This window comes from Pseudorasbora parva, chromosome 9 (genome assembly GCF_024679245.1).
Source record: "Pseudorasbora parva isolate DD20220531a chromosome 9, ASM2467924v1, whole genome shotgun sequence".
NCBI lineage: Eukaryota > Metazoa > Chordata > Actinopteri > Cypriniformes > Gobionidae > Pseudorasbora > Pseudorasbora parva.
Genome location: NC_090180.1, coordinates 41958726 through 42020814, shown reverse-complemented (window position 1 = coordinate 42020814; position 62089 = coordinate 41958726). Strand labels below are relative to the sequence as shown.

At 37.4% G+C, this 62089-nt stretch overlaps 1 protein-coding gene across 3 annotated transcripts; it reads left to right on the top strand.

Moving 5' to 3' along the window:
* Positions 1-4207: 4207 nt before the first annotated feature.
* pax3a (paired box 3a) lies at positions 4208-40147 on the top strand. 3 transcript variants are annotated; one of them, XM_067452665.1, is made up of 10 exons: positions 4208-4845; positions 4966-6009; positions 6848-7083; positions 7707-7836; positions 8115-8258; positions 23408-23607; positions 24261-24426; positions 25372-25592; positions 32950-33213; positions 38626-40147. In XM_067452665.1, exons 2-10 carry the CDS (start codon positions 5925-5927, stop codon positions 38641-38643), a joined length of 1464 nt encoding a protein of 487 aa, XP_067308766.1. In that variant the 5' UTR covers positions 4208-4845; positions 4966-5924; the 3' UTR covers positions 38644-40147. The 3 variants fall into 3 exon arrangements, with proteins under 3 accessions (XP_067308766.1, XP_067308767.1, XP_067308765.1); XM_067452666.1 differs by having other exon boundaries at positions 4208-6009; positions 7710-7836; XM_067452664.1 differs by having other exon boundaries at positions 4208-6009.
* Positions 40148-62089: the final 21942 nt, after the last annotated feature.

The window sequence follows — 62089 nt, the reverse complement described above, 5'->3', positions numbered from 1 at the left end:
GTCCAGGGTCACATATTAGAATGATTTCTGAAGGATCATGTGACACTGAAGACTGGGGTAATGATGCTGATAATTCAGCTTTGCATCATAGGAATAAATTACATTTTAAAAGAAAGTTAAAATGGAAAACATTCTTTTAAATGTTTTTGATAAAACAAAGTCATTCTTGGTAAGCATAATGCCACTTGCATAAGTTCTTGCTTACTGCCAAAACATTTATACTTTGCCACTCTTAAAAATAAAGCTTCCGAAAGCAGGCTTTAACAGCGATGCGGTAGAAGGACCATTTTGGGTTCCCCAGAGTACCTGCAGTAAATAGTTCTTAAAAGAACTTTTGTTTTCTTAGTGTAAAGATCAATGTGATAATATAAATAACCTTTTTCCACTATAAAGAACCATGGATGTTAAAGGTTAATCATTGGACCCTCAATGTCAATAAGTAACCTTTTATTTTTGAGAGTGCTGTGTTTCTTGGTAGTTTCAAGCGCCCTCCGGTGGACACCAGTATATTGCATGCAACGAGTCTTTCAGAGCGCTTGAATCTTCATATCTCTCAGGCTTACCACCTGTTGAGATGAGCGCTACTGGTTGCCGTGATCACCTGAGAGCGATAATGCCGAAGCACTGGCCCCGGGGCCAAGGTTCACCGCGGGGGCAATAAACTCCCTGTCCCCCGACCATCATGTAAAGACATTACTGTGCCCCGCGGCCCTCACAACAAACGCTTCATTTCCAAAGGCTCTCTGGCTCTTACTGGGTCACTTTATTTACCCTGTGTCATGCAAAAACCTTAATTTCCTTTGATTCCTAGTGCTACTATATTGCCTTGAGTTACTTACATTCATTACCACCATTTAATTAGTGCCATCAAACACTTCACGGTTTACAGTGGCTGACATTAGTCGAGACTGTTAAACTCATTAGCAAACTCTGATAAGGGGTAAAGGTGAGATAGCTGGCATTTACAACTGTGAGAAATCGACAGGCCTACAAACAGCCAGCAACCTATGTTAATGAATGAACATATTTGAAAACAATGTATCATAAGAATTTAGAGGCAAAGGCCTCAGTGATCATTCGACTTCTCTAATAATAATACTAATAGGCTAAATGAGTGGATCAAACAGGCATCTCATCTCAAACTTGTTGGCAATTTTTGTTAGTGTTGTGAGCTGAACCCTGCCAGAGCAAACGCTTTTAACATGAGAAGGAAACTGCTAACAACCATCATTTTATAGTTATTATAATGAGCAGGGGAGTAAATAAAGTCATCACAACAGCAAGAGTCCATTGTGAAGAGAAGTATTATTGAGTAGTTTGTCACTTTACTGTAAGATCGATGTTTCCCACAGCAGATCGAGCGGTAAATATTTACTTAAGCATTCGTTAGTGGGATGCTTGAGTAAAAGTTACACACACAGACTGTTTGTTATTTCATATTCACATTTATTTGTATAGCGTTTTTCAAAGCAGCTTTACAGAAAATGCCTGCGTCTATTACAGTATAGTCTCAGATTTGACTGTCCAAGTTTCAGGAAGGTAAACAAATCACGCAGTTAGCTTACAAATTATTAATTTAACCGATGCATACATTTAAGGCAGAAACAATTAGCTCATTGAAGCAGGCTAATGAATACACAACAACATGACCGAAAATGTCGCATAGGTGCATGTTGATTCAGGGTTAGCTTCATCTGAAGTCCTCGCAGGATATATATATATATATATATATATATATATATATATATATATATATATATATATATATATATATATATATATATATATATATATATATATATATATATATAAATGAAATTATATGTGCTACACAAAAATAAATAAATAGTAGATTTGTTCTGAAGCCTGCTAAGCCTATAGCTTTTGAAGACGCAGAACGTGTAGTTGACACGATTAATAAACATGAATTTAGGTCAAAATGTAGTTATGAAAAATATGAATGTAAAGTCTATATTTTAGGTGGAATATAGGTGCACTATTTTGTATTAGTATCAGTTTTTAGATTATTATTATTATTATTATTTTGCATTGCATTTACAAATCAATGACAAATGATTTGTTTATGAGTTCATGCAAACTGCACGAATATTAATAGGCTATAAGAACTTAATTTTTTTTAGGTTAGCATGCCGTTACTCTTTTCTTTCATCCATTTAATCTATTCTATATTATAGGTCCAATGTTGTTGTTTTTTAAAAACAAAGTGCAATAAACTTACTGTACTTTGAAACATTAATTTGCACCACTTTGATTTTAAATTAAAAACGTCAATAATTAAAATTCGATTTTACTTGGATGATTTTTTCATAATGCAGAAGTTATAATTTACACATTATATATATGAGTTTACTTTGAAAAGCAACCCCTATTCAGATTAGAGCGAAGGAGCACTATTACATCTAAAGTCTGAAAACAAGAAAGAGTTATAAATTATGAAAGTTATAAATTATGAACAGAAATGACCTACTGCTGAGAGTATACATCAAACCATATCTTCAGTCACTTCGCTTCTGTTTCAGTCTATCACTTGGTTTTGCAGTCTCTCCTCAGAGCTGAAACATTGTTCTTGAGTTTAATCATAATGGCATTTTTTTTCCCAGAGTTCCATGAAACACATCCAGGGGTTATTTGGTTTTAGAGTCTAAACTAAACCAGGGGCGCTTACATTTCTCCAGTGTGGCGTTTGCCTCTTTATTTATGATGTCTTTTCTTCCACCCATGTAGAAAATTTCTGACTTGGATTTTTCACTCCAAAATTGATTTGACACGGATATCCAGTATCCCTTTAAAGATAATCAAACTGAGTCTCTCCTCATTCCGCATATATCCCCACTCACTTTATGACCATATCGAGTTACTGCGAGCCTGTTGTGTGCAATAGAAATTCTTCAATCTGAAAACATTATTATAGTGTTTATTGCACTGTGAGCAGGGAAAATGGCTCATGCTCGCTCTAAACATTTGTTCGTAGCAGGCTTTTCTGAGATGTGCAATGCAAAGAATTAATTAAAATAAAGTTTGTTGTGGGACTTTAATTAAGACACCCCCCCCCCCACACACACACACACTCACAGAGTCTAAAATGCTAGAAACCACAGGCCTAAATACAAAGAAGCAATTAGTAAACAGTCAGTTGAGCCAAACGTGGCCTATCAATACGCACACGAAAACTTTAAGGAAATTTCATAAAAGTTTTACTTTTATGACCGAAAACAGCCATTAACATATTTGCACACGCTGATAGCCTCGCAACCTATACGCAAAGCATGCAAAATATTAATGAAATTACTTTGTCAGGATACCAAAAATGTGCTTTATTAAATGAACTGCTTTATGCCATGAATATGATTTAATTTACATTAGGCTACACAGTCGAGTTATTTTAGGAGTATTTTCTATATTTTTTTATTTTCTATTATATTTTCTATATTGTCTTCAGATAGCACATTTACATTTTCACTTGTATATTATTGCATGTATTTAATAGCCTATATTACAAAAATGCTGCGACTTTTTCGTTAGATGTTTTCCCTGCACGAGACCACAGGCTCAACGAACACAACGTCAGTTTTCATTTATAACATTTGAGTGAGTTAAATTATTTCAAATTACAATTAGATTAAAAAATAATAATTGGAGAAATGTTATTACTGCGTGAACGAATTGTCTCCAATGTATGTTGTCGAAGTTTAGTGTTATTTTATTATTATTATTATTATTATTATTATTATTATTATTATTATTATTATTATTATAAGGCTATTATCATAAAAACAGCGACGCGTGTCATTTTTAGCTTTTTTGTTTCGGCAAATAGCTACTGTCTAATAAATCAACGACAAAAAAGAAGACAAGAAAACCTTTTTACTTCTCCTCCAGTAAAAAAAAACCCCTTTACTTAATAATAGTCTATTTAATAATAATAGGTCTATTAATATGCAGTGTAATAATTTTTATAAGTGTTTAATTGATTTTATTTTATTTGATGGGGTTTTCAAATGGATTTGATAGATAGATAGATAGATAGATAGATAGATAGATAGATAGATAGATAGATAGATAGATAGATAGATAGATAGATAGATAGATAGATAGATAGATAGATAGATAGCCATTTCCGATATCAATTGCATTAATTTCACTTCACTTTTGATGTTTTATCCCTCAGGCCAATCCGGCAGAAGTGGTCAGATGTCAATTAAAGTCAGGATGGGCGTCTGTGGCGCTCCTCTTGTTCTGAGGGCAGCCTGGCCTGTGGCGCGCCGCGCGGGCTCCGCGCTCCACGCCGCTGCGCTAATCCGTTTATGGAGCACCTGGGACCATGGACGGCAATAACATGCGCTTATCCGTCGCCGCCGCGAAACATGCTCATCTGAGCAAAGCAATGCGATAATGCCCACATCCCAAAGGAACAGAGGGGCACTTTACCCCCTGATTGAACTGTCGACGTCTCTGAGTTGATAACTCTGAGATGACAGCCAGCGTATTTATCACATTAGTCTGATGGAAATCGGACAAGACCGGAGATTCATAGGACATTCTGCTGTCAGATTCATGTTTTGTTGTTGTTTTGTTTATGTTCCCCTTCTATTTTTATCAACTGAACTTTAGCATTTTTTTCATGATGCTATATTTAACTCTGAGTGGGTTCTTCTGTTTGAACAGTTGAAAGTGTGATAGTTTTTTTTTCTGTTCGATTGACCAGGGGTCTCTCTGAATGAACGGGGGCCGTTTGACTGACGTGAGGTTCTCAATGAGCGCCTGCAAAGAAAAGGAACTTCAGTAACTGCGGGGAACAGAGGAGGAGCACGTGAGATGGAGGGAGTTGAGTGCGCGTGAGAGAGAAATGCGGAGTAATGCAAGAGAATGAGTGGGATGGATGGCTATATTGAATGTCTCTGCGTTATAAATAACGCTTCTTCACAATTGTATTCGTCTCCACAGACAGCTTTTACGGCACTCTCGGCGTCATACCCTGCTGAGACCCCCGCAAGCCGCTCCTTTCATTCTGGAGAGACTCTACTGTCCACAAGCATACAATAAATACCTCTGTGCTGTGCAGCTTTTGGGTTTTTACTTAAAATGTGGTGTTTGAAGAGTTTTTATCTATCCAATACCAACGGATAAACATGGTTGTTGCAGAAGAACGGATAATGGAGCAACTCTGCAGAGTTTCCCATCTTTGTTCTTGAAAGCTTCCCAACTCGCCCAGCACATTTTGGATGTCTCCCTTATCTGACACTTCCATTTCATGTCTTGGAGGCTTTATTAACGATCATTGTGATAATAAAAACATCTAAACTGTCTAAGTTTGTTTGGAAGACTTCCCGGAACGCTCGAGTGGCTCCAAACCACATAATTAAAGAAGCTGAAATGTTATTGAAATTAAATGATTTTAAGAAAACTGAACTATTATCTTCTCAGCATCACAGTTTATGTCTGAGGGTGTTATCAGTGACACATCCCCTTGAACTCCCGAGGTCATGGCACAAAAGTTTCGAGATTTGGACCAATCAGAAGGCTTTCCCAGGTCTTTGGACCCTCCCTCCTTGACCAATCACAGTCCTCGATGGGCAGAAGGAGCCAACAACTCAACAACTGATAAAATGTTTCGCCACTGATCATCACCGTTTCAATCCACAACAACAAGTGTGTCCACAACAACGGAACCGAAGCTCTGAGAGTTTTATCTTCCAATCCGCTTTGAGAAAACCTGGATATCCATGATTAACTACGGAGGATTGGCAGCGACGCTTTGACTTTTGAAGTTGACTTTTCGTTTTCAACTGAAGACTTGCTAGTTCAACAACCCACTGACACTTGCCGATCTGTGCTTCTCCTTTGGATAACTTCACTTCTTCTATCAAGTGCTCGTGCACCCGTTTCTTTCGTGCAGAGGAGATATGACCGCATTAGCGGGGGGCATTTCCAGGATGATGCGCCCCACGCCACCCCAAAACTACCCGAGAGGAGGCTATTCCTTGGAGGGTAAGGTGTTACTACACATCCCGAGCTTAGATGCATTCACAGAGTCGGTTCTTCATAAGGACGATTTGATCTGATGCCGTATTTTGATTGGAGAAAGAAAAGTGACATTATAGGCCTGAATATTTGAAATTACATTGTAAAAATTGCAACTCACTAACATTCAAAACTTGGGTTTAAATTATTTGTGGCGTTCAAGCTGAAAGAAAACAAAGAACAAGCAACATAACGGTGAAATGTTGTACAGTGAAATACATTTAGTGTATTTTGTGTAGGCCTATACTAGTGAAATTAAATGTATTTATATTCTATAAAAACTTGTTACACTGTAATTATACATTTAAGGTCTGGGTAATATTGAGTGACTACATGTACTTACAGTAGGGTTAAGATTAGGGTTTGGTTTAGGGTTAGGTGTATTTAATTATGCATACCGTTATTACTACAGTAACTACATGCAACGTATGTAACTGACACTATAAATAGTAAATAAAGGTTGTTTTAATAAATTAACTATATAAAACTTTACAGCTTCTTTATATTTTAAATATACCTGCTTATATATAGCCTATATAGGCCTATAAACAAGTAATGATTGTCACTGTCTTTTTCCCCCCAAACGGCCAAGTAGCCTAGCTAGTTAGCTAGTAGTAGCCTATTTATAAATAATTATTATAATTTGTTATTATAGGCGATTGTAGTTTCATTGTTGTTATATATGTAGGCTAAATATTTGTATCATAGGAAAGAACATACCGTTGTTGTGCTGATTATATTTTCATTTTTTGACCCAAGGAAATCGTATACAGTGTCAGTCACTGACTTTTCCTTTATACTGCAGTCTCCACGCCTTTAGGTCAGGGCCGCGTGAACCAGCTCGGTGGAGTCTTCATAAACGGACGCCCTCTGCCCAATCACATCCGCCACAAGATAGTAGAGATGGCCCATCACGGGATACGACCGTGCGTCATCTCCCGACAACTGCGCGTCTCGCACGGATGCGTGTCTAAAATTTTATGCAGGTACCAGGAGACCGGATCCATTCGGCCCGGTGCTATTGGTGGCAGTAAACCCAAGGTAGGACATCATGTATAGGGCTGAATTGACTTTATTAGACAGTTCACATCAGTTTCACATTTAACTGCGCATGGACTTTTGGAAATGAAGAGTTTTGAAATAACAAATGTTTGGTGTTTTTTCGTTGATGTGCCAATTGACAATAAAGGCTAATGTATTTAATGGTTCTCACATAAGGTTCAGAAGATAAATAAATGGCAAAAAACATTTTGTATGGCTCTAATTAGCCAACAGTGTTCTTTAGATCAGTTAATTTGTGTTCGAGTCTTTTGAAGCACCAATGCATAAATTATTTTTTAAAGAATTAGAGAGCAAGACGTTCCAAGAACGCAACATTTTAAGAGCAATTTACTGTTGTTTTACCAAATATATCCCCCCCCCCCCCTCGTTTAATGAATGCCGGGTGATGAAATAAACATCACATTCTGTTACAAACTTCTCAAAACTAAACTGATTATTTTTTCCGTACATTGGATATATTATTGCTATATATTTTATTGTTTTAAACTATATATATATATATATATATATATATATATATATATATATATATATATATATATATATATATATATATATATATATTAATTAAATAAATGGTCGTGTTACATTTGCAATAAAAGCAGAGCACAACTCCCGACGTGGAAAAGAAAATCGAAGAATACAAGAGAGAGAATCCAGGGATGTTCAGCTGGGAGATTCGGGATAAACTTCTGAAAGATGGAATCTGCGACCGAAATAACGTGCCCTCAGGTACTGAACTTTATTTGTCAATCTCTGCAGTTTACTGCGTTTTTAAGGTGTTGCAATTGCCACACCTGTTGCTTGAATTAGAAAAAAAAAAAAAAAAAAACGACATAGATGGCATTGTGACTTTAAAACATTAAGGCTAGGCCTACTATAAAACTGTTATATTAAATGCCTTGTGTTAAGCATTTACATTTTATGCCAGCGCTTTTTCAAGCGTTTAAACATTCAACAAGTGCAGTTCTGTGGTGTAATTCCATGGCGCTTCTCCTGTTCCTCCGCAGTGAGTTCCATCAGCCGCATGCTGCGCTGTAAATTTGGTGGAAACGGGGATGAAGATGAGGATGACGATGAAGTGGAAAAAAGGGAGATCGAGGAAAACGAAAGACGAGCCAAACACAGCATCGACGGAATACTCGGCGACAGATGTAAGTTCTGACGAATTTTGTCTTTTTTTCTTTGCGGATTTGAGATGAGCACAGTGGTTTACTTTTATAGAAAACATGTATTGTGTTCCTCTTCAGCCTAATAATAAATAATAACTGTAATAATAATAAAAACAATCATGCTGGTAATGGGCTATTGTTGAGACAATAGGCTATTTTTTGTTGTTGAATAAAGCTCAGGTCTATTTGGAACTTAGTGCGTGAATGTCATAACCACATTTAGACTGTTTTTTATTTTTTATTATTTATTTATGTATTATTTTCCCTCCGATTGAATATAGCTTTTAATGATTCTCTTTTAATCTTTTGGAACCAAAACTATTCAATGGGAAAATGGCCATTGCCTTCAGAATATTTTTAGCGGGTTTTTTGTTGTTGTTGTTGTCTTTCCTTGAACTCATTGAAACTGAATTGAGGAGCATCGGAGATTAACCTTCTAAAACGAGACGTTCCTGGAGTGAAACTGGCCGAATCAGTAAATCAAACATTTGTCCAAGAATAGCGTTCACTAAAAGACGCTCCTGCGGTGCACAATCGGACACTTGAGGATGAACTTGGGAAACAAAAGCGAAAGAGTCCATGAGACTCACGCTTCAGTTTCCCCAGGACAAAGCTCGGCCTAGCAGTAGCTTGGTCCTGACAAAAGACTCCAAGCTTTTCAAAATTTGGAAAGAAAGGAAGAAAAAACGGTCTAACAAAAGGCGCAGAGAGGACATTATGGACGGGCAATGAGAGATGAATTATTCACGAATGACCGTAGTCACGACTCAGAAGAGTTTTATAGACTTCGAGGCCTGAAATGTGTCCATTTTTAGCTAGATCATGTCTTGGAATTTTCCCTTTCACCCCAAAAACGACACTTGGAGGTAGGCCTATTGCTTTATTTTAGGATGTTTTCATGTTTAAGCATTTCAAATGAACACTTGTTGATCATCATGTGAATTTTTAGATCGAGGGCATTACAATGTTTCATGTTTAAATAAGCTTGGGTGTAGCCTTTGGATTTAGCCTTGTTCGATACTGTTTCAATTAAAAACGCACAATAGGCCTAGGTTATTTATATATTTTTTTAACACCTTGTATATAAAACAGGTGGGCTAATGAGAGTTTGAACTGACCCCCATAATTATGAACCTCCCAACGGGTGACAAAACAATGCCTAAGTTGATGACTGAAATTGATTACTTTTGCCATGCTTTTTTAACAATCTTTTCAGTAACCATAAAAGCAAGATTACGAGTTCAAATGAGGAATACATATAGGCCTATATTTTCGCCGTTCTTGCGCTTTCCTAGAACCGGATAGGCTATCGACAAATCAGAAGTATCCATAGGTAAATCTGAAGGTATACCTACCATAAAATGTTTTTGTGCTTAAAAAGGTGCTTGTTTAAAATGCTTTACTGACGGTTAACACGTCTGACACGACAACGCCACGAAACTCGCTGAAATATTATCAGAAAGTAGGCTACACTAATTCGTTAGATGGCTAGATCAAAACAGCATTTTTTTCATGGAACTTTAATTAGTGACTTGAAGACATCACAGATATATTTAAAACTTTGGTGGTTACAATCTTATGTTTAAAATGCTTTGCTGACGGTTGACACGGCTAACATTGCTAACGACACGATAACGCCGCGGAAAACGCTGAAAAGTTCGCAGTAATTCGTTAGATATCCCTAATTAGTGATTAAAACATTTTTTGTTTGTTTGCTGGAAATGTAATTAGTGACACTCAAATGTCAAAACAACGTGTCAAAATATCATGAAAATCTTTAACATTCACACAGGCGAAAGCCTCGAGGCAAAACCCATTTCCCCAGTTGAAGAAGAAATTGTATGTATTAACTTGGAAATTGATACAGGCAGCGCGTTTTTTTAACCCCCACAGGCCTGAAATTCTTGCGCAGTGGAGTTTGTTCTAGATGTCAAGTGGGGAGAGAGAAACTCCGAGCTCTGCGCGCTAGCCGGATCACCCCGCGTCATGGGCCGCGCTACAATTGGCGCACATTATACTCAGTCATTGCAATGAAAACCTTTTCTAGTAGATTAAATCGAGCCCTTTATTCCTCCCCACTTTCATCTCAGGACAAAAACCCGCCCCCTTCCTCTCCGCCCGGGGCGCGCATTCATTCCTCCCTGGCCTTTTCCTTCTCTCTTTTCCAGCACCGCCATCACGAATACAGATCAGTTGGTAATTAGTTTAACAAACGACAGTCGATATGTTGTTGTTGTTGTTTGGAGATGGATGATTGATATGAACTTTTGAAACGCACAACATTGCCAATGCACTGCAAAAACCTTGCTGTTAAGAAAAAACAGAGTGAAGTAAGCTCAAAGTTGGTTTAGGCATTAATTCAGCGCCATTGTTTCTTATGCATTGCATTCAGTTGGTAAAGGCTAAATACGCCTTATTGGCTTTTTTAACTTTTAAAAGTGTATAATAAACAACATGCACTGTTCATTTTTCCTGCTTTGTTTTAATGACTTATTCCAGGTAAACAAACTTCTGAAAAAAAAAAAAAAAATCATGTTATCAAATGTAGTGTTATCAGGCATATGGAGTGTTTATGAATCACAATGCTGCTGATTTGTTAAGGGTTTGTTTGCATGCTTCTAACAGGAATTTCAACATTATTGCGTTATGGTGTCACAGTATGTTTTGCTATTTGCAGAATTTATATTTTACTACACTTAACCCAAGCACACTGAAATTATTGCGATTTGCCGGCCAGAAATGTATTGTGATAATTCAAAATATCTTGTTACAACTTAATTATTATTTTTTAACAATGTAGCATAATTATTTTGCACAACTTTTTCTGGCTAAAGCATTAGAAGCTTGTATTTGCATGCATTTAAATCTGGACTTGCAACAAAGTTAGTTGGATGTCTATATTTGCATTGAAAAAAGAAAGAAAGAAAGAACAAAACAGTGAATGAAAGAAAGGAAGCGCAAGGGTAAAGGAGAAAGGAAAACAGCCTTTTCAAAGCCCCGTTAATGTTTTTGTTTTCCTGGAAGGATCAATCACCTCTGGCTTTTATTCACATGTAGATGTGTCTACATCATAAAACTCAATGAGTCCTGATCTCCATTGACACACTGTAAACTTCTCCTCTCTTCATTCACTCTCATCCGTTTGTTTGCAGTGGGCTGATTCTGCGCTGGCTGTATTTCACTCTCTCCTCCCTGCTTGTGGGAGTTGTTGTTTTTTCCTATTCGGTACTCAGTTAAAATCTCAAAAGGGTGTTTTCAGAATCAAGAGGGTGTTCTCTAGCCAAATATTGATTAAGTACGTGTTTGCTGAGTCTATAGTTGTCGGGTAAGAGGGGTGTGTTGGCTCTGGGCCCCTGCTCCTTCAAAACCTATTGTTGGGCCCCTTAAAGGCTTGAGATCAAAGCAAAGGCCCCTTCAGATTTATTTGTCTGGGAAAAGGCAGAGTAGAGAACCATTGCTTACTAATACGGGATTGAACATACACTTCAAGTGATGTTCTTTGAATGTTGTTTGATAAGGAGGCTCAGAGCAAACATTTCGATTTTTTTCCCCCCTGTAATAATTAGATTTGTTTTTAATTATTATATTAAAAAAAAGTTACACTTTTTAAATGTTGAAATAAGTGCTCACCATGGCTGCATTTATCTGACCAAAAAAAAAAAAAAAAAAAAAAATCAGTAAAAGTAGAAATATTATTACAATTTAAAATAACTGTTATCTATTTAGTTTTAATGTAAAATGTAATTTATTCCTGTGATGCAAAGCTGAATTTTCAGCATCATTACTCCAGTCTTCAGTGTCACATGATCCTTCAGAAATCTTTTATTTTTTTAATATAAAATCATATTTTTCATCAGTTGGATTTCCTCATCTAAAATGATTGGATCAGTCTTGGCTCCTCTCTTGTTTAGGTTGAAAATATTATAAGGACTTCAGGTCATGAAACGAAAGCTAAAACTTTCCAAATATTTTTTTTTTTTTAAACGTCAAAGGATGGGTCTATTGCCTGGTGTCGTAAGTGAATCGATAAAACTTCTCCCACAATGCCGTGTTTGCCTGAGCACATCCCCTCCTTTTCCCTATACCATTAACTTTGGGAAAACTGACAATCCTCGAGCCTCATTTAGCTAATTAAAAGTAACTAAAGTCATCAAAGAGCCACGGCCCCTCTCTCACAGATTCCCATTCACGGCAGGCGAAAAAGAAAACTCAGAAATACAAACAGTCAAAGGGATCAAGTTTTTTTGAAAGGGAGTCCCGTGGAGGCCAATTGAATGAGCTTAGTGCTTTCAGACGTGCCATGGTGAACGCAGTCAACATGTAATAATTAGTTTCATTGAGCTGCATTCCAACAATCTGCTGCTTTTCTCCTGGGCTCATTGTCTCCCAGCAGGCCAATAGCCAGGAGGACAGAGAGAATCAAGCAATGACAACACATGAAAGATTCAGCTGCCTTTGTCTGAGAAAGCAAGGAGGACTTTGTTTGTGTAAATAAAATAGGGCTTTTGCCTGCTTTGCTGACTGGATACTTGCTCAATAGAAAAGGGGGGAGAGCGAGGAGAGAGAGTGGCAAAAACAGACAGCTGTGTCACACAATAATAAACAGATATTTTTGGGACTATTTTTTTTTTTCACAACTCTTAGCTGTAAAGCCAGATGTATTAAATTGGACCACAGATGGGTACCCATAGCCATATCTGGCTAGTGGGGGTCTAATTTTATACATTCTTCTGAGATCTGCCCCTTCGATCAATAAACAAGGGTTCTTCTTCTCTCTCTGCTGGAATGTTCCTCAGTCATGATTCCGGGGCCCTGCGGGAATGGAGATGAGCAATCATCTGCCTTTTATTCAGCAGTTCCTCGAAACCTAACAAGCTTCGCCCTTCTCTCTCTGAGTTACCCGAACATCAAACGACGTTTTAGGCGGCAATAAAAATAAGCGCCTTTTGACTAAGAGCCGTCGTCGTGACATTTGCACGTTTTCGTGGCGTTCTCAGAAACGACCTAGACCGTGCATCATTTCCACATGATGTCATTCCATTTGATTTCAAAGTGGCACGCAAAGGAAGAAAACACGCATGCACACGGTCGCACCAAGCTTATCTCCAAGTGAATGCGGCCTGTATGCTTCATTAGGTCCGCTTTATACGCTGGCACCAGCATTGTGATCCTCAAATATTAATTCAAAGAACAATTAATGAATGCGAAGCATCTTTGAAGTGGGGGTGCGGGGTCAAACCCGGACCAGCCCCTAGCGACTGATGGACTCCTCTTCCACTCCTCTCTTCTCAAAGACGGTTTGAAGTGTCCAAAAGAAAAAGCGAGCAATAGAAGGTCAATGAGAATAGGGGCTCCTCGCCGAATGGAGCTCTCTGTTTTCTTGCAAGTGTTTGAGTGAGTGAAGCTCTGGCAAAGGAGCGATGAAAAGGAGGGGAAAGGAGAGGTCGAGGGTTTCAGGGGCCTTGCCATAAAGACTCACAATGAGGCAGTTAATTGAGAAGAGCTAGTCGCCGTTGTCAATCACTTAACTTGAGGAAATTCACTTCTTAACTGCCAAATGATGCTGGTAAGAGAGGGAGACAGAGAGGGAGATAAAAACACACAGAGAGAGTTGGAATCTGTAAGAAACGACGGCAGAATCGTGTCGAGATGACTTAAAGCTTGAATGAGCTGAGTTCTCTCGTTGTTCTGGAAGCCTTATGACTTCCAGCTTCTACAGTGGACCATTGTTAGCTCACTTTCTCTACTTCATGTAACTTAGACGAGCAGAAATCATCATTTCCAACTCAAACGTGCAATTTCTGATTCGTTTCAGACAGAATTAATTTGGATTTGGAGAATTTACAGGAGTCAATTTGGGCTTCAAATGTGTTCCAACTGTTGACTTTGTCTGTTTACATCATTTTAAAAAGTGAGTTTATTGAGTAAATTTGCAGGGAAACACTGTCATTTTACAATACCGTGTCTGAAATATGCTTTACTAAGTGTTTCTTACATGCTTAGGTTTTGAACTTCATGTTTCATAATTCATAATTTATGTTGCATCATAGCCTTTGAAATTTAAAAAATGAAGGTTCTTCAATGTTTCTTCAAAGTGCCTTAGATTTAACAAATACCCGTATTCATTTCAAGAATTCGGTTAAGTTCACTCAGTGGGATTTTGTTGATTACAAAAACTTGATGTTGCTTCATATTTTAAATATGTTCCTTTTGGCATTAGGCTTTAAAACTAGTTTTGGTTCTAATTATAACATGGTGCATATTAACTGTTGTTTTAAGAAACACAAGACGTTTTACCTACTTAGTGTGGTTACTGAGTTCCTGCTGAATCCAAATGTTTGAGTGTATTTGAATTAGGGCCACAGGGCATTGCATACATAGGACTGTCAGCCTCTTATTTGTACCCCAGAGCGGGTGAGATGTGGCTGGGCAGGGTCAAGGGGGAGTCCTGGGTCAGTGGCTGTGCAAACTCCCTCTCTGTTGGAAGTGCGGGTTAAAATAATGTGTTTGTTCAGTGTGACAGGTAACAGACTCTCTATGATGGCCAATAAACGCTTTGAAACTAAAGAACACAAAGGAGAATGAATTTGCATTAAATAGCTGCATATACTGTGTTTCGGATGTGCTATTTAGCATCTTTTCCCACAGAAAATTAGAATATATAATTCAGAAACAGTGTAACAAATCCATTTCTTAATCAGTGTTTATATATATACATTTTTTTGAGTAGCAAATATCGAAATATCCCTAAAACAAGAAAATGAAGCATTCATAATAAATTTAGCCTTTTTTAATATTATAAAAAATATTTTTATAAAATATGTAAATATTTTTTCAAATATTATTAAATTAAGCATACAAATAAAATATTATTTTAAGCATAACCAATTCGATTAATTCATTCTACAGTTTATTTAAAATAAATAAATAAATAATGCGGTGTAATGCATTTTATAGTGTGAATGTCAAAGATAATGTGTTTTGAATGGTCTATATTTTGCCCAACGTGTGGATTGTATCTGCAGTTATTATGGGATATTTAGTGTCATTTTGTCAGCTCAGCATTTGACCTATACCTGTCCCAGTAATGGCTTACTCAATATGTGCATGTTTGGTACAAAAGCATGCATAAATATAACGTGATGTCAATGTAATGAGCGTGCATATATTTAGGAGCATGTGGTGTGTGTTCCTGCGGTGCAAGCTCTGCGTGGGTGCTGCGTTTTGGCTTTGTCCCGTTGTTGGGGGCGATTCCGTGCTGCAACAGGCACCTCTGTCCTGTTCTGACATCATAATGAGCAAAGCATGCTGGGAAACCATAATGCCTCAGCATACCTCCTTTATGTTCCTCGTGTCCATCCTCAAAAATGGATCTTAACGTATTTATTTTTAATACACAGATCAATGGTTTAAAACAATCACTGGCTAACCATTATTCGATTTGTTTGTCATTTCTCGGTGTTCAAAAGTTTGGGGTCAGTACTTTTATTCAGCAAGCATTCATTGATTGAACAAAAGGACATTTATAAATATTTTTTAGTGCTGGGCAATCGATTAATCACGATTAATCGCATCCAAAATAAAAGTTCGTGTTTACATAATATGTGTGTGTAATGTATATAATTATTATGTATATATAAATGCACACTCTCTTAAGAAATATTTTGATGTAAATACTGTATAAAGCTCTGGAAAAAATTAAGGGACCACTTAACATTGAAAAAATCTATGTTAAGTGGTCTCTTAATTTTTTCCAGAGCTGTCATATATTTATATAATTTATCTTATATATAAATATAACAAATTTTTCACTTAAAAAAAAAAAAAGTGATAGTAAATTACATTGATAGTTTGAGCAGTAAATCAGCATAGTATTATGATTTCTGAAGGATCATGTGACACTGAAGACTGGAGTAATGATGCTGAAAATTCAGCTTTGCATCACAGGAATAAATTACATTTTAAAATATAATCAAATGGAAAATGGTTATTTTAATTAGTAATAATATTTAAGTTTTTTAATCAAGTAAATGGAGCCATAGTGAGCATAAGAGACTTATTTCAGTATTAAAATAAAATCTTACTAACCCCATTATATAATGATATCATATACTGTATATGATATAAGCAACTCCAGGCCATTTTAATGTAGGTTTCATAACTTCTGGATGATTTGCTCCCATAATAGGCACCAGGCAAGCTCCGCCCGATACCATAGTATTTTTAGGACCATGATAACCATAAGCACAGTTAACAGTTAGTCACATTTCAAGGATGATACTGTCCAAAAGTGTCCAGTCATGTTTCAGTCCACCTGCAAGGTTAAAAATGATCTTTTCCTCTTTGTAAATCTCTTTCTCCTTCTACCGCTCTGCCTCCCTCGCTCGGTTTCTCTCGGGGCAGCTGCTGGGGTCGTGGCTCTTTAGCGAGTTGAGTGACTCCCTGCTCCTCCCTCTTAACAAAATGCCAACCCCAGATGGAGTCGTGATCGTTCCGTTAACCATTCTTCTCCCTACATCTGCTGGGATTCTATATACTCCTTAATTCACTCACCAGTGGCTGGCTGGGGCGCGGGCTGAAAGGGCCAGCACTCCTCCACGCTGCAAATAAATGCTTCATTTGTCTCTTCTCTCTTTTGTTTTGTTTGGGGAACACATGTCACGAGCTCAATTACCCAACCATTTAACAGCCCCTGAGGAGGAGAAGACTCTCCCCTACCAGGAGCTATAAACTGCCCAGATGGTCGTCTGTGGACTCTGGTGCTCTCGCTCCGACATCCCCGTGTTTACTTTCACTTTATCTCTCTTTGTTTTTGCGGCTTTGTTTGCGTGTCAAAGTGTGTGTTGTATTAGAGTTACCGACCTGACTTTCCTGTGGAAAAATCACAAAGGAGATCTTTTTCAAATCTTAATTTCTTCAGCAAGTGGAGTCTGTTCCTTCTGAGGGAAAACACTGCAGTAATCTGACATGTTGCAGATAAGACCCAATAAATGTCTCAAACTCTGCTTAGATTTGATAGAAGGCTAAAAGAACTCAAAGGTTTCTCATCAAATTCTTCCAAGACTATTGTTCCATGAGTTATTGTTCTAATTTATAGAACCATGTGGAGAAGCACCTGAGACAAGGTTGATCGTTTAAAAGTATAGTACACCCAAAAACACTTTGAACATTTTGTCATCATTTACTCACCCTCAAGTTGTTACAAACCTGTGTGAGTTTCGTTATTCAGTTGAACACAAAAGATGATGATTTAAAGAATGTTGGTAGCCAGTTAACGGTAGCCATGACTACCATAGTATTTTTTTTCTACTATGGAAGTCAATGGCTACCATCAATGGATTGTTTAGCAACATTCTTTAAAAAATCATATTTTCTATTCAACAGAAGAAAGAAACTCACACAGGTTTGAAATCACTTGAGCGTGAGTAAGTGATGATAAAATTGATAGTTTAAACCTGTATGACTTTCTTTCTTCTGGGGAACATAAAAGAAGATATTTGGAGATTTTTTTTCTTTTTCTGTCAATGGGTTCCAATGGTGTTTGGTTCCCAAGATTCTTCCAAATATCTTCTTTTGTGTTCCACGAGTTTGATGACCTGAGGTTGAGGGTGACGGAACTTTAATTTTTGGGTGGTGTGTCCCTTTAAATTAATCATTGCTTAAAACTCAGGTCTGTTGAGCTATGAAATTAGCAAGCTTTGAGCAACGGTTTTCCTCTGGGTTTTCAAATCCATCATTTTAAAGTCAACAAAACTCTCTTCGAGTTTTGCACAAAGCTGCATTTGCTTTGCGTCATTTTGGCTTCTGTTTTGCAGCCTTCTCTTGTTTCTCTGTGATTATGCCTGGAATTCACCACATCCACTTTAACGTCCACCCAAATGCTACGGAGTTCATTCAGTAGGGCACTCGTTTCTCTCTCTCTCTCTCTCTCTCTCTCTCTTCTCTCTCTCTCTCTCTCTCTCTCTCTCTCTTCTCTCTCTCTCTCTCTCTCTCTCTCTCTCTCTCTCTCTCTCTCTCTCTCTCTCTCTCTCTCTCTCTCTCTCTCTCTCTCTCCTCTCTCTCTCTCTCTCTCTCCCTCGAGTGCACTGATAAATGCTGTGTGTAGCTGGCAGGCTGCAGGTTTGTGGGGTTTGTCCTGTGTGTGAGAGGAATATAAATCTGATGTGTGAGCGAGAGGCACCATGCGCTGGTATCATGAATTAACGCTCACTAAATAACAATAGACCTACTGATGACTCTTCCTGTGGTTAGAAGCTACAAAACTACCACACGTCCTCTATGGGGTATTTAAGCAATGATTATCCATAACTACTGTGAAGTTAAGCAGGTCATACTATGCTTTTTCTGATTTAAGACATTAAAGTTTGTCTAGAGGTGTAAAAATCTGACAATGAAAGTTCAATTATTTATTTTTTGTTTTTTTGAATGCGATTAGTAACACAAATCATTTATTTTAATGAATAGAATAAAACCCAATGTAATATGTGTCAATTACCAATATAAAAAATATATAATTTCAGAGATATTTTATAGTAAAATTCCTCCATATCCAGATCATGTCAACTTCTAGGTGTAGATTGTCCTTCCAGTTTCACTTTATTTTTGGATCACACCAGTAGAATTCATGACAGATATTTCAGATTTTATAACACATTACATGATTTAGTTTGTCAAAGCAAATGTTTACTCCCCTTGTTCTTATATTTCCTGTTTCATAATTTAATTTGGCTGGATAATCTCTTTACTTTTTGCATAATGCCAGTGGAGTGGTCCACAAGTTACCTGTCTCCTCTTTCTCCTTTTCTTGGTGCGTCAGATCACTCATTGTAGCTAGACTTTCAGTCGTCTGCTTTAATGGAAATTTCGCAGTTAAAAGATAAAACCTCTGTCAAAAGTCAAAGAGATGCAGAGTAGATGAGCACGAGGGCGAGAAGATAGATGGGCTGAGCTGTCGGTGGTGTATTGGGACAGGTATGCTGTGGGAAGTGGACACAGTATGAGTTTCCTGTCCTGCTGAAATTCTGATAGACAGTGACTGAATCTTTTGGGGAGTCTGTCAGTGTCGCCATTTAGTTTTCAGGCCATAAGAACCCTGAATTCTTTAGAATTCAAAACTTTTCAGTGTCATTTTGAGTGGTTTAACAAGTGTTTTCACCCAATTCCAGTCTAAGGGTACGTTTACAGGACAGCAATATTGTCAGCGAGAAATGCTTTTCCTTTGCATTTTTTTCGTGTACTGGCGACAACGTTGTCTAAAGGATCCCCGTTCACATGATCTGTGAAAAACGACCACAAACACTGTATTATTCATGCCTGGCCAGTAGTTGGCGATGTCACTTTGTAAAGAAATACTACGTGTCTGAACACGTTTCTAATCTTTTACAATAACGCACTTTAAAACTTGTATGACTTTCTTTCTTCTGAGGAAAATAAAAGAAGATATTTGGAGATTTTTTTTTCTTCTTTTTTTTCAGTCCATGCAATGGAAGTCAATGGGTTCCAATGGTGTTTGGTTCCCAAGATTCTTCAAAATATCTTCTTTGTGTTCCACGAGTTTGATGACGAGTTTGGGTGGTGTGTCCCTTTAAATTCAACATTGCTGAGGACTCAAGTCTGTTGAGCTATGAAATTAGCAAGCTTTGAGCAACGGTTTTCCTCTGGGTTTTCAAATCCATAATTTTAAAGTCAACAAAACTCTCTTCGATTTTGCCCAAAGCTAATGAAAAGTGTCCTGTTTTTGGTTGAAAATGGCATGTAAACGGCCCCTAAAATGATTTTTTGACTTGCTGCTCCCCTATGGGAAACTTTAGATTACTCTGGGAAAATCCTATATGCATTTTTTGTGTGTGTGTGTGTGTGTGTGTGTGTGTGTGTAAAATGTTGATATTTTAAGATTGCTAAAATCCAGTTTCTTTTCTGTTATGGGAGCCATTTGTGTTTGTATCGATCTGATTCTCAGAATGAATCTAGTTTATGATGTTAAATTAATCTCTAATCAGATCTATGGCAGTTTGCCTTGTCAGTGAAGCTAAAAATCCATGTAAAATTATGGAATGATAAATGATTTGGGAGAAGTGTCTGTTTAGCGTATGTCAATGCTGTAAATGGGCATGATGGACGAGACCGGGGCTGACTATCATCTTAAACTAGAATCACTATTCCCACACACCCCTCTCTAGTCACTAAACTAGTCCCCCAGGTGCCATTGAGCGATCGGCCCCCTCTTCTTCTTCTTCTGCCCCCCCCAACTCCATATCGCTCTTTCCCCGTCAGCCCCCACCTCCACCTCTGTAACCCCCTGGCCGTGGAGGAGGAAGGGTTCGGGGGCGGCCCCCCGCTGTTCCCCTGCGGAGCCCCCATTGCCCTGCGTCCAGCCCTCATTGTGCCCACCTCCCCCCCGCCCCCTGCCAGGCAGGTGACAGGGGCCTCAATGCTGCCCGGACCGAGCTCATGGAACCTACAGATGGAGCGTGGAAATCAGACTCCAAAGAGCTCAGTCACCATTCTCACTAAACAGGCCAACAAAAGACTGCCAAATAACTCCCCAAAAGAGATGGAGTGAGTGTGTGTGAGAGAGAGGGCGCGCAAGAGAGAAAGAGCCAAATGAAACAGTGTAATTTACAGATTACAGTCTGTAGCGTTTGGCTATTTTGCAGCAGTGATGATAGAAACTCAAGGGAATTATGTGAAGACAGACTTACTCAATATTTTATTTTCTATTTATTTTATTTTACTTATTTACTTTTAGTTTTTTTCATTGTTTTGCAGCATTTGATTTTTGCAGCAGTAAAATTAGAAACTCAAGGGAATTATGGATAGACTGACTTATTTACTTATTTCATTTTATTTATTTACTTTGTAATTTTTTTTAACTCAATGGAATTAAGGGAAGTCTGAGTTTATTTTATGATTTTTTGTTTTGTTTTTAGTACTTGACTTTTTTGTAGCAGTAATGAAAGAAACTCAATGGATGACACTTTTGATAAAACATTTTATGAAATTTTTTATTTTATTTACTTTTTATTTTTTAATTATTATTATTATTTTTTTTAATTTACATTTAAATTTTTGCATCAGCAATATTAGAAAATCAAGGGAATTTAGATAAATCTGATTTGACTTTATTTAATTTTCTTTTATTATTTTCTTTATTATTTAATTTTTAGCAGTTTTCTTTTTTGCAGCTGTAATGATAGGAAGTAAATTATGGGAAGACAAAGAAAAATAAACAGAAATCTTTGGTGTCTTGCTTTTATCCATAGGGCTATCATAAAATGATTCTCTCCTGCTCTCTTTTTCTCTAATGCCCCCTGCAAACTTGATTTAATGGTTTGATTTCTGGATGTTAGTTTTGGGAGAATAACATGTTTTTATGTGCTTTTCCACTTTGTGAGTCAGTTCTCTGAGGGCTTTCTGTATGAAGGATATGATGGATACCATGTCCTCAAAAATTGTCTCCATTCCATGTGCTGTCTACTCAAAATAATCCAGACTTTTGAGGTAAATGGCATGAACAAAAAGAGACTTTCCTTTAGTGTTAGAAAATGGAAAAGTGGTAAAGGACAGCCATCCCTGTCTCTCTTTCCATTCCAATTCCTGTGAGATGCCGGAGAGATGCAGGAGCATTTCCTGTGTGGCTCCAGGGTGGAGACCGAAGGCTTGGCTTTGCGTGACTCTTCACTTTTAATTAAACCTTGAATTCTCTTTTTCTTCTTCACTCTTTCTCTTGTTTGCTTTCTTTCTCTGCAGGAGAAATACACCTGCATGTCTTTGGGAAGTCCAGATGAGTTTTCACATAGAGTACTAAAGGAAAATTCATGCGATTGGCACTTTACGCATTCTACTTTTTGCATATTGCGTACTTTTTTGGTTATTCTACTTAGTTAACTTGAACTGAAACTTATTGTAAAGTAAGTTTAATGGTCGTTTTAATTGCAGGGTCTGCGGGTGCGGTTTCGCTTGGCGAAGCCTGGGCGTCTTTTTACGTTTTTTGTTTTCAAACATATGGGGGTGAAAATCGAAGAGAGAACAAACAAGAGAAAGGAGATGGCTAGTGTCAGACGAAGCAGATGTGGCGTTTGGCGAGTTCTGGACGGGGGCTTTCGAGGCGTATTACTGGACAATAGCTGGCTGTCACGCTAGTTTGAGGAGCCTAATCATTTGATAGGGCCCCCCTCCTCTGGGTACAGATTCCCTGAGCTTTAGTCCACTCACACTAGCATTCTCTTCTGCTGAATTAGCTACGAAAGAACCTCTCACCCGGTCCAACTTCACCCGAAATAATACCTGCATATGAGCGAGTGATGTGTGACGTGTGCATTGGCTGAAAGTAAATGTTAGAGATACTGGCCTTCAATTTTAAGCAGGTGGAAACAAAATAACATGACGATATTGCAGTCAGTTTATCTTGCTGAAAATGTTTTTAATGATTCATTTTGAGATATTCTTTTGCAGGTGATTTATAGAATTTCCATGCTGTGAATCTTAATGTATCTTTTACATTTTTACATTAAATGTGTCATTTTGCATATTCAGTGTGCAGAATGTTTCATTTACATTTTTTAGTTATTCTTTGTAAATAAAAACTACAGCCTAATTTCTAGAGTTTTGCTGTTCAAAAACTATTTCTAGTGGGCTTATTTTTTATTTAAATTATGTATACATTTACTTACTTTTACTTTATTTTACTTTATTTTATTTTATTTTATTTTATTTTATTTTATTTTATTTTATTAATTATATTTTATTTTATTTTATTTTATTTTATTTTATTTTATTTTATTTTATTTTATTTTATTTTATTTTATTTTATTTTATTTTATTTTATTTATTTATTTTTTATTTATTTATTTTTTTTCAAGCCTGTGAGTTTCTTTTGTCTGTGGATCATGAAACTCATTAAGGACTGGGGCTGTGAAAAGTGCCATAAATGTGTCGTAAAGAAACTTTTGCACTATTTCCCAACTCTTGTGAAGCCATGCAATAGCTTTGTGTAAGGAACAGATCCAAATTCAAGTCACAGACATTTCATTTTAAAGTTTGTGCACTGTTGAAATAAATGAAAATCTCTTGCAGACTGCTGGTTTTAGTCTTAATTCAATAATCATCTCATTTTAATGTTTTCTTTGTAGCAAGCCACTCGGATGAGGGCTCAGATGTAGACTCAGAACCGGGTTTGCCACTGAAGAGGAAACAGCGGCGCAGTCGGACCACGTTTACAGCCGAGCAGCTGGAGGAGCTGGAGAGAGCTTTCGAACGCACCCATTACCCTGACATATACACCAGAGAAGAGCTCGCTCAGAGAGCTAAACTCACAGAGGCACGAGTACAGGTACATTCATGCACTTCTAATATCCAACTCTTTCACTTCATGTAGAAGTTTTGTTAATGATGTGACCATATCAACTTTGGCTCCTTTTTTTGCCTGTGAAAACTCCACACACACTTTATCATAAGTTGCATTGTTGCTAAAAAAAACTTTAATGTGGTTTACACTGGGAGACTAAATTTACCAGCATTAAGCCCTGCACCCCTGCCCCGAAGTCACATGACACACTCGCATAAACACAGGCTTCTTTGTGCCACTTCTGACCTCTTGTTTTTACCCTAGTATTCTGTGGCAAAAAGCCCCAAAACAGAATCTTTTAATAAAATCTATTATTAAGTCCTTCTAACCCAATTAAACTAGAACCCGTGACATGATGTCATTGCTTTTTAATGAGCACAGATGTTTCGATCATAATCAGACCAAACAAGCTTCGAGCTACTGAACACACAAAGAGTGCCTGTGTAAACTCAGATACATCAAACACACAAACACATTCTTATAGGAATAACATGGTCAAATATCACATTCCTGAATAAACGGGGGTGTTTATTCAGGAAGTCCATGCTTAAATGTGTCATGGTTTAAATTTGGCACCAGTTTGTGTGTAAAAACTGTCTTTCGAGTGTATCATTGTTTAATGTAAGCATGTCCTGCAGGTTTGGTTCAGTAATCGAAGAGCTCGCTGGAGGAAGCAGGCAGGAGCCAATCAGCTGATGGCGTTTAATCACCTGATACCTGGTGGTTTCCCACCCTCTGCGATGTCTAGTCTTCAGCCCTATCAGCTGGCGGACAGCCCTTACCCTCCCTCATCTATCTCACAAGGTGAGAACTCTAAGGCATAGTAATACACTACCGGTCAAAAGTTTGGGGCCAGTTATTTAAAAAAACAAACAAAATAATAATAAATAAATATTCACACATTTGTTCAGAAAGGATTTACAAAAGGGACGGTTAAGACATTTATAGTGTTACAGACTTCAAATAAATGATGAAAAAAGAATCCTGAAAAAAAGCATCCTATTTAGCAGTTTTCAAAAATATAATTAAAATAAGAAGAAATGTTTCTTGAGCACCAAATCAGTTTAAGAAGGACACTGAAGACTGGAATAATGATGCTGAAAATAAAGTTTTGCCACCACAGGGATACATTACATTTTAAATATATTCAAAAAGAATAAAATAATTTTAAATGGTAACAATATTTAAAAAAATATTACTGTTTTACAGTTTTTTTTATCAAATAAATGCAGCCTTGGTGAACAGAAGAGACTTACAGGAATCTTACAGACCCCAATTTTTTGAATGGTAGTGTACTTTTTTCTTTCAAACAGTCATGCAAATTGTCAAATAGAAACAATTTTTGGTTCACATCGTTTTTGGAAGCTCAAATATATGAATTTGGATGAGATTTGTATATAAGCATAGCACTTCAATGTTTATCAAGGAAGCTGTGTCTGATTTTTCCCCTAGTTGCTGGAAGAGGAAAAAAAAATGTATTCGAACGTAAATAAAATTGCCAACTAGCACCTTCAAAAACTGAAATGACTTTGAAAATGTTTTTATGTACAACAATTATCTTCCAAAAAGGCCTAGTTTTTATGAATAGCAACTAATAAAACGGTATATAACTTAAACAAAAAGATTTAATTTCATTTATATCTCTTTCTCTTTCTCTTTCTCTTTCTCTTTCTCTTTCTCTTTCTCTTTCTCTTTCTCTTTCCCTTTCCCTTTCCCTTTCCCTTTCCCTTTCCCTTTTTCTCCCATCAGTGTCAGATCAGCCCAGCACTGTGCACAGGCCTCAGCCTCTTCCCCCCACCTCAGTGCATCAGACTGGGCTTGGCAGCGGACCGGGGGCCCAGGAGGGGAGTTCGGCCTACTGCCTCTCCTCTGGACGTCATGGCTTCTCTGGTTACTCGGATGGCTATGTGGCCGCGCCAGGCCATGCAAACCCAGTGAACCCCAGCATCAGCAACAGCCTCCCATCACAGGTCAGTATCGTTTCATGTTAAATCTAGAGTTTTGAACATTTAGTACATGGCTGTATATACTGACCAGTTTCCAGAGGTTTCTACCAAACAGTCTGTGTTATAGTTGGGACATTGTTATCCAATTCACATGCAAAGAGGTTAGAAAATCATACAGGATCATACAAGGAAATCTTAAAGGTAGAGTCACAAAATACGCCTGTTGTATTAAATGAGAATTCAATAGTCATTATCAGGGTTAGTGCAGATACTGTTTGGGGTCAGCTTTTTAGTCTCACCAAGGCTGCATTTATTGAATAAAAAATACAGTAAAAAGAGTAATAATGTGAAGTATTATTACAATTTAAAGTAACTGTTTTTTATTATAATATGCTTTAAAATGTGATCTAGTCCTGTGATGCAAAGCTGAATTTCCAGCTTCATTACTCAAGCCTTTAGTGTCACAGGATCCTTCAGATATCATTCTAATATGCTCCTTTGCTGTATAAGAAGCATTAATTATTATCAATGTTGAAAACAGCTGTGCTGCTTAATATTTCTTGGAAACCGTGATACATTTTTCCAGGATTCTCTGATGAATAGAAAGCAGAAAAATGGCTATACGGTCACTTTACTTTGATTGATTTAATGCATCCTTGCTGAATAAAAGTATCTTTTTGAAAAATCTTACTGACCCCAAACTTTTGAATAGTCTGTATTAGCTCAGATCGTCGTTTATTGCGGTGTTGTTTTCTGAAGGTCTCTTCTTACACCAACCAGCGGAGTGGCAATGTGAGTGAATGTGAAAATGAAGGTGTGAGGAGGGGTAGGACATGACCGAAAGGATGATGATGATGATGGAAACGAGAAGTGAAAGACAATTATTTGTGATTACACACTCATCAGCTGTTATCTGTAGGCTCGCCTGCTGCGCACGACGTGCTAACAACCAGAAAATGAGCTCCTAACTGCCTCAAAGCATCCGGTCGTTAGACAGGAGCGGCTTTCTGGGTACTGTCCTCAAACTCAAACCCCTCTGAGTGCTGCGTGATACAGATAAATGGAATGAAAGAGATGGACATAGAGAGAGAAAGAAATGGACGCAGAAGAAAAATTAAAGTGATTGAGATCGAGAGCAGCCCTGGGGCTTTGAAATAGAAGATGTTGTTGAGAATGAAGTTCTCAAAACACACACACACATACACACACACACACATAAAGGAGACAAAAGCCTGAAAATGCCAGGAAGATTTATGGAAAACAAGCAACACTGCAGTTTAAACACAGCCACTGATCAGATGTGATATGGTACAATAACGTTTTTGTTAAAGGGATAGTCCATCTAAAAATAAAAATTCTGTCATTTTATGCTCACCCTCATGTCGTTTCCGACTTGAATGACATTCTTTCTTCCAGAGAACATTTTAAGGAACAGCTAAAGCTTTTGTCATAAAACTGTTTTCATGGTTGTCTCCATACGTAAAAAATTAAAACACAAAAAATCACCATGAAATTATCATACAGTCCATACAACTTAAATTTGGATCTGTTCCTTGTACAAACGCATAAATGCACGGCTCCAGAAGATCACTTTATGCTACTTTTTTCCAATTTCCAAAAGCCTACCTTTGTGTTTCTTGGAAAAAATACCAGCATACTATTTTGGAACGACATGAGCATAAAAATAATGACATTTTGTAAGAATAGTTTGGTAACGCTTTGCAATAAGGTTTTTTTTTCTCATGAACTAAAAATGAAAAATACTTCTAGATCTTATAGTAATGTTACTTCATTTCAATATTTAATAGACCTGAGCTAACATGATATATAATAATGAACAGTTGTATTTTTATATAATGAATAAATACTGTAACAAATGTATTGCTCATTGTTGGTAAATATGAAAAAAAATGCTGTTGGTTTAATGTAAAAAAGTTACATGGTTGCCTAAAAGTTTTGAGTTAATACAACCAAGGACTTTTGTTTAATAATTATAAACTCAAAATATGTTATCTAAACCGCATTAATTATCTAAGTTGTGATAACAAATTATCATTTTCGTTTTTGTTTTAATTCCTTAAAGGGATAGTTGACCCAAAAATGTACTCACCCTCAATCCATTCTAGGTGTGTATGACATTTATCTTTCAGACATATACATTCAGAGTTATATGAAAAATGTCCTGGCTCTTCCAAACTTTATAATGCAGTGAATGGCTGTTTCTGTTTTGAAGTCTATAAAAGTCCATATCCATCATAAAAGTGCTCCACACAGCTCCAGGGGGTTAATAAAGGCCTTCTGAAGCAAGGGGTTATTGTAAGAAAAATATCCACATTTAAAACTTTACAAAAAAAAAAAGATGGCTTGAGGGTGAGTAAATCATGGACAATTTTCATTTTTTTGTGTGAACAGTCCCTTTAACATCAAGAAATAGGATTTTAAAGGATCTTTATTTTTCTACACTCTAAAAAATGCTGGGCTGTTTTAAGCCAGCGATTGGGTTGATTTAATCCTGCAGTTGGGTTAAATATTTGCTTAATACAGCCCAATCGCTGGGTTAAAACAACCCAACTGCTGGGTTAGTCCATATTTGACCCAACATTGAGTTGTTTTTTACTCAGAATTTTTTAGAGTGTAAATATGTTTCATTTCATGATTTTAAAAATCATAAATCTTATGATATAAAGACTCCTCTCAGTGGATTTGGACTATCTCCTCGTGTACAGTAATTGAACTGCACAAAGTTATTTAACATGACGTATTAATTGAAGTGTGTCTAATTGCAGTGCCCCCAGCAGCAGGGTTTGTAATCAGAACCAATTCCTAGTCATTAAGGCAGCATTCCTCCGTCAGGAATGACTTAGAGGTCAGGTAACTCTCACACTCACACTCGGTCTGTTATTGCCATTATAACGTGTGTGTGTGTGTGTGTGTGTGTGTGTGTGTGTGTGTGTGTAGCCTGGCAGAGGGTCGGCCAGGGCCGTTGTGTTGTTGTTGAAGGGCAGGGATTCTCGTCGTCATGACGATGTTGGAACTCTCAGCGTCTGGGATTGTAATTATGAGATCCTCCAGACTCTTAATTGATTGGAATGGGAGAATTTACCCTCCGTAATGCGCTGTGTAATTTATGCAAATGAGCCACTTTGTTGGCTAATTGTTTGAATTATGTATTTATCTGTGGTTTAATGTATGCTGCAATAAGCTTGGGATTCGGGCGTGTTGAGGAGGGTTGTCCCTGCAGATTGGTTTGTAATTTGTTATCAAATGAAACCGTGATTATTAAGAATTATATATTCATTTATCTATTAAATACAAAAATATGATACTACAGCGAAATATTGGGATGAGATACTTTGAGAAATACCATGGTACTGAAAGATGGTATTATTATGGTTTTTGGTGTTGTTGTATAATATTACATAAACTGATATACAACATATAAATATATGCACATGTCTGTCGCATGGTTGATCCAATTCAACCTTTTCAACCTTTTTTATTCCATAATTTCTCATCCATTTAGGCACTTTACTTAACGCCTTTATGTATAATGCATTATATAACGCATTATAATGCATTATATCTTTTCCTAACTAATTATATCCAAAGTTATAATGCATTATTATATTTGCAGATTCACCTGAAATGAGGTGTCTTGTGTTTGAATGCTTTATACTTTCTAAAAATGTGTTTGATGAATTTATGAACAATGAATGAGTATTATAATGTGGATGCAATTATAAAGGTGCATTAGAAGACATAATTGATGCATTCAAATAATTTAATAATGCATTATAAAGAAAGGCTTTGTTACCAAAAACATTTTTGTTGCCTGTTCTCTCACTAAAGGACTCGGTAAAGTCCTAAAAAGGCACTTTTTAATATGTTTTCTGTCCAGTGTTTTGGAGAGTTTAAATCCAAAGAATTGTCCAGGTTAAATATAAAGATTTGCATCAGTTTGTAAAAACATCAAATTCCATCAAAATGAGATTTGATATGGATTTAGAAATGTGTGTTTGCTGTTTGATTGTGAGCTGTGGCGATTGTGGGATGCTCTATCCCCCAGGTTCCTCCGGACAGCTGCGTACATGCATCACGCTGGCTGGGAAAATGTTTTATGAGGAAGCTTTTTGTCAACAACTCCTGTCTGCGGTCTCGACATGGAAGGAAGATTTTCGCTTTCACCTCACATGTAGCCGGGGCCCGGGCCCCCCATGGGGAGGTGAACGAGAGAGTTTAACCTCCATGTGCTTTTCATTTGTTAAGCATCACACATCACCGTGTGACTCACACATGCTCTGCTGTACATGATATACGCTGTCAGCTCGTGTGATCCTTGAGTTATCTGCAAGGTGGGGAAAGCACCTGAAAATCTGCGAGCGCTTAGAGCTTTCTGTCCGTTTCTCTCCTGAACAGCTGTAGAAGATGAACCCTAAGAGGAATTTCATGACCCTTCACACAGCTTGTAAAAGTGTTAACTGCACAAACACACATGGTCTGCTAGCTAAGGACCATAGACGCCTATTGTTTTGAACTGATATACTGGGTTCAAAACAAATTAAGACAGCATTACAACATAAAATTATTTTGATTGTCCATCATTATTTTAATCAAATAAATAAATAAAAACAGCGAACATTTCCTTCACTTACCAAGGAAGTGAATGGGGCCAATGTTTGAAGGATTTAAAAGCAAAAAAGTAAAGCTTAGAATTTTATAAAAGCACTCTTCTGATTAAATATTTTGTATTCTGTATTTTTGTATGTATATTTGTAGTCATTTCAGGCATTGCGTTGTCATTGAAAATTTGGAAAACTCCATATAAATTCACAGAAAAATTAAGCATTTTTGTAATGCTAAAATCATGTTAATATGCTATTTTAGTTTCACTGATATACTTTTATTGTTTTTATAAATATTTTAATTCTTAGAATTCTTTTAATTTTTAATTTTAGATAAAGTTTTTTTATATATATATATTTTGTCCTTTTATATATATATATATATATATATATATATATATATATATATATATATATATATATATATATATATATATATATATATATAGTTTTTACTATAATTTTTAGTATACTTTCAACTAACTGAAAAGGATAAATATTACCTTTTTTTTGTAAACTGTAATAACCTTGGTAAGTGCATCACTTTTGGTTTTAAATAAATAAAAACCTGATTTATGTTTTTGTTTTGTTTTTTCTCAATTGAGGACATTTCCAGATGTCACCAAAATAAGGTTTTTGTAAGATTTAGCTCACGTCTCAGGACAAATTTGTCCCTAAAGTATATCTAAGCAAACCCACCCACATATTTAATGTGCAATATTTTCTCTTCAACTCTTCCTCTTCCCACAGCATGTGGCACACACATTGACTGTGCGTCACATTAAATCACATTCAATTTTAACATTTAATTTCAATAGAAAAATGTTTTAAGTTTTCTTACTCTTCTTGTTTTTTCATCTGGTTATTAACTTTTTCAGGAACATGTTAACCGGCCAAAAAGAAATACAACCCCTCTTGTATGACTCCTCCTCCTCTTTGGTTGCACCGGGTAACTGTTTAAAAGGAACCATGTGTCCAGCAGGATAGGGAATAATTTGACTCTCATGGACTCTGGACGGTTGTTCAGTCGGTGCGCAGGAGTTTTTTTTTCTGGGCCGGGCTGGTTTTGATTAATGATTAGCAGAAGGAGGGAACTGATATGTACTTGGCCCATCAAGGAGCGTACGAGAGCTCACAGACACTGATGGCACACTCACGTCCCACTTCCATCTGTCTGTCACTGGTGTGAATTAGATACGGGCGGCCACAGACGCTGTGTGAGAGCTGGAGAGATCTTCTCTCGCTGTCACCGAATCATTTCAGATGCGAGTTACACTCTTGTGTTTGATAAAGAGGAGCGTTTTTTCATAACGGATTGAATTAAAAACTTTACCCTTGTCATTGTGTTTAGTTCGGTATGCTGAATTCATTCAACATCACAGAACTCAAATGAAAAGCAAATTTTCGTTGTTTTATTTGGTGAAGATGCAGAATTCTCATAGATCTGGGAACTTAAGTCATTCCAGGCGTATTAAAAATGGAACAAATTGTCATACATTTTCTGATGAGGTTTTGAAAACTGAAGGACTGTGCCGTGAGTGGTTGCCAGGTTGTTGCTAGGTGCCTCTATGTAAATCTATGGGATTTTTCACCCATTTTATCATATGCCACGTCTGCCATCTGATCACTTGGAAAATTAATAGCATACCTGCAGGATTTGAGTACAAATGTGGGACAAATTATGTGCTATTAAAGGGATAGTTCATCCAAAAACAAAAATTCCGTCATAGTTTACTCAAGCTCATGTTGTTCCAAACCTGTCATCCGTTTAATATTTTGGTAAACAAACAGTTGACGATAGCCATTGACTGCCATATTATCCATACTATGGAAGTCAATGGAGCCTATCAACTGTTTGGTTACCAACATTCTTCAATATATCTTCTTTTATGTTTAACAGAAGAAAAAAACACTCAACACAGGTTTGGAACGACATGAGGGTGAGTAGATGATGGAAACATTTTCGTTTTTGGGTGAACTATTCCTTTAAGTTTACTTAGTATGGTTAGAAAATACTAAAATACAGAACTTAAACCGAAAGTATGAGGAATAGTGATAGTGATGCTTCTACTATTAACAAAAAAGTACTAAACATTTATTTAAAAAAAGCTGGTTTGACTTCATAAAACAGATTTGTAAGCATAGATGGTTAAATGTGATTTTCTGAACTCACTTGCTAGTCTCGCGTAGTCAGATCTTCAAGACTGACGGCAGAAGGTCTCGACTCTAGAGCAGCGTTCATTGGCCCAGAGGCCATCTGACGGAGACGCAAAGCAACCAATCACAGGTTGTTTTGTCCCGCAGAGACATGAAAAAATAACGTTGATGTTCCTACAGTAATAGAACGGTGTGCAAAGCTCTTGGATGTATTTCCTGCCAACTTTACATACTTCACATACTTTTGAAAATCCAGCATTTAGTTGATCCTGATGCGCATTCATTGTCAGATGTAAACACGTCGGCGTTCTTCTTCCTTGAGGGGGTTTGGTGTCACTGCATCTTTGTTTCCAGGCAGACCCGACATATATGTCTCCCGGACATCCTGTAGAATTCAACCAATCATATGACGACTTTGAAAATCCTGAATAAGTGTGCCATATGCATCAGACCTTCAGCTAGTGGTCCGTGGCCGTGACGTCTGAGGCTGAGACTGTGTATCAGCTAACCAGCATAATCTGAACTGGTCCAGGCTAGTTCTTTCAGCAACTTGCTTGTTAAAAAATGAACTCAACATAATGTTCTCTTTTTCTCTCTCTCAGGTGATGGGGCTGTTGAATCCGGGTGGAGTTCCCCACCAGCCGCAGAGTGATTTTGCCCTCTCTCCGTTGACGGGCGGTTTGGAGCCCAGCGCTGGCATGGCTGCCAGCTGTCACTCCTCTCAGAGACTGGAGGCTCTGCCAGGCCTGGCCAGCATGCCAACTCTGCCCAGCTCCCAGTCCTACTGCCCCTCCAGCTACAGTTCACCCGGGTACAGCGTGGACCATGTGGCATCTTACCAGTACAGCCAGTATGGGCAGAGTAAGGTGAATACCAGCACTCTTTGTAGTGTAGCGAGACAGTATTTGTCGCATCACTTAATTGCATTTAATCGCATCCAAAAAAAAAAAAGTTTATGTGTATAATTATTATGTATATATAAATACATAAACATGTAATATATATGTGTAATATATAATACATATAACTTTAATATATGTGTGTGTATTCAAATATATATAATAATTATACACAATGCACACACATATGTAAAGAGCTTTTATTTTGGATGCGATTAATCGTTTTGACAAAACTCTTTTAAAAACATTAAATGTTCCATTTTGGATTCTCTTTGTAGTACATGAGAACATTTATTTAAAGGATTAGGAAACATCAAAAAATGTCTTCTAACATTGTGAAAAGTTTTAGCAAATACTCATAATATCATACACATGTACGGGATAGTTCACCCAAAAATAAGACCATGAATTACTCACCCTCAAGTCATCTTAGGTGTATCTTAGTGTTATATTAAAAAAAGTCCTGGCTCTTTAAAGCTTTATAATGGCAGTGAATGTTTATGTAGTTTTTGAAGTCAATAAAGGTGCATCCATCCATCATATAACTGCTACACACGGCTTCGGGGGGTTTCGCAAGCCAAGTGGTGAGTTTGTGTAAGAAAAATATCCATATTTAAAATTTTATAGACTAAAATAACTTGTTTCTGGTGGTATGCGAGTCTTTTCTTTCCTATTGTGAGTGACGTATATTAGAGTGAAACCACTTCTCGGACAAGAAAAAATGTAGGGCGGGATTTGATTTTTGTCCATCTGGGAATTGATTGGATTTTGGATGGTTTTGGTTTGCTATTGGTCGGTCTCATGTGAGTGACAGGTTGCCCCGCCCTCACTCCATTAAACACATCAGAGAAGAAAAGAGATATCGCTGCAAGGAAGAAAAAATATTTTGATTAAAGATTATAAGGTCACAAAAAAAATGTACACAGTTAAATAATTTATAATAAAAACTGCTATATTCCTAACATTGACACAATATTTACAGAATGTGAATCAAAGAAACAAAATACCATTTGCCAAACTGTTCTGAATGGCATTTAACATTTTGGAAAGTTTTTGTTTCTTGATTAGCTTGTTTTTTTTTTTTTTGACAGGAAGACATTTTGATTAAATTATAAGATCCCATTTTTGTATTATATGTATGGACTAATCATTCACAATCGGAAAACGGGGTGAATTTTCATTTCATGCCAACTTTAATTAATCTCTTTTCAGTTCATTCTACAGAATGTGTATTTTCAAACATTTTTCAACTTCTAGTCACATTGATCCTTTTTTAATTTAATTGAATTATATATTTTTGATTTGTACACTTTTTGACACTTTAATTAATGCAAGCCACATGATTTTGATGAATCGTATCGCCACGTCGACTTTTTGGAGTAAACGTGCTAAGCTACAGCTCTTCCAGAGAACATTGATTCTACAGAGAAACATGATCATCCGAACGTCAACTGAGATTATTTTCAGTGGAGTATTCGTCTTTTAATCTGAGACGTAATCATCAGTTTACATTAGTTAGCTGTAATCCGCCGGGCTGCCGCACAGGTTAGCGCTGTCATGGTTTATGATGCTTAACCCGCAACCTTTCACGACCCTGTGAGATGAGCTATATCTCATCAGCTCCAGGCATCCGTCAGCCAGCCATGTAATGAGCTCTGGGTAACAAAGATATCGTTCATGATCCACTCAAACGCAGTGAAATGAGAGGAGCAGCCATCTCAAAACTTGTTTGACAGAGTCGGAGGGGGGGGCCTTACACACCAGGACTGCATGTCGAGTGCCCAATCCAGGACTGCATCTTGATATCATTAATTTGCTGGGGTCCGCACCCCGTAAGCACAGAGCTGGGGGTCCGTGGAGGAGTTAGCGGGGGTCTCGTTGAGGAGTAGAATGGCCCGTGGCAGGCAGATATATTAGAACCATGTGTTTCAGACGGGTCAGATCTGTAGTTGCTGTTGATCATTGACTCTGATCCATACGGAGCTGAATATAGGACAGCTCTCTTTTCATCCCAACCCCCTCAATCTTTCTTTTTCGCTCTGTCTGTCTGTATTCTTAGCCAAATTGGCACGCACTGGCTCTCTCAATCATGAGTTTTGCTGGATCTTTTACTGTTGCGTATTTCAATTTATTTTTCTTTCTGTTGGCAAAAGCTATGTTGATAGAATCATATATTGATGTCAGTGGCTCTCAGTCATTTTCCTGGAGCCCACTAGGAGGCATCAGTAAACTTCCAAGACCTTAATGTAAAATAATATATGTATAGTGATTAATATGATATAATTTCAGACCTTTGCTGTGGGATTTTGTTATACAATTAATAATATTATATTAAATAAAAAAATAAAAAAGGCTAAAAGCTATACAAATATATAATATCGCAACTTTTAAACAAAACAGTGAATTTTGAATAAGAAAAAATTTGAATAAGTCCCCTAAACAATTAGCAAAGGATTATAAGAAATATTATGTGATATCTTTATTTGATTTTCAGATATACTTATGTAATTTTTTTACGTTAAAGTTTATATTTATGATAAATTTGTCCACAGCAACAAATTAATGTAAAATAGTGTAGAAGCATGTTGTATATATGATGTGGGAAATTGACATTAATTTATATGAAATTATGTGAATTTAAATGTATGCAAATATTTATGTTTTTACATATTTTACACAAGTTTTTTCCCCCATATTTAATTTGATTTAATCTGTATTATTATGCTATAATTGATATATTATAATTGTTTTTAACAATATTTTGAATTTTATTTTATATTTTCCATTTTCTTTTTAGTTAAGGTCTTAGTAATTTTGTCCTGTTTTTTGTGTGTCATTTTTAGTATTGTTATTTTTTTACATTTATTTTATGTCTTTAAAGTTTTTTATTAAGTTTTATTTAGTTTGTAGTTTGTTATTTTAGTATTTCAAATAAAAATAAATAAAAATGAGAAATAAAATAACTTAAATAGCTGAAATAAAATACGTTTTAGATATATGAACATACTCTGTGTATACTGTATACAGTGAGGAAAATAAGTATTTGAACACCCTGATATTTTGCAAGTCCTCCCACTTAGAAATCATGGAGGGGTCTGAAATTGTCATTGTAGGTGCATGTCCACTGTGAGAGACATAATCTAAAAATAAAATAAAATCCAGAAATCCCAATTTATGATTTTTTTAACTATTTATTTGTATGTATAATACAGTTGCAAATAAGTATTTGAACACCTGAGAAAATCAATGTTAATATTTGGTACAGTAGCCTTTGTTTGCAACTACAGAGGTCAAACGTTTCCTGTAGTTTTTCACCAGGTTTGCACACACTGCAGGAGGGATTTTGGCCCACTCCTCCACACAGATCTTCTCTAGATCAGTCAGGTTTCTGGCCTGTCGCTGAGAAACACAGAGTTTGAGCTCCCTCCAAAAGTTCTCTATTGGGTTTAGGTCTGGAGACTGGCTTGGCCACACCAGAACCTTGATATGATTCTTACAGAGCCACTCCTTGGTTATCCTGGCTGTGCTTCGGGTCATTGTCATGTTGCAAGACCCAGCCTCGACCCATCTTCAATGCTCTAACTGAGGGAAGGAGGTTGTTCCCCAAAATCTCGCAATACATGGCCCCGGTCATCCTCTCCTTAATACAGTGCAGTCGTCCTGTCCCATGTGCAGAAAATACCTCCAAAGCATGATGCTACCACTCCCATGCTTCACAGGAGGGATGGTGTTCTTGGGATGGTACTTATCATTCTTCTTCCTCCAAACACGTTTAGTGGAATTATGACCAAAAAGTTCTATTTTGGTCTCATCTGACCACATGACTTTCTCCCATGACTCCCCTCTGGATCATCCAAATGGTCATTGGCAAACTTAAGACGGGCCTGGACATGTGCTGGTTTAAGCAGGGGAACCTTCCTTGCCATGCATGATTTCAAACCATAAGGCCTTAGTGTATTACCAACAGTAACCTTGGAAATGGTGGTCCCAGCTCTTTTCAGGTCATTGGCCAGCTCCTCTCGTGTAGTTCTGGGGTGATTTCTCACCTTTCTTAGGATCATTGAGACCACACGAGGTGAGATCTTGCATGGAGCCCCAGTCAGAGGGAGATTGAGTCATGTTTAGCTTCTTCCATTTTTGAATGATTGCTCCAACAATTGACCTTTTTTTCACCAAGCTGCTTGGCAATTTCCCCGTAGCCCTTTCCAGCCTTGTGGAGGTATACAATTTTGTCTCTAGTGTCTTTGGACAGCTCTTTGGTCTTGGCCATGTTAGTAGTTGGATTCTTACTGATTGTATGGGGTGGACAGGTGTCTTTATGGAGCTAGGGACCTCAAACAGGTGCATCTAATTTAGGGTGTACTCACACTAGGCACGGTTGCCATGAACTGGGCCCGAGTACGATTGTCCCCCCTCCCCCCTCCCCTGCTGGCCTGCACTCACATAGGGTTTCAGCATTCGTGCCGGAGCACGCTTACGTCATTATGGTGCGACGGTTTCGGGTTTCAGCATTTTTGCCGGAGCACGCTTACGTCATTATGGTGCGACGGTTTCGGGATAAACAGAAAGAGCGGCGCTCTGAACACAATAGAGTCCATCCCTCTGTTTTCTTTGTGGATAATTTTGTGTCGTTTGGTCCACGGTGGTCCACAGCCCTCTCACAGCCTGTTGTTAAACAGATGTGTCACCTTAGTGGCGCGAAAATGTTCACGTAATCATGCTGCTCGTATTATGAGGTTTGCAAGGTACCAGCTGAAGTGCAGCAAGGACTTTGCAGCTTTGATTACGGACTCCAGCACGGTTAGCGCTCACACTGCATGTGAACCGCGCCCGAGTCCAAATGAACCGTGCTCTGGCCCACCTCTTCCAAGCGGGCCAGGGCCGGCTAATCGAGCCGCGCCCGGGCACGGTTCAGAGTACTCACACTAGTCAAACGAACCGCGCTTTGGTAGTCAAACGCGCTCGGGCACGGTTCAAACTGGCTAGTGTGAGTACACCCTTAGGATAATAAATGGAGTGGAGGTGGACATTTTAAAGGCAGACTAACAGGTCTTTGAGGGTCAGAATTCTAGCTGATAGACATGTGGTCAAATACTTATTTTCAGCTGTATCATACAAATAAGTAGTTAAAAAATCATAAATTGTGATTTCTGAATTTTTTTTGTTGATTATGTCTCTTACAGTGGACATGCATCTACGATGACAATTTCAGACCCCTCCATGATTTCTAAGTGGGAGAACTTAGCAGGGTGTTCAAATAATTATTTTCCTCACTGTACATACATACATACATACATACATACATACAATGTTTATTTAATGTTTTTCTTTATGTTTTTAGTTAACAATACTAAGCCTGAGCTTGTTTTTTGTCTTCAGGTGCCTTTCATTATCTGAAACCCAGCATTGACTGAATGATGACAGACAGGAAGGAGATGAAGAGATCTATGGATGGTCTGACCGTAAACTCTTGCACTTGAGCTCTCCTTCACCTCTTGAATGTTTGACCAAAATGACCATCCATCCTCAAACTCCTGCTCCTCACTGGGTCTCTGAGCGTCGTGAAGAAGCCAGGGGCGACGCCGTCCTCCTCAACGCACGCGATTGAGTTGTTTTTATGAGGGGGGTATTGTGGGTAGGGTAGGGTTGGGTTGGGTTTAAGACCAGGATCGAGGTGGGTGCTGGATGGCTTAGTTTGACAATTTAGACCTGGAGGAAACAGCCTCTCCGTATATCCACACAGGCTACTGCATCACATGTTCTGACGACACTTACTGCCTCCTTCCCCAAGAGCGACGAGTCATGGGACGCACGGAGGACAAAGGGAAAGGACAGATAATAACTAACTCAAAGACTGAGACTGTGCTGATAAACAGCATGGAATGGCAGGGAAGAGTGTGGCGCCATACTCTAATATCAGCTGTCCACTGACGGACGCACTTTAGTGACACGACTCTTTGGTTGAGACACATTATTTTGTTGATATATTTAGGGAATAAGGGCTCGGAAAAGTGTGCCAACCTTCCTTGTTTCTCCATAATCCATACACAAGAATATGTTCACATTCAGAACAAGTCTACGCTCTTCAACGAGAGAAAGAAGGACTGCACTCAAGTGTCTGAGAGATAGACGGACTAAACGGAGAAGTGCGACCACTTTATTACGAAACACAAAACACACGAGTGTAGGAGACCGAAGAGATGTTCAGAATGGAATACTATCGTATCGCTTATTGCATACTGTATACTACAGTACAGAAACAGAACATATGCAATGATAAATATTTGAAATTGTAGTATGCAACCTCTTGCATATTAAATGAATGAAGAAGCTAATTGGTCACAATGGAATAGGAAGGTCGAGTTGAATCCGTTGCATTGTGGGATTGCCTATTTCCCGGTGCAGTGGCAAATGTAGCAGATCATCTAGTTAGTTTTACATGCAGAAAATGTGCATATTGCACATAATGTGTTATGTAGTATTATGGTAGTACGCTATTCTGAACATTCAGGAGACACACACACACATGCCACAGAACGAACCCAGCGAAAGTGCAATACACACTCAATACCTCAGAAACACTCATCTGTTCTCACTCGCTTCAGATCATCTGTTCTTAAATTGTGCTCTGATTGTTTTTCATGCAGGAAAAGATTCCAGATGATGCAGCGTTTCATAACGTTTCATAATATTTCCACGCCGCAGAAGCGAGTTCTTTGTTCTGTAACCGTGTTCATCTGCCTTCACGTCTTAAAAATCGGAACAATTCTTTTTTTTACCTTGTTTGTTTTTTATACTTTTATGTGTTTTGGTTCTCGACTGCATATAATTGTTGATGGAGAATGTGTAAAATGCAGCACTATTTACTATTTATAAGAAAAAATAAATAAATTGCATTCAAGCTTATTGTTTTGGAGTTATTGATTTTTTTTTTTTTTTACCTTTAAAAAATGATTTTTATTGTTTGTCTTTATCTTTCTCATCTTTTTTGCTCTCTCTTTTTCCTCTTTCATTTTTATAGTCCTTCTAGATTTTTGGGAATAAACAGCAAATTGCATTCTTTTCTGGATCCCGTGTAACATTCTGAAATGATTCTGCACCTGTGTAAAACGATAAGCCATTTATGAAATACTGTTTTAGGAAAATTAGCATGACGCTTCGCAATAACTCATATTTATTCAGCCTTCAGCTTCATAGAGCAGTTTATTCATTCATAAATATATTGAGTTTCATAAACGCAGCAGGAGCTCTTCACGTCACGGCTCTTTCACTTTCACTTTCTTTTGCTCTTTCACTCTTTCTTTTGCTCTTTCACTCTTTCTTTTGCTTTTTAACTCTTTCGCTTTGACTTTCTTTTGCTCTTTCACTCTTTCTTTTGCTCTTTCACTCTTTCTTTTGCTCTTTCACTCTTTCTTTTGCTTTTTCACTCTTTCGCTTTCACTTTCTTTTGCTCTTTCACTCTTTCTTTTGCTTTTTCACTCTTTCGCTTTCACTTTCTTTTGCTCTTTTGATTTCAGTTTTTTCTTTTGCTCTTTCATTCTCTTTTGCCCTGTCACTCTTTCTTTTGTTCTTTTTCATTGTTTTTTCATTTGCTCTTACTCTTTCTTTTGCTCTTTCACTCTTTTGCATTCACTCTCTTTCTCTTTTGATTGTTCTTTCAAAATTGTTGCCCTTTCACTCCTGTTTTTCTCTTTCTTTTTGCTCTATTCAAAATGGTTAAACTTAAGTTTTACACAAAAATTATTAAGCATTTTGGAACATTTATGTAATCTACAGTTTATCTATCTATCTAACTGTCTGTCTGTCTGTCTGTCTGTCTGTCTGTCTGTCTGTCTGTCTGTCTGTCTGTCTGTCTGTCTGTCTGTCTGTCTATACACACACACACACACACACACACACACACACACACACACACACACACACACACACACACACACACACACACACACACATGTTGGTCTATGTGGTTTACAGGGACTCTCCATAGGTGTAATGGTTTTTATACTGTACAAACCGTATTTTCTATCCCCTTACACTGCCCCTGTCCCTAAACCTACCCATCACAGGAAACATTCTGCATTTTTACTTTCTCAAAAAAACATCATTTAGTATGTTTTAAGGCCATTTGATTTATGAGGACATTTGATATGTCCTCATAAACCACATTTATAGTGTAATACCAGTGTAATACCCATGTAATTATACAAATTTGTGTCCTCATAAGCCACATAAACAGGCTCACACACACAAACTGATATTCTGAAATACTATCAAAACAATTAGATTCAGCTGAACATCTAGGTGTTAGTCTTTCAATTACTTTACTATCCAAAAGAGGAAACTTATTAGGCTCAAAACTTGGGTCGCTTTCACAACATCAGTCAGTGTGGGATAAACTGAAGATTATTTTGACATCGCTTTGGCACAAATGCATTCAATGACGACATCTTTCATATTACATGAATACATTTCTCCCCTCAGACACAAACACACCCTAAACTCTGCATACACTCTAAAAAATGCTAGGTTGTTTTAACCCAACATTTGGGTTTGTCTGTACTTGACCCAAATTATGGTTAAAACAACCCCGCATTTTTTAGAGTGTACTTACAGACCAGTTCACACACGTTTGTGATACAAACTCTTTTAAAGTTCAAATTGAATAAGACAGACATTTGCTATATTTCTACATCAATACCATATTGAAGTATATTCTGAATATAAAAAATAAAATAGTATCAAAACAATTAGATGCAGCTGAACACCTACACAGAATGATAGTCTATTTATTTTATTACCGTGTATGCGAAAGAGAAAAACTTTGGAATAACTTTGCACTGTAATGTACAGATGGATAATAAAGACAGCAAAGAGTATCATTCTTGTTTTGTAAAGACATTTTAGTGTTTTATGAGTGACAACTTTTGCTGGTGTTCTGAAAGAATGACTTGATCTGAGACATGAAGTGTTTTTTACCAAAAAACAAACAAAAAATCGAGCCATTTTAACCCAATTTGAATGTGAAATGGAGAACTGTGTGAAGAGTTTTGAAAAAGTGACGTAAGTATAGAGAAATGTATCCTAGCAATTGTAACAACTGTAAAGTATTGTACAATTTAACAATGCCCACGTGTTTCCCAACATGTCTTTCCCGGTATGTCGGCCTTAAGTGTGAAACCAGACCAGAAATGTGTTCCCATCCACATAAATTGAAAAAACCTACACATGGTTTTCTTTCCTTAAAAGGTCACTGAAAAGCTGATCGTTTTTTTTAAATCACAAAATTATTTAATAAATGTATCTAATGAAATGTTGCCCTTTTATTTGTATTTTAATGCCATATTTTTTTGTCAAAGCAGTTAAAATCTTTCCAAGTTACCCCCCGGCGTCTGTTTAAGGATCCCCTGGGATTGGGAATCGCTGGTTTAAACCATCCTTTGGACATTAAAATTAATGTAGCACACCTTTATGTCTTTTTACATTTGCTTTTCACATCCACCAAATCTGTATGGCTATGGAAGTGTCCCTCTCTTTTGCTCGCTTTTTCAGCATGGAGCCTGGTGTCAGACACAATAACATATACTGGAGACAACTTAACCTTTGACCCCTCGCACTCTTTGAAATCAGTAGACAATCACAGCATAGCTGACAGGGCAAGAGTTTCTCCCCACTCCCCCACGTCATTCTGAGACAGACGGCTGAAAGAGGAGAGAAACACTGGAGAGAAAAAAAACAACAGGGAGAAAAACATGAAAGACACGAGACTGTTTCTCGCAGTAACAAATGACGTGGAATTTGGTTAGTTGAACCTTTCGGCTCATACACAAACATGCAGAATGTGAGAGCAAATCATTCAGGAGTTCTGAACAGAACTCATCGTCACTGAACTGAACCAAAATGGCTTGCATGTCTGTTCTGATTGGTCACGGACAGCTTGGAAAAAGATAATGCTAAATTCAAAGTGATAAAATGCAACTAACGGTATAATCTTGTATAGATACAGTGGCAAGAGTCAGTAACTAAAGGGAGAAGAAAACGCATCCAGTCAAAGTCTAATGTGTTATTATGGCCTCATGTCACTTGGAAGATACCAGTGTAGATGAGTGGTCACTCTTCTGAGCATCAGCATGTTCTCGTGCTCAAAAACCATGAACTACACAAAGTTAAAGAAAGAAACAACAGACTAGTGTTTTTGAAATGATTGTTCATGGTAATATTACCCTTTTAAAATCTTATATGTGAAAAAAAATTATATTAATCTTTTAAAAAAGGTCTCTGTGTGTGTGTGTGTGTGGCTCATAGTGAGATATGGAGCTCATAGTCGAGCAGAAATTATCACCTAGAGGCCAAAACTGAGCAAAAATATGCAATTTGGTTAAGTGAATGGCTCGTAATGTAAATCAATGAGATCTTTATTACTCTATTTCAGTCATAGTAAAATTATATTTAAATGCTTATTTTTATAAGCTGATGAAGTTCTGTGGTTACCATGATGGTTGAGAGATGTACAAGTAAATGTTCCTCAAATGCCTGATGTATCATATTTGATATTCACATTTTAAATGGTTAGCTCAGCCAAAAATGAAAATTCTGTCATTAATTACTCACCCCCTTATGTCATTCCAAACACGTAGGCCTTTTGTTCATCTTTGGAACACACATGAAGATATTTTTGATGAATCTGAGAGCTTTCTGTCCCTCTACTGACAGTCTGCGCAACTACCACTTCAAGCCACAGAAAGGTGAAGACTTCATTAAACCAGTCCATGTGACTCCAGGGTTTAACCTACATTTTATAAAGTGATGTTAGTTTGTTTACTTAAAAACATAAATAAAAAACATTTACAAAATGTTATGCTGCCATGTGCTATCCGAATGATCATAAATACAGGTTTCCTAGTTAAACACCCTATCAAATCATATTTCCCACTGGGAAGTTCTGGGATAATTTTCTCGCTCACAAACTTTAAACATGGCGTGTTTAAAGAATGATTGCTGTGACCGCTATTATTTATTAGTTTTCCCCCCACAACAGCGTCATTGCCTTGTCTGGTCATTACAGTAGTGTATATTTACATATATGAATAATCATTTGAAGAATATTGTATTATCAACAGCAAACAGATAGCCTGTATTTGACAAAGATTACAGAATGGGCAAGCTGACTATGTTAATATGGTTGTCAACACAAAAAAAAAACGGTGCTATATAGTACTAAATGTGGTTCTTTGGCTTGTAATCATAGGGGAACCACTTTACGTGCTGTATAGCACCAAATCTTGATGATTCAGTGGTTCTTCAGCAGTTCTTTACTAGTTCTTTTGGATGACTGAGGTGCTATATAGCCCCGTTATCATATCAGAACCTGTTAAGCCCCTGTATGGTTCTTCAGTGGTTTTTCAGCGGTTCTTTGGTGTGGTAAATTTGCTATATATAGCACGACTGCCTTACAAAGAACCTTTCAAGTCCCTTTAAAGGTTCTTTACACGCCAAAGAACTACTGTTGGTGCCGTTTAGCACCATTATTGAGGAAGAAATAAAATGTGATATGGCACTCTTATGGGTTCTACTAAAAGTGGTTCTTGGCTTGTAATAGGGAAACTACTTTTGGTGCCAAATAGCACCATATCTTTAAAGGTGCTCCACAGCACCTTTGTCAAATGGTGCTATTTGGCACCAGGAAAGCCAGGAAAAGCCACCAAAGCCACCTCGTTGAACAGTGTAGGGTCAAAGGGTGGCAGACCTGACTATTCCGGGTAAGGTCGGGTGTAGGGGTTTCCCGGTGCAGTCTGTCAGGTAGGGAAAGGAAGGTAGCTGTTCATAGGTTGGGTGAGGCAGCAGAAAGAGCATCTTGCTGGCTCTGGAGTAGGAGGGAGGAGTTGAGCTGGGGGCCAGGAGGAGGTGGGCAGTGACTGGCCACCACTGCCGACCCGCCAACTGGAGGGTGTTGTGGTTCAGGGTCGAAACATCCCGTGAAAGTTGGACGCCACCTGACGACATCTTCTCCTGGCTGAAAGCTACAGTCATGTACTACAGTCAGTGACTGAGTTAGATAGCATCAGTTTAGATGTATCCAATAGTGAAGCCCAAAAAAGGGCATCCATCCATTATAAAAGTAAACCACACGGCACCGGGGTATTACTTTATTACGTTAATAAAGGCCTTCTAAAGCGAATAGATTGGTTTGTGTAAGAAAAATATCCACATTTAAAACTTTATAAAGTAAAATATCTAGCTTCCGTCGGATCGCTTTCCATCTTTAACTTACAAAGAAAGTGTAACGCCTCTCGCAGTTCAAAATGCTTACGCTACATCCTACATCATCGTCACACCAGTTATGCTTTTTTCCCACGTAAATTTGGTCTGCTGAAAGCTAGATATTTTACTTTTTAATTCAAATATGGATATTTTTCTTACAAAAATGCATCTCTTCGCTTCAGAAGGCCTTTATTAATCCCCCGTATAGCTGTGTGGATTACTTTTATGATGGATTGATGCACTTTTTTGGGCTTCAAATTTAGGGCTGCCATAATGAAGCTTGGATTAGCCAGGACATGGTTTAATATTACTCTGATTGTTCGTCTGAAAGAAGAATGTCTTATCCACCTATAGGTTGGCTATGGGTGAGTAAATCATTGGGTAATGCGGTTATTTTTATTTTTGGGTGAACTATCAATTTAATATGTTAGCTTTGATAAGATTTTCCCAATAAATAAGGAATAATAAACCTGAAATGGCCTTTCCTGAAGTGTAAGACATCTCCAACAGCGTCAAAATGTTTTTCAGTGGCTCTGGAGCAGACTGACGCGTCAACACAACATTGTGTTCTTTTGACACGAGTGTGTACGTTGTTACATGAACGTGCGTTGCGGATTTTTATTTTATAAATAAAGTGTTAAATTGTGTTTGTTTTCTTCATAAAAATAAGGTTAAAACGCTGGAGTCACATGGATTACTTTAATGATGTCTTTACTACCTTTCTGGGCCTTAAAAGCAAACCAAGCAAATCAAAAGGTGCTAATCAAGCAAAAGTTGCTTCAGTCCAATAAGTGTTCATCTTGAAACATTCCTAACAATCTAAAAATGATTGTAATGTTTACTTTATTAAAACAATTGTAAAGATTTCACAGCAAAAGACATGCACCACAACCCGAAGCTGGACATTTTTAGAACTTTACAAGGCCTTTTACTTGCTAAAAATATTTCACTCAGACGACAGAAGGCATGCTTTAACTTTTTCCCCCCGCAAAGTTAAACATAGCTTTGGTGATTATAATAGGATTGATTAAGAACTGCATTGCATCATGCTGCTCAGTGTGTAGGCCTACAATACTTTCAGCAGTATTTGTCAGATAATAAATAAATAGTGACATGCTTAAGTAATTTCTTTTTAATCTTCACTGCTGTTGCCAGCTTTAGAAGAGCATAGATCCTGTGCTGTATGTTCAGTAGTAGTGACGCAGGGCCTTTATCACAACATGAATGATAAAGAGTGTTTATCATGGCAGAGAGAGAACTATTGGATGCCAGACAGCATTCCTTTCCAAAAGTGTCTCGCTATCGTCTCTCTCATCTCCTCTCTCTCTCCTCTCTCTCTCTCCTCTCTCTCTCTCCCCTCTTCTCTCTCTCTCTCTCTCTCCTCTCTCCTCTCTCTCTCACTCTCTCTCTCTCTCTCTCTCTATCCTCTCTCTCTCTCTCTCTCTCTCTCTCTCTCTCTCTCTCTTCTCTCTCTCTCTCTCTCTCTCTCTCTCTCTCTCTCTCTCTCTCTCTCTCTCTCTCTCTCTCTCTCTCTCTCTCTCTCTCTTCTCTTCTCTCTCTCTCTCTCTCTCTCTCTCTCTCTCTCTCCTCTCTCTCTCTCTCTCTTTGGTCAGGCTACGCTGTTGTTGGTGCAACGGACTGAAACCCTCAAGATAATCAGAACATGTCCAGTGGATGAACGTCAGCAGAATCCTACTGAAGTCTCTCTGACATGAAGTTTAAGGAGCAAAACAAGTTGCATTAGATGTTCGAGTGACCTCCAGCATGTCAGGACCGAAGCGTTGAGCATTAAATGTTAGGTTGAGTGACAAAAGGAATCTTTTTATAATGTCTTACTGAAGAAAAGAACTTCAATCCACACATTGACATTCTGGAGTAAACGCCTCCATCAGAGCACAACTTCTGAACGACACGGATAATCTATCCCATACTGCTCCAGCAGCTCTATATCTCCTCTTTACATCAGTATCAGCAAGTCTTTCTGAAAATATCAGCGATGTTCGTGGACAAAAAGTGTACGCTCTGAACTCTCCTGTTTACCACAGCTCAAGGTGAAAGAATTGTCTTTTTGACCTTGTGGAGAACTACAAACAGATGATCTCTTGAAAACAGTTGACGCATATGTTTCCTCTTGAGAGATTGAAACCTTGAATCTGATCTCATTATTAGTATCAAAATGCCTCTAGGTGGCGCTAGAACGAACCACACGTTGCTCCTCGCTTTGCTGGACAGGTGCCGACAGGCCATTCTGAAGGAAATTGAGATGAATCATCAGGCTTCCCAAGATAACGCGACCGCAACAGCCCCGACGTCCACTCCTCTCGCCGCAGCAAGCAGACGTTCTTACGACAACGCCTACTTCTACATCCTGTTTGTGATGTTCTTCTACTCTTTCCTGGCTCTGGCTCTGTTTAAAGGTTTTGTTCAATATGATAAAGGCAAGAAGGATTCCGCCGAAGAGTTTATGACCCCCACTGACTCGTCAAAGCAGAAATACAGCGCAGGCCCAGTTAATGACAAAATCGATTTTGAGGAGGAGAACAGTATCTGAGTCTATTCAACAGAGAGTTCTCATGCATCTGCGGAGAAAGAACGCTACTGTTCAAAAGTTTGGGGCCAGTAAGATTTTGCTTACCACAGAAATGTAGCCTCATTCACCATTAAATTGATCGAAAGTGACAGTAAAGTCTTTTAAATTGTTACAAAAAGTTATATTTCAAATAAATGCTTTTTGAACATTCTATTCATAAAGGGATCCTGAAAATTATTTGAACATTTTCAGCATTGATAATAATGTTTCTTGAGGAGCAAACAGAAGGAAATGTAACTGTGATGCTGAAAATTCAGCTTTGCATCACAGGAATGCATTACATGACAACATAGATCAAAATAGAAAACAGTTATTTTATAAATTATAATAATATTTCACAAAATGATATACAGTATAAGCCCCACTCAACAAATGAAAAACTTACACTCTAAAAACTTCTGGGTAAAAAACAACCCAATGTTGGGTCAAATATGGACTAACCCAGCAATTGGGTTGTTTTAACCCAGCAACTGGGTTTTCTTAAGCAAATATTTAACCCAACCACAGGGTTAAAACAACACAATTGCTGGGTTAGTCCATGTTTGACCCAACATTGGGTTAAAACAACCCAGCATTTTTTAGAGTCTAATGGTAATGGTAAATGGTAAACTTAAGTAAGTTAATTTAAAGCCATTTAGCCATTTTAGTTCCTGTTAACATTCTTAATTTTGTCCAAAACTATTGTTCAATTATGCTAAAATGAATATATTAATATCAAACTAAAATTAAAAGAAATAACCCAGTTTGTTGGTTTAACTTAAAGGGGGGGGGGGGGGGGTGAAATGCTGTTTCATGCATACTGAGCTTTTTACACTGTTAAAGACTTGGATTCCCATCCTAAACATAGACAAAGTTTCAAAAACTAATGTTGGACGTTTGATGGAGTATTTCTGTGTCAAAAATACTCCTTCCGGTTTCTCACAAGTTTCGGAGAGTTTTTTTTCGAGTATGGGTCGGCTTGACGTCGACAGAGCTGAAGGTCCTCCGGGCCGTACAGGCTCTTCTCCCGGTAGGGTGCGCGCGCACGTGACTAGAGCGATAGAGCAAATGCACGCCCATAAACACTCTCTCAGGTGCAGATCCACTCGTCCGTGAACACTTATGTCGTTATAGTCCGTGCCGTGCTACACTTTATCCCTATGGGTGACATCAAGCGACTTCAACGCTTCAGCACAGCATTTCGGGAAGGCAGCGCTGCATTTGAACCGATTTGAACGCAGAAATGACGGGAAGCTTTACAACATCGCTTCAGTCGCGTCGCAAAGTGGATTTCCACGGCCACTGCTGTCACAGGACTTCACCAAATCATACCAAAGAAGTGTGTTTTTGACGGAGCGGTCCCAGCGATAAAGGTTCGGTCCTGCTTTGGAAGCAGCCGGTGAGTAAATCTGCTTCAAATGTCTCTGCTATTGGCTCGTCTCGTGAGTAAACATCAGTAAACGACACGATCGCGTGCTTCGTCATTCAAATGCGCTAACGGTTACTCCATTGTTGTTCTCTGTATAACGTTACTCTAGTCTGACGTGCAAAACCGTTTTGCTTGCTACTGCTAGGTTTAGTCGCATACAATAGTCCATAAACCGAATTATGTCCCCATTAACTGAGTAAACACACACAAATGTTGACAGGCCACTAAATACAGTACATACCACAGAGATGGACGATGTTCAATTTATTTCAGCCTCCGAATGATTCTGGATCATATATCTATTAGCTGAGATCGATAGCCATGGATTTCTCCACGCTTGAGGACGTCACCGCTTTGTTCGCGATCGTCATTCTTTAGCTCCGCCCACTCGATACGCCTCCAGGCGCTCGTTTTTTTTCTGGAAAGACTCGGTACAGCCCATATTTCTTTTATAAATATAATAAAACTAAAGACTTTTCGGAGATATGAAGGATGCAATACTACTCAAGATTGACATGAGATTGACTGAAAAAAAAAAAAAAAAAAAAAAAAAAAAAAAAAAAAAAAAATATATATATATATATATATATATATATATATATATATATATATATATATGTTATATATATATATAACTATATATAACTATATATATAACTATATATATATATATATATATATATATATATATATATATATATATATATTTCTATTTATTAAACCAATTTCCTTTATTGTATCATCATTATTGTATATGTTTTATATATATATATATATATATATATAGTTTTTTTTACTTTTACAAGAATAACTTTAATTCAGGTCCTCAACCCAACTCTATTCTTCACCACAATGGTAACTAACCTAACATAACAGAAACTCTATTAAATGCAAAAATATAAGATAACATTGCACATGAACAAGTCTCCAAATTTTATGATCTTAATAAAACTGCATAAAAAAAGCATGATGGGAAGTTGAAATCCTTTTCTAGTAATGCTACATTAACACAACTAAAATCATTTATGTACTCCCAGGCCCAACTCAAATAGATTAAGTTACGTGATTGAAAAGAATTGTGTAATTGAAACATTCTTTCAAAATAAAATCATTAATAAAAAGTAACTTTAACACAATGCAATTGTGGAAAAAAAAAAGTTGTTTAAAGAAAGTGAACAGTATCGTATTTTATTGAACTGTACCAAAAAAGGACCTGAGATGGCCCTTGTCATTCGGGTTTATTGTTTTGCTTACCCAACAGGTGCAATTTACAATTTTTCTCTTACTATGTTTAAATAAAAAAAATTAGTTAAATGGAACTAGTTAATGTTTTTTTTGTGGTTATTTGGAAACATTATTTTACAGTGTAAACAAAATAATGCTCTAAATGAATTTAAATCCATATTAAAGTAAGCTTACAATTGTATGCCATTGCAACCTATGTTGTGTTGTTGGCGACCATTTTTAATAGCAAGTCCAGCAGTTTCTCTCTCACTGACCCCTGTGCGCAAAGTTACCAGCAATTGCAAGGTGAATTTACAAATTAACAAACGCAGCCCCATAATTACATTTGTTTTGACAAAATCAGTATTAGGAAGTAAGGTTATACGATGTGTGCTCGGAGGTTTTTTGATGTGGAGAGGTTAGATTTAATCAAGCAGAAGGCAGAAGGCAGGGATGCGGAGCAGGGACGGCCGTGTACGGGATTTGATCCGTACAGAAAGCGGCGAAAAATGCGCGCGGAGAGCGCTCGTCTAATTTCAACCTCCCGCTGACCCCGTGTGATCTTACATCTCCGACCCAGAGCGGCGAGGACGCATGGAACCTTAGACTTTATCGGTTCTGTGAATTAACGTCAATTGCATCTTGCAAGGATGGCGGGGGATGCCTTTAATGAGAACATACGCTTTTCATTTTGACGACATTCTGTCGGCCAGATCATGAAAGCCAGATTGAGAGAGAGAGAGAGAGAGAGAGAGAGAGAGAGAGAGAGAGAGAGAGAGAGAGAGAGAGAGAGTATCTTCAGTAACGCACCAACAACTTGCTACAAGCAGTTGTGAGTTTCCTCAAGTTTCCAAAAGCAAATCAAGGGCGCATCGGATGATGATGGTGGCCGGGAGAAGCGAAAGGAGCTGCCTGCGATGTGCTGTCGAAGGGACCGAGCGTTGGTCAAACCTCGCCTGGTAGGCGGGTAGGCTAGGCTACTATAGCAAAGACGGAGAGTGCTGTGAGGCCCTGCATGGGCTTTGATGCTATGTAAAAAAAGAACGAAAAATGACATCGCAGATATGAGAAGTAAGCAATAAATTAAATTTAAATCAACAGAATGAACAAACATATTTAAAAAGAGATAACGTATCAAGACAAATGAATGCTTTTTTAATCTTTTAAATGTCATGGACCCCCATATGACCATCCTCATGTGAGGGACCCCCAATGCTAAACCCCCTCCTAAATTTTAAAAGGCATCTATCTTTTCTTTAGGCTACATCCAAATAATACAGAGACAAATTAACAACACAAATCTAAAATTCAATCTATTAGTAGGCCTATACAATAAAAATATAGGCCTATATTTTATACTCATAAGTACTGAACTGTTAAATGTATTCTTTATTATTTGAGTATTTATTTATATGAATCCAATTTTTATTTATTTATTGTATCTACTGTAATGTTATCTGTTTAATAGATTGTTAACTAACTAATTTTTTTTTATTTATTTATTGTATTTATTTATTTATATTTTACAGTTTTTTTCTAAACTTTTCCACTGACCTCCCATGACTCCCTTGTCAACCTGGGGCTGTGTTTAACAAATCAAACCCTGTAGAAGGTGTTGAGGAGAAATATATTTTATGTATTTCACATTGTGGCTGATGCCACTGGCACACATTCAAGGGCTGTTTGTCTTTCTTTTTAGGGTGCTGGGGGGGTGCTGACAGAAATTTATCCTGGTGCCCCCCTCAGCACTTGGTGCTCTACGCGCAGCGGGTGGTGGGAGCGCCGGCACTGATTGCACAACAATTTAAATATTTCAGGTCTTTTATTGTTTTAATACTGATGACTTTGGCATACAGCTCATGAAAACCCAAAATTCCTATCTCAAAAAAATTGAATATTTCATCCGACCGTTTTCATAAAAGAAACGTGTTTTTAATACTAAAAAAGTCAACCTTCAGATAATTATGTTCAGTTATGCACTCAATACTTGGTCGGGAATCCTTTTGCAGAAATTACTGCTTCAATGCGGCGTGGCATGGAGGCGATCAGCCTGTGGCACTGCTGAGGTGTTCTGGAGGCCCAGGATGCTTCGATAGCGACCTTAAGCTCATCCAGAGTGTTGGGTCTTGAGTGTCTCAACTTTCTCTTCACAATATCCCACAGATTCTTTATGGGGTTCAGGTCAGGAGAGTTGGCAGGCCAATTGAGCACAGTAATACCATGGTCAGTAAACCATTTACCAGTGGTTTTGGCACTGTGAGCAGGTGCCAGGTCGTGCTGAAAAACCAAATCTTCATCTCCATAAAGCTTTTCAGCAGATGGAAGTATGAAGTGCTCCAAAATCTCCTGATAGCTAGCTGCATTGACCCTGCCCTTGATAAAACACAGTGGACCAACACCAGCAGCTGACATGGCACCCCAGACCATCACTGACTGTGGGTACTTGACACTGGACTTCAGGCATTTTGGCATTTCATTCTCCCCAGTCTTCCTCCAGACTCTGGCACCTTGAATTCTGAATGACATGCAAAATTTGAGCAACAGTCCAGCGCTGCTTCTCTGTAGTCCAGGTCAGGCACTTCTGCCACTGTTTCTGGTTCAAAAGTGTCTTGACCTGGGGAATGCGGCACCTGTAGCCCATTTTCTGCACACGCCTGTGCACGGTGGCTCTGGATGTTTCTACTCCAGACTCAGTCCACTGCTGCCACAGGTCCCCCAAGGTCTGGAATCGGTCCTTCTCCACACTCTTCCTCAGGGTCCGGTCACCTCTTCTCGTTGTGCAGCATTTTTTGCCACACTTTTTCCTTCCCACAGACTTCCCACTGAGGTGCCTTGATACAGCACTCTGGGAACAGCCTATTCGTTCAGAAATGTCTTTCTGTGTCTTACCCTCTCGCTTGAGGGTGTGGCCTTCTGGACAGCAGTCAGGTTGGCAGTCTTACCCATGATTGCGGTTTTGAGTAATGAACCAGGCTGCGAGTTTTTAAAAGCCTCAGGAATCTTTTGCAGGTGTTTCGAGTTCATTAGTTGATTCAGATGATTAGGTTAATAGCTCGTTTAGAGAACCTTTTCATGATATGCTAATTTTTTGAGATACGGATTTTGGGTTTTCATGAGCTGTATGCCAAAATCATCAGTATTAAAACAATAAAAGACCTGAAATATTTCAGTTGGTGTGCAGTGAATCTCAAATATATGAAAGTTTAATTTTTATCATTACATTATGGAAAATAATGAACTTTATCACAATATGCAAATTTTTTATGAAGGACCTGTATGAATCACGCCTCTTTTATTCCTTTGCACAGTAATCGATTTATACAACGGGTGCACAAACAATTTGACAACCCTCGATTGTTGCCACAGTACACGGATGCTTTGAGGGCCAGTCTGAGCTGTAAATAGAAGCTGGTAAACTGAACGAAGGGCTGTTTGTTTGTCTGTATCAGCTACACATCTGCAGTGGCTTGTTTCCAGCTGTGGGTCACAGTGGGCCTCTCAGTTTGAGGCCTCAAGGCAAAGGCTCATCATATTATATCATAATCATCATAATCCAGCATCATCATATTAATATGTGTCACTATACCAAATCTAACCCACTAAAGCTTTAAAAAGTTTAGATGCTGCCTTGCATTTTTAGGTAAAAACAAACAACTCAAGTTCTGTGCAACCATATCAAATTACCTTTCAAATGAAATTGAAACTCTGCAAACACTGGAATTATTATGACAAATTTAATTGAACTATGTTTTTTTTCTTCTGCCAGCCAAGGTTTTTACACAGTAACTGACACGTTTGAATGCTGTTGAATAGTAAATAAACTGGAACTGAGTTTAGTTAGCAAGAAAATTCTAAATTAAAAATATAATGAATCAGTTCATTACTGAGTGGTCTTATCTCATAACTGATTAGAGTTACATCAACGTGTATAGGCTAAATACAAATCATGCTGAAAAAAAAGCTTTATTCAGTTTGCTGGTCTCCCAAGGCTGGTCTGTTTGTTGGTTGTAGAGGGTATTTGTGAATTTTTCAGATAGTTTAACCTGCCTTTTTCCTGCATAGAAGATGTGAAATCACTGCAAGGAGTGACTTTGAGTGGCTTATTGTAAAATGGCTGCAACAACAATGTAATTGAAGACATGCCACGTTTTATTTTTGTAATACATTATAGACATATTGATTCAAAGCAGCTTTAAAAAAAACTGTGCCTAACAAATCCCCAGTGAACAATCCACATGACTTTGTGTCAATACTAAATAATGATTCTTTAATATACAGTTTGTATGACTGTACACACATATTGTGTTTCCATGATTAATGGGGACATTATGGGGTAAGGATTTTTATCTGTATATTCATCCTCTAACCCTAAACCTATCCATCACAGAGAACTTTTTGCTCTTTTACATAAAAAAACAAACAAACATAATTTAGTCTGATTTACAACCTCATTGGGACCAAACAAGGATTGTTCCTTATTTTTATAGAAATAATAGTGAAAAAGCACTGTTTTACGACAATCATTTCATCCGTTGAAGCGATGACGTGTGCATACACATCCAGTGTCTAGAGTCTGAGGGGCTTCAGTGGCTGGAGATTTAACTAGAACCCAGAAACGGTTTCTCTGAGGGCAGCTGCTTATATCCTGGGTCAAGAGAGGAGCATCCTGACCCGAGGAAAGACTCGACCTGTCTTAATTTAATCTATCCTCCCGCTGTTCTTTGAAGACGCGTTGAAGCCTGGGGGTAGAGCCGAGCTGACCATCTCACTTCTGTGACCTGATCATACCTCCACAACTTCAGAGAAGAGCCCAGCAAGCTAACACAACAAGAAATGTTCAGTCGGCTTCCAGATGGAAAATAATAATGACCACTTTGTAATTTTAGGGTCATGTTGCATAATTAATAACACTTCACAATAAGGTTTCATTAGATAACATTGTAATTAACTACAGTATTTGACACAAGCTTAAAAAATAACAATATATAACAGCATTTATTAATCTTATAAGGTTAATTTCTACATTTACTAATATATTTTAAAAAATAAAAAAGTTGCATCTGTTAAGCTAATGCAATGGACTAACATTAACTAACATTAACAAAGGTTATTAAATGCTGTCAAAATATATTGCTCATAGATAGTTAAGCATTAAATCATTTCATCAAACGAGACTTTATTGTCATGTGTTACTACCTACATAACATTAATAGACATTAAGTATAAACAGAAAAACAATTATGAAAAACAAAAGTGTAAAAGGATACATATAGAAATATTAAACTATTGTTTTGAAGAAAAAAAAGGTAAATTAATAAAATATTAACGGATATACATTTTTTAGACATGACCATGTTTTTTGTTTTTTTTTTTTGTCGAAGAAAGGGAACTTTTAAAAGTTTTAAATGTCCATGTCACTGTATTTTCTGGTGCATTTGGCTTTGAGTTAATAATAGTAGGCCTAAATAATGGAATATGGTGGCAAATAATGTTAATAATTGTTGCATAATGTTCAATAGCAACTCATTTTGTGTCCCGTTGTTATGCATTTGTAGTTTGAGTAATTGTAAATGCACAAAGTGTAAAGTTTTCTTGTTAGTTTAAATGTCACATTTAGCCTTGATTTTCATTTTTAACCAACAACTCTATCAGCAAATTTAAAACGAAGTATGCAGAAACAATATCGTTTTATTTAAATAGAATTTTCAAAAAAATGCATTTTTTTATTGATTGTATGTAATGATAATGAGATTAGGTGGAAGGATAAAAAGAAAAAATTAAATAAGACAAACTTTACTTGAGTGGCTTAGATTTGAGACACATCGATCGATGTTTTAATGCAGGGTTCGTACTCTAGTGCCACCTAGTGCCATCATTCACACACCGGTCACCGAACCAAACACGTGGAGGAAGAGCAGATGCTGAAGGCCAAAGGTAACGATGAACTACTGAAAAACAGCGAATTATCACAGAATTCGTGCTGCTCTGATATAGGCCCACGACCTGATGTTACGGTCAGTGTTATTTCAGTGGCGGCTTGTCAATAGAGGGCGCTGGGGCGCCGCCCCCATCACAATTCCAGAAATATACATGTATACAAAAATTATATAAAAATGAAATAAAAATAAAATAGTTTACTCATATGATGTATGAGTGGGTAATTAAGAGCCTCAGCATTTAATAAAAAAAAACTATTTTATATGTTTTTTAATGTTTCATGCGGTTTCATGGGCGAGGGACGCCGGACAAATGGATGTCTATCTCAGTCCATAAATCGTCGGGCAGCATGTGACCTGAAGCTGGTCTCTAATTGGTTTCTTAAAGATTCTCCTCCGGGCGCAGGTCGCTGCGTCCCTGGCGAATCAGAATTGCATACATGTTTTTTGATCCAATCTGATTGGTTCTCGTCAACTGTCATTCAATGTTACGCTCTTGGCCACTACTGCGAGAGAGCGTTGGTGACAACGTCACTCCGACCCCGCCCGCCTAAACATTCGTAGAGATGGCAGCAGTCAAACTAAATTCTGTGATTGATTTACAAAAAAATCCTTTCACAAGGCGTTCGCTGGAAGAAAAAATAAGAATTAAGGATCTCGGACCGGACCAGCCCGATTTACAAATTCAGCAGCAGTCCAGTGACAGAGGACGAAGCTACACTCGGAGCTTCACCTGCTCTCGTTATGAGAAAAGGAGGTGGCTGACTGGATGTGACGGTAGCATTGCCCTTTTTTTGCTTTCACTGTCTCTTATTTCAAAGTGAGTGAGAGGTGTTTTTCGACCTTGAAAAGAATAAAAACTTTTCTCAGAAACACCATGACCCAGGAGAGGCTGAATGCACTTGCATTGCTCTCCATGGAAAAGAGACTTGTCACTGAGATGACTGACTTTAATCAGAGAGTAATTGAGAAATTTACTGGCCAGAAAGAAAGGAGAGCAAAATTTATGTTCAAGTAGTCAACATGCCAGTCTGTAGTTGCTACTTTTGTTTTTTCCTTTCCTTGTTCAATTATATATGGGAAATAAATATGTAAAAAGATAAAAAGTGCAGACACTGTTTTCTCTTTAATGCTTGAATTTAGTCAACATGCTTCTTGGTACTGCTTTGTATTTATTTTACTTATTTGATTTATAAATAAGTAAAATAATTTATAAGTAATTATACTTATATATACTTATATACTTATTATTATTATTATTATTATTATTATTATTATTATTATTATTATTATGTATAATTTATAAGTAAATTATACTTAAATTAACATAATTATACTTAAATATACGCAATTATTCTTAAATATACGTAAATCCCCCCCCCCCCCCCAAAAAAAAAACCCCGCGCCCCCCCAAAAAAATATATCACCAGCCGCCACTGTGTTATTTCCTGCTGATGTCTCCTCCTCAAACCCTCGAGGTGGAGTGAACTAAAGCCAGAATGGATGTATTTCCAAAGTTCTTGCAGTGTTATTATTAACTAATTTATGCTATAGCATGTGTTACGAACGTATTAATGTTAATCAGTGCTCAAAATAAGCTCTCCCTCAAATGTCAATGGTTACCAAAAACAATAACTACAGTTTTCTAAATAGGCCTAGTATGATTTGCTATCACTGTCACAAATTTAGCTTCTTAAAGGTGTAGGAAAAGGCAACCATCTAGAAAATTAGCTAAGTATTAATCTTTTTTTAAGACTCCACTGGAGCAGATGACAAAAACAGAATACACTTTTTTTTAATTAATAGAGTTACAAATGATATTTGAAGTCATGTAATGAATCACAAATATTAATAAAATGGTTCAGTTTCGTTTTCAGAAGACATTTACCCAGCGACTAGTTATCCAGATTTATGCAAACAGTGCATTGCCCCATCATTGACTCTGGAGCAAACACACACGTAGGTAACTTTGAACATGCTCATATTTTCTGAAAATTATGGAAAATAATAGAGAGATATTTATTCCAATGAAATTCTGGAAGAGTTAAAAAAACATTAAACCTTTTAATAACTTTAAATCTTGGTCATGTGACTGATATCATGCTACCATCATTTTTGGCCTAATTAAATCTATTTAATATACTAACAGAAAACACAGGTTCACAATGTCAGCTGCTCTGCACGCTTTGGGGCCTGCTTTAGTTTTGCTACTAAAAAAGATCAATCTTTTTCTACAAAAAGGAAATGTCTTTCTCCTTTCTGTTTTCTTTTCTGTTGTTCATTCTGCTCCTGTAATAATTGGTTGTAGGCTAAACTATAAAATATGTGAATTAAATATGAAATGAATAGCATTCTCATACACACAAAAAGTACACAAAAATATTGTACAAAATAAGAAAAGATTCGAGTTTTTTTGTTTGCTGTTTGCTGTTTTGCTGAAGATTGTCTGTCTGTTTTGCCTGAAGCCTGGTTTCTGTCAGTTTGGACCAGGAACTATTGGACAGGGCAGGTGTGTAAGCACCTGTGTGGTGTGGGTGTTAACACACCCATTTGACTGAATATTTTTTCTTTAACTTCCCTGTACTACTTCAGCTGTCAGCGAGGCATTTAACACGGAAAAAAAATGTTCCACTTAACACTGTCGTAAAAAAGGTTTGCAATCATAATTATAAACATCTTATATGATAAAAAAATTATAAAATCCAAAAACATTGGACAACAAAGTTTACAACACTTGACTTTGAATTCAATAAGGCTTATGACAATAAATACATTTTTTAACCTATGGAAATAAAGAATCCTTATAAACATTAAGAAATTTGAATATTTGAGAAAAGGGCAGTTATAACATTTATTATATTACTTTACAATAAGGTTTCATTTACACTCTAAACAATGCTTGGTTAAAAAACAATCAAAGTTGGGTTGAAAAAGGAAAACCCCCACTATTGGGTTGTTTTAAGCAAACATTTAACCCAACTGCTGGGTTTGTCCATTTTCAACCCAGCATCTTTTAGAGTGTATAAAGATTAGTTAATATATTATTAGTTAATATTAATATAATAATAATAATAATAATAATAATAATAATAATAATAATAATAATAATAATAATAATATAATAAATCGATTGATATTTGTTGGAAATGTATAAAAACACTATTAACATCTGCAACTTTTAGGCTTCATAATAATTTAATTGAATTAATTAAACTTCATTTAATTCAAGGCTTAAGTCTAGTCCCAAAATGTATGTTTGAGCAACTTGCACTGATATATCTTAAAATAAGTCAGTGCTATTGTTTTGTCTCAAGATGTCCTATTGAACTAAGGCCTAATCCTGGCTAAATCTAAGATCTGTCTGGGCCCTGGAGTTATTTTCTGATTAGACAATCCATCACAGTTTTCGTACTCTAGTGCCATCTAGTAACATCATTTACACACTGCAGAGTTTTAACTAAACACATGGAGGAAGAACTCCGTAAAATGATGTGATGTTATGGTCAGTTTTATTTCCTGCTGATGTTTCGGACTCGTGCTGCAGTTTTCACACCGCTGTCTCCTCATCAAACCTCGAGGTGGAGAGTGAACTAAAGCCACCTAAAGTCACTTACTAAAATGTACAATGGTAACAGCCAAAACAGTAATTATGAATTATTTGCCACCGGTCAAAACAAACAACACGTGTGTGTGTGTGTGTGTATGTGTTTTTGTACAAAACATAGGACCCACCACATTCATAACTTCTGTTTTGGGGAAAACAGCACCTATTTGTTATAACTTCATTTGTATGATTTTTCACAGTAATAAATGAGATATTAATGTCTGAATATGTAGTAAAATGTAGTGATTATATTATTTTTCATTATATGATCACCACCACCATCAGGACCAGTGATGCTGCATACCTTTTGAATCAGGTTTGATTATATTATGAAAAATTGTCATGCATATACTTTTCAGAAAATTTAATTTCCAGAATGCACTTTAGAGAGCTTAGTGAAAAAAACAAAAGGCAAGAGAACATAATTATTACTAATAAAAATCGAATACTTGACCCAGTATGTGTGTGGGCTATGTGTTTTTGCTCCTTAGAGCTCAACAGGCCTACATCTGTTTCAGTGATGTTCTATTTACTGGTCTTTTTTGCTCTAGCACCACCTAGTGACAGGCCACTTTAACATGCAGTAACATGAGAAATAGATGAATTTCAGGAAATGAGAGTTTCTGTAGAGCAATCAATATTCACAAAGGTATAATGTAATCTGCTCTAATATAGCAGATATTATATGATGTGGATGTCCTGGTCAGTGATTGTGTTGATTCACATTAGCTGCCGTTCAAAACTCGTAGCCTGCAGTCTTCATCTTGCAGTCTCCTCATGACGGACTCCATGCGAAGAACAAACTAAACCCAGAGAAAGAGAATATTTCATACAAATGCTTGTTTTACAAACGGAATTTTGGTTTTGTAAAATTCTAATTGAGCTGCAGTTCTTAGTTGGCGATAAAGCAAATTCAGGCAGGCAGTGATGCACTATTATAAAGTAATTTTAGGAATGACTTACACTCTGCAAAGCCTTTAGCGTTGCTTCCTTATTAGCCCTGGAGCGCACAGACACACGCAGGCCTGTGGTCACTCTCTTCTTATCCGTGAATGACGTTGATGGTGAGGATGAAGGAGAGGTCGGTGATGATGGCAGATTCGATGATGATGATGATGGTGGTGGCGAGGATGATGATGCTGGGATTGGTGTTGCTGAAAGTGAAGATGATATAGAGGTTGCTGAGAGCGAGGGCAGTGCTGTTGGGGTTGCTGCTGATGATGATGATGATAGTGGGACTGATGAAGATGGCCTTGAGGATGATGAGGATGGCATGGAAGACTGCATTGAAGACGTTGATGTTTGTGATAACATTGAAGTGGATGCCAGTGAAGGTTGTGTGGTTGCTGATGAGGATTAGTTGAATTTCATTACAATATGTTTTATATTTATGATATGTTATTGTTTGGAAACATGTCTCAACAAAAAATGTTACAGATTTGTCTTTTTCAGGCACTGTTGAGCTGATTATAGTGGATGTGTATATTATATTGAGAGTAGTCTTACACTGTATGCATGTTTGATTGTAGTCAGAACAGCAATCTTTTTTCGTGAGGCAGTACTCATCACAGTAACAATTTGTCCGATTGCAACTGTTATTCTGGCCAGCACAGCAGAGCACTGTGGGTACTGAACACAGGGCTGAAAGATAAGACATGAACACAGAAAGCTTAAATAATGAAGATATGCATTGTGGCAGTTCTTCTACACTTCTGACGCTATAGTGTCAACGATTCAACCATCTAGCCATGCAGTGCAGGGTGTCAAATATTCAAATATTTTCTTTGTCTGATGTTACTACAGATGTGGTAATGTGTTGTATA

What these genes read in the sequence shown, in the direction of transcription:
- pax3a (XM_067452665.1), top strand. Translation starts at nt 5,925, where the DNA reads ATGACCGCATTAGCGGGGGGCATTTCCAGGATGATGCGCCCCACGCCA. An exon ending in TTGGTGGCAGTAAACCCAAG is followed by an intron (nt 7,084 to 7,706) that starts GTAGGACATCAT and finishes TTGCAATAAAAG; the next exon opens with CAGAGCACAACTCCCGACGT. An exon ending in TCCCTCATCTATCTCACAAG is followed by an intron (nt 24,427 to 25,371) that starts GTGAGAACTCTA and finishes TTCTCCCATCAG; the next exon opens with TGTCAGATCAGCCCAGCACT.